At 33.7% G+C, this 72,089-nt stretch overlaps 6 protein-coding genes across 29 annotated transcripts; 2 read left to right on the top strand and 4 right to left on the bottom strand.

Moving 5' to 3' along the window:
* Positions 1-542: 542 nt before the first annotated feature.
* Positions 543-1,097, bottom strand: LOC135151557 (probable polygalacturonase At3g15720). The gene has a single exon (XM_064090086.1). The coding sequence runs from the start codon at positions 1,095-1,097 to the stop codon at positions 543-545; it is 555 nt and encodes a 184-aa protein (XP_063946156.1).
* A 3,067-nt stretch (positions 1,098-4,164) lies between these two features.
* LOC108211207 (uncharacterized) lies at positions 4,165-9,244 on the bottom strand. The gene is made up of 7 exons (XM_017382741.2): positions 9,038-9,244; positions 6,385-6,432; positions 6,261-6,307; positions 4,939-5,005; positions 4,813-4,856; positions 4,481-4,538; positions 4,165-4,405 (listed from the first exon to the last, which is right to left on the bottom strand). The coding sequence occupies exons 1-7, from the start codon at positions 9,095-9,097 to the stop codon at positions 4,355-4,357; spliced, it is 375 nt and encodes a 124-aa protein (XP_017238230.1). The 5' UTR covers positions 9,098-9,244; the 3' UTR covers positions 4,165-4,354.
* Positions 9,245-14,119: 4,875 nt separating this feature from the next.
* Positions 14,120-16,721, top strand: LOC108213411 (polygalacturonase At1g48100). Its single transcript, XM_017385200.2, has 7 exons — positions 14,120-14,572; positions 14,647-14,778; positions 14,851-15,081; positions 15,190-15,234; positions 15,325-15,532; positions 15,771-15,961; positions 16,053-16,721. The coding sequence occupies exons 1-7, from the start codon at positions 14,264-14,266 to the stop codon at positions 16,413-16,415; spliced, it is 1,479 nt and encodes a 492-aa protein (XP_017240689.1). The 5' UTR covers positions 14,120-14,263; the 3' UTR covers positions 16,416-16,721.
* A 428-nt stretch (positions 16,722-17,149) lies between these two features.
* On the bottom strand, positions 17,150-23,538 carry LOC108210819 (peptide deformylase 1B, chloroplastic). The gene is made up of 6 exons (XM_017382237.2): positions 23,182-23,538; positions 22,876-23,014; positions 21,346-21,538; positions 20,029-20,139; positions 19,397-19,459; positions 17,150-17,622 (listed from the first exon to the last, which is right to left on the bottom strand). Exons 1-6 carry the CDS (start codon positions 23,393-23,395, stop codon positions 17,521-17,523), a joined length of 822 nt encoding a protein of 273 aa, XP_017237726.1. The 5' UTR covers positions 23,396-23,538; the 3' UTR covers positions 17,150-17,520.
* A 28,948-nt stretch (positions 23,539-52,486) lies between these two features.
* LOC108213403 (MYB-like transcription factor EOBII) lies at positions 52,487-54,834 on the top strand. Its single transcript, XM_017385192.2, has 3 exons — positions 52,487-52,763; positions 53,064-53,193; positions 54,321-54,834. Exons 1-3 carry the CDS (start codon positions 52,619-52,621, stop codon positions 54,670-54,672), a joined length of 627 nt encoding a protein of 208 aa, XP_017240681.1. The 5' UTR covers positions 52,487-52,618; the 3' UTR covers positions 54,673-54,834.
* A 2,157-nt stretch (positions 54,835-56,991) lies between these two features.
* LOC108214525 (serine/threonine-protein kinase BLUS1) lies at positions 56,992-66,576 on the bottom strand. Of its 24 annotated transcripts, none has more exons than XM_064089209.1 (24): positions 66,453-66,576; positions 66,126-66,169; positions 65,262-65,340; positions 65,056-65,139; positions 64,730-64,942; positions 63,641-63,895; positions 63,203-63,327; positions 63,024-63,068; positions 62,805-62,886; positions 62,653-62,721; positions 62,416-62,586; positions 62,225-62,290; positions 61,788-61,856; positions 61,563-61,706; positions 61,359-61,432; positions 60,488-60,751; positions 59,478-59,569; positions 59,294-59,370; positions 58,559-58,690; positions 58,444-58,486; positions 58,313-58,359; positions 58,159-58,220; positions 58,024-58,075; positions 56,992-57,315 (listed from the first exon to the last, which is right to left on the bottom strand). In XM_064089209.1, exons 5-24 carry the CDS (start codon positions 64,895-64,897, stop codon positions 57,262-57,264), a joined length of 2,091 nt encoding a protein of 696 aa, XP_063945279.1. In that variant the 5' UTR covers positions 64,898-64,942; positions 65,056-65,139; positions 65,262-65,340; positions 66,126-66,169; positions 66,453-66,576; the 3' UTR covers positions 56,992-57,261. The 24 variants fall into 24 exon arrangements, with proteins under 24 accessions (XP_063945279.1, XP_063945287.1, XP_017242043.1 ...); XM_064089217.1 differs by having other exon boundaries at positions 65,056-65,136; XM_017386554.2 differs by having other exon boundaries at positions 65,294-65,340.
* Between the last annotated feature and the right edge of the window lie 5,513 nt (positions 66,577-72,089).

The raw sequence follows: 72,089 nt of genomic DNA, 5'->3' as shown, positions 1-72,089 counted from the left end.
TTATCTTTACTGAGTAAAAGCATAAAGACGTTTGAAACAACTCAGTAAACGTTTATTTATAAAACCATAATTTGAAATAGGATAGGAGTAGTTTTAGAGATAAGATCGAAAGATATAAAAACTCCTATAAGTTAGGAAATCGTTTTTGTTTGAAATTCTGATTTAAAACTGAGCTCTAATATTTATATAAGTCATATATAAATATTAAAGTCCTTACAAATCGATTCCTAATAAATCTCCTTGCTTTTTGACTTCAATCCTTATCCATTTGTTATTCTGTTCACGCTGTAAGCTTGCTGATAAGCCTGTATGATAACCTGTAAGCTTGCTGACAGTGAACATAATACTGAATCATGTCAAGCTGTTAGCACATTCATATATAACTTTGATAGCTCGCTAACAAGCACCAGTTTTATGCTATTAGCTTGCTGGCAGTGTGATCATCAAAACACTGAGAGTATCACAATGCTGAATGTGGACAGCCGTGGACTCGCCTATATAAATACCATCCGTGTTAGGACTATGACCCGGTGCCTCAATCTTTAAATACGAAAGGTATGCAGTTTGCACCCCATTAAGCACAATGTGCATCTTTGGATTATCTTTAATCTCAATCCACTAAGCTTAACATTCCTAGAATTAGTAATCCTCAAGGCAGCAAGCTTGTCTTTACCGCGCTTCATGTCCCACCATTTTTGGCCGCGTCCAGAGATGGTTCCAGAGCCAGAGATCTCAATTCCATCCATGTGAGAGAAGTGTAACCAAGTATCACAATTATCAGAACCACACTTCCAATTTTTAGGCTCACTTGGCGCGGTGATTGTGCCATTGATCTCCACTCTCACGAATTCCGCCTTGCATGGGCCTTTAAGAAGCAGAGGATGAGTCAGAAACACGTGATTTGGAGGAAAGTACATGGTTGCTGAGGAAGCAGATGATTTGCATGTGGCCTCCCATGCTTTCAACAAACTACTAGTATCGTCTTTGAGGCCATCGCCGATTGCACCATAGGAGAGAACATTATTCACCGCTGGTTGAGTTAAAACTAGAGGAAGAACAAGCAGTAATATAAAGACCTTAAGAAAGCTTAGCATCATGATGAACTCTTTACGGACGCTTAATATATATCTAACTTGTTGATTGTATTTAATAATGGATCGTAGAATATGAAAATTGTTGAGAGGGATCGTTGAATTTATTGAAGATCGAACATTCAGATTTCTACGAGAGGAAAAACACTATTCATTCTAATTTCTTCTCTTATTAGAAGCAGTAATTCTTAGAACTCGAATCGGCTTATAAGAAATTTATATAACTTCTTCTCTTATTAGAAGTTGTAGTTCTAATGACTATCGTATAGAATATACTTCGTGCTCAGGCTGTAGTTTTGTTTTAATTTGCTCTATGCTAGATATTTGTCGTAATGGTTTCAACCCAATGTTATTTAGTTTCCCCCTGCTTAGTATGAGATATTGCAAAATAATCTCATGTCAAAAATATCCCATCCGAAATCTCAACTTTTGAATTTATGGCATCCGGTTTTTTAAATTTAAATTTGAATTTAGCTTTTAAATCCAAAAAACTTTGATTTGAATTAATTTAGGTATTAGATTTACCGATATATCCCGAATCCGAATCTGATCGCTACCCGATCTAAAATTGAAATTTTAAAAAAAACCGAATAAATACACACACATATATGATATTTTATTTATTAACATTATAATATATATCACAACATATATAAGATTAATAATATATTATATATTATATATTATAAATTATATTATATTACAGCTTATACATTATTTAATATTCATTAAATATTTTTTAGTCAGTAACCAAATCCAAGATATATCTTTAACTACATAATATCATATATTTTAATACATTATAAGTTTATCAAATAAAAATTGATTTTCACCTAGTTTATGAAACGAAAGGAGCATAGTGTGAGAATTTATTATACAATACTCTGAAATTATTAAATTATATTCAGCAAAATATCAATTGTTTGAAATAATTTGTTTTTCACGATGGTTTTCCAGAAGTATTAAAATTTTGTAATACATTTACCCGCTCAAAAAGAATTGTTACCAAAACTTACTATGCTAATTACTGGTAGCTTTTATTCTAATACATAGCAAATTCAATTTTAGTTGTGTATATTGAACTCAGATTTTAGTGAATCATAGATATATAAATTATAATAACTTATATTTAATTTTGATTTTACATGTATTCGACATAAAATGTCAATTTTATGTCGAAGAATCGATGTATAGCGGGATTTTAAGTACAATTCTTCAAAATCTCATGGATTAATGAATTTCAAAAAATATAAAATATACTGAATAATCCCACAACCATCATTTTAGGAAGTACAAAAAGATATTGGGATCTTTTTAAAAATACCCATCTGTAAAATTATTTTTTTAAAAATACTACCATCTTTTTCATTGTTTTTAAAAATACCTTTTCATAAAATTTTTTTTTCAAAAATACGATTTGCAACCTTTGCAACCTCATTTGCAACCTTGGGCGGCGCAGCCGTAAAAGTTGCAAATGAGGTTGCAAAAGTTGCAAATAAAAATGGAAATGAGGTTGCAAAAGTTGCAAATGAGGTTGCAAAAGTTGCAACAGTTGCAACTGCAATTGCAACTAGTTCAACTGAAAACTGTAAGTTGCAAAAGTTGCAAATGAGGTTGCAAAAGTTGCAACTGAGGTTGCAAATGAAGTTGCAAAAGTTGCAACTGCAGTTGCAAAAGTTGCAACTGCAGTTGCAACTTTTGCAACGAGGTTGCAAAAGTTGCAACTGAGGTTGCAACTGCAGTTGCAAAAGTTGCAACTGCAGTTGCAAAAGTTGCAACTGCAGTTGCAACCTCAGTTGCAACTAAATGCAACTGAAAACTGTAAGTAACAACAGATGTATGGTGTGCCCCTGGCGGGGCCGTTAGATTACAATAGAATCAACTGAATGCAACCATATGCAACTGAATACAACCATATGCAACCATATATGCAATTACAAATCCTGATTTCAAGTTCCAGTTTTCGAATGTCGTTTTCGACCTCATTTTCGGAATCGATATATATATATATATATATATATATATATATATATATATATATATATATATATATATATATATATATCGATTCCGAAAATGAGGTCGAAAACGACATTCGAAAACTGGAACTTGAAATCAGGAATTTGGTTGCATATGAAGTTGCAAAAGAGGTTGCAACACTGCTGGCGCCGCCTGGAGTTGCAGATGAGGTTGCAAAAGTTGCAAACAGTATTTTTGAAAAAAAAATTTTATGAAAAGGTATTTTTAAAAAGAATTCTGGAAGGTAGTATTTTTGTAAATAATTAAAGAAAAGGTAGGTAGTTTTGTAGATTTCCCAAAGATATTTTAGCATTTATATATTATCTTATTTTAATAAATTTTAAAAAATTTCAATTAAACATCATCGTATCATTAAATATAATTTAAAATCTTAATTGAATATCACCTGATTTTATAGTATAATTTAAAATTCTAATTGAATATATCGAAATTTTAATAATTTTTTAAAATCAAGATGAATACACCATTCACAACAATTGGATACACCCTGACTTCTATATGGATAATGGTTGATATTAATGCTTTTTTCGAATATAAAAGCTTACTTATTTTATTTGACATTTTCGAATGAGTTTTAACAATATATTTTACAAGTCAAATCAAACAGAACATATTCAGACCATAAATCTTGTCTTGAAAATTGTATGTATTTCAATAATAAATCGAATCAAACAAGTATGTATTTCAATAATAAAATCGAATCCAACAAACATATTCCGAATATAAATCAATATATGCAAATTACTTAGATCACAAAGCAATAATAAAAATTGGGAGACCAAATTGTGACATGACCGGTGGAAACCGAGTACTAACTAGTGAACACTAATATCTCAAAAGATAATCAATTAAAAAAGTAAAAAAGTATTAGTACTTCATATGAAAAGAATTAGAACGACTAAGATATAATAAACAAAAAGATTCTGGATTTGAGCACCGTCGGACAACTCACTCGTTAAGTATTTATCCTATGTAGTTCAACAAGTTCAACAAATACTCAGGCCATAGGCCAACTAGTTAAAAAAAAAAAAAAAAAAATTCCGAATTTAGAAGTTTTTCATATATCACGAGAGAAGTGCTCAAATACAAACTATATTAGTGTACAAACTACAAACCTTAAATATCAGCCATTGAATGAATCTAATCCAATGGCCTCCTGAAAGTCATCACACTAAATACATAACAACAATCAAAGTTTTGCTCTCTTAAATCCAATCAACATACTACCACATGCAATTCTCTATCACAGCAGAAACAATGCCTTTCAGTGTCCCCTGCATCAAAAAATGATGTTCTTATAAGAATCCTGCAACTTGATTTTGTGAAGTCTAAATAATTTTGGATACTACCAGAGAGTGGTCTTTGAGACCAAGGGAGAGAATTAATGGCCTGGACGATCCAGAATTGCTGCAAAAACATTTCAACAATTATAATACACAGAGAATTAAATACTAATGTGTATGTGCTTGTTTTGTAGGAATAGAATAGTCTTAAAAAAGTTATGCAGAAGTAGATGATGCTCGTGCTGGTGAAGCCGTGAATAAGTATAAAAGAAGATAATGGATTTCGTATAAAATATACAAAGAATGGAGCTAATTCATGTAAAATAAAACAGTGACATTTCGCTTGACAAATTTCAACAAATAAAGTCATTATATTATCAAATTGAAGAAACAAATACCTTATATGTTCAATTAGTTGGCGAGCACATGCCACTAGCACTGGCTGCATGTAACAATTTCAGATCATCAAATATCTATATGACTAATCGAAGTTATATAACAGTAATCACCTAAGGTCTACTTACCTCATCTCTTTTACCAAATATGACCGACACATGGAAGGTTGGATTTGTTAAAACCCCTTCCTCCTTCCTGTCATACAGGTAATCACTCAAAATTCCGAGGTTGTAATATATCATCAATTATATACACATTATGCAAATATACATACAATGTTACACAAACACATCACAGCCCCTAATAACTGGATGACTAAATAAGTTGCTCTAGAGTGGGGCATGTACAATGTCAAACTCTCAACTGAGGTTATATTGATAATATTAGTCACAAGACGTTTAAAGGTGTGCTAAGCTGCTTGCTGAGAGCCTACATTATTTGCCTGGCCAGCCTACTTATTGTATTGAGTCCATTCACTCACTCCCTTCCCAAAATTCTACCCTCTTGGGGATTGGGATAACATAATTAGGACTTGGGCATGGGGAGAAATAGTTAATAAGACAAATAACATGTTAGGTATAAATCAATTCAGAAAATCTCCTTTCTTGACAAAAGTCCCCTCTCTAGTTTAGTTACTACTCTCTCCGTTTCATATTACTTCTCCACTTTTGAATTTTGACCCGTCGAATTGACTAAATTTTGACTCAAATTTAAAAATTATTTTTGTGAATTTCAAAAATCTTAAAATTACATTTTAAAGTAGATTATATAGACTTTCTAATGGTATAAAATTTATAAATGTAAATTTCAATTAAAGTTGAGTCAATCTGACGAATCAAAAGTCAAAAGTGGAAAGGTATTTTGAAACTGAGGTAGTAAATCATTTCATAGAAAGAAATGAATACACTCCAAGTACTATTCCAATGAAGTAGATATCTTTAAGAGAATGTCAAAAACAAATAAATACCAAACATGCAGAATCACCTACGTATATATGTAATGTTAAATTATTTGGATCATATAGAATAAGAAACATGCAAGGCACACTATGATACATACTACGAGATGTAAATTACAGATGATACTCGTGCAATCTCAGGATGTAGGTAGATGCAGGAAATTTTTTTCTGATTCCAACGAAGACTTTCTTTTTTTACTCGAAAGTTTCAAATGTTTAGCATTAAAAACAAGGATGATGAGGCACTACAGATCTACTACAGATTGTGGTGCAAAAGTAGAAAAGGTAGAATAAGAACTTTCAGCCCCAGAGCAAACTGCATGCATCAGTAGTTCTACTATATCTGAAAGCTAGGGTAACAAGAATTGAGGATCTTTCTCAATTTTAATATATTCCATCGATAACTATATATGTTGCATCCTTATCGATAATTCAACACTTATGCTATGTACATGGATAGAGAACATATAAGGCCCATAATTATATGCAAACCTTGCATTTATGATTGTTCCCAAACTTCCAATTTGTGTGGCAATCACCTGGAAAATAATTCAAATTTCTAAAATTATTCTAACACAACACAACTAAAACCAAAACTACGAGGGACGAAACTCACAAGAATATGATCATCATAACTACAGATGACAATATCTGTTCTGTTACCCTGTCAAGATGAAAGAAGCAGGTTAAATTCACACAAAGATCACGGTTGTACAAACTGTGAAGTTTTGGTCGGAGCACGGAAATATACACATGAAATACAACCGTCCAAAAAATGAAATTCCATGCATTGTAAGTTCATTACAAGAAAAATAAAATTCACCCTTACAAGAGACCTATGTATGTATATCAATAACTGTTATAAAATTCTATGCAAAAGAAAAACGAACAGTAAACACAAACACAAAACTATGTGGATCATTCCACAAGTAGAACGAAGCAAAGAGCACCTCATATCTACAAAATTCACCCATAGGCAGACTCTACCATAACTCCTAAGTAAGAACAAAGAGTATTTATATTGTAGGTTATGGCACAACTCAACTCTAAGAAACCATAGGGCCCTTACAAATAGATAACCATATGTATGTGTGCCTGTGTTGTGAGTTTAAGACGCTTTCTTTGCCCTTTAAAAATACTCACTCCCAAGATTTCCACTTTACTTCCTTGCAACAATCAGCAGGACAGAAATTATATGGCCCTTTAAGGCAAACCAAATACTCAATAAGGTTAGGCTTAAGTACTACACGTAACTAGTCTCCTTAAATGATAGACCGAGCATAATAAACCTCATTATTTGCAGTATAGCTTTTAGATGGCACCACTATCTAACTATTATTGCTTGCCATCACATACAATACTATACTCATGTACCTAACGACATCGAACGCAATTTGTAAATGTCCCAATTGGTTGATCATATATAACAGTCATTCAGAAAATCAGATATGATATACATGCAAGCTCAACTTAATGCCACTGGAAGAATTATTCTAATGATATAGCAGATGTATGGCCAGTGTAACCGTAATCACACGCATGGAGCATAAGCACAACACACCTGGTTCGGAGGTATTATTTTTTTTTCCTTTTGGGGTGACTTTTGAGGATCCACGGGGTGAATTTGACCTATAGTAATAATATAAATGTATTGCAAGTATACTTATATATACAGTATAACTATTAGCTCAAGCAATAATTATTAGATTTATTTTTTTCAAAAAATTACCTAGAATTACTTTTAATTAGTGTATGTATTAGCTTGGGCATAGTGAAGGTATTAAAAACACTGCATAAAACAATTTATATTTAAAAAGATCTCCAACATCCTTTTTACCTGACGCAAACATCAGTCTTGCCTATTCATATTTACATATTATAGGTGAAAGTTTTAATTTTAATTCATAAGTTTGCAAGTACATCTGTATAAAAATCTGCAGAATCTGATTCTCGCTAAATGAATTCTCATGTCACACCTCAGGTGCAAATACTCATCATTAAACATTACTTATGATTTATGCATATTTTACCTGTGTTAATGCTATTAACATTGACCTGCTGAATATAATTGCCTCATAATAAACTTGAGACAAATGGTTTAAGCACAAGCGAAACTGTGTCGCTGAGATTAATTCTTAAATCCCCTGATCGCAGCTATGACATTCTTTGATCTAAAAAGTATCATCTTCGACGTATCTCAAAATTTTTAAACTATTCTCATACCCTCAGCTGAATAATTATTGATTATGTGACATATTATCACTTTATTAAAGTAGAACTAAAAAGATTAAGCTCCATGCTAACAAAGTACTATCTTAACCAGACTTCCCCGTGTAAAGTTTTAAGGAAGCTCAAGCTCCAGCACCCTTACTAATAATCTTATACTAACTGTCCACTGACTAATCCTGATATACTTTCACCATCTTATGCTAGCAAGTATGATGCATAAGTGTCACAAATAGGACACCTGATTTACATGAGAAACTCTAGCCCTAGCTCCAAGTTCTGGGGAAGTACAAGCTCGGCAACTTAGCTACACATATGCAGATACACAACAACACATCATTAAACTCCTGTGTCTTGAATTGTATATCTTCTACATTGTAGCTAATAATTAATCGTACAGAGTACAGAATGGCATCCCTTTTCACCATATGATGGACATTTGAAGGTATGGTGCTGAAGAAGGCAACCTAACATATAACCTATACACAGCCTCTTTGTTCAAAAAAGCAGACTATTAAACCTAGAACTACAAGCTACAAAGCAAAAATAATCCTCACAACAGACGAATCAAAACATCCACAACTTTTTCAGATTTCCTGAATATTGAAGCACCTACAACTGCAACACCTACCGAATTAAGCATATCTGATGGGAGCAGGGGCGTATTAAACAAGGCAAACAGTTCGTGAGCTACTTGAGTTCGGCTCAACAAGTATCGACCCGACCTCGATCTCAAACTATTCAAACACAGTATGGAGCCAGCTCGAGCTTCAAATTACACGGCTCAAGTAATTTACCTAAACGATAACCAACAAGTATATTGAAATGCTACTAGTACACAAAATTAGGCATTATTTTGTTCTAAACTACAATGTTGCACATAATAGCATCAAGAAGCTTCCGGTATAAAAATAAATATTGAATTACTCAATTAGTAATTGAGAGAAGATACAAAATTAAACAGAACCACTTATGCATATTAATGATCCGAGTTAATGAAAAATAGCAGCAAATGGAGGATTAAAATAGAAGAGGAAACTAACCGTGATATCAACTGAAAGCTTCTTGTGACGCACAGGGAACCCTAGCTCCGAAGCATCCATATGTGTGAATTCTGAATATTAAATTCGAGCTCTTTAGCTTAATTCACTTGAAGAAGAAGAATGATTGCCTTACAAATTACAATGGTTTAGAGATCAGAAGCCACCAGCCCGGCCGTGTAATTGATTTTGATTAGTATTTTAATGAATTGTTTTGTATGTGTGGATTTTAATATATTATATGTGATTTTAATTTTACGCAAATTCTTGATAGAGTGTCGCATAATTTATATAAATTTTTTGAGATTCAAATCAAAAAATATTTGAAGATTATTTTTAAACATTCTCACATTTTTTTCAAATATTTATGAAAGAAGTCGTGCAATTATTCATCACTAACTTCTATATCATAACCACTAACAATAATAGTATAAACAAATTCATATAAGTAAATTAAGGAGAGATATAAAATCAAATCAAAGAAAAAATATTATATATATATATTAATAAAATAATAAAATATATATTGATTTATATGTTCAATGTTAAAGTTGATTAAATTTCAAAAGAAAAAAAACGTTAAAGTTGATTAGAATTTATATCTCAAATACAAACAAAATAAAAAAAATTAAGTAGAGATATAAAATCAAATCAAACAAAAAATATTATATATATAATAATAAAATATATATTGATTTATATGTTCAACGTTAAAGTTGATTAGAATTATATCTCAAATACAAACAAAATAAAAAGAATTACATGTGAAATGGAACTATTTTCTTTTATCCGTTGCCTTACAACTTCATATCTATGTTTCCCCTTGTTTTTCTTTTTTAATGAATATCAAATAAAATGGAGTACATTGTAGTTTGTGCCAAACTTCAGAAAAAATAAAGAGATGTTAAATACAATCGTAATTTTTTTTTTGAAATAAAAATACAATCATAATCAATTAATATAATCATTAAAACCAGCAGTTTAATATAAATAAGAAAATAGGTTGGATAGAATTTAAACCCACTGTTGCAGTCTTGCAGACCCACAAGCACGAAGCTTGAGGAAGCGAAGAAGTGTACAACTTTACACATGTAGTTAAACAAAGCTTAGCATTGGTTATAATTATCTCTGAGTCCCTTTCATCTAACTAAAACCCATACTTATCACATACTCCTAGTTGACAAAACCGGAAGCAACTAGGCAGTGCTAGCTATTTGCAATAATTAGTGAGTGCAACGTTTCTAATAACAGTTTGAGTTACTTTTGAAAAAATAAGGAAAATTATGAATAGTATCATTGTGTAATTGACTTCTCTAAATAATACTATTTCATGTTTTTTACTTACAAGTGGTACCACTCAGTTTATGATCCGTCAACGATATTAACATTCTGTCCATCAAAACGTTAAAAACGTTAGTTGATCGTATTTATTTCGTATTTTTTTTTAAAAACACATAAAATACAATTGATATCCGTATTTTTTCTTTGTGTTCTTGAAGATTAAACAACTTTTTGATCATGTTGTCGGAGTCTGTTTTAAGAGTGTGACTAATCAAATCGAAACTTGAGACGAGCTCTATCCGCCACAACATCCATTATGCGAGATATTTGATTTGATTCGGCTGAACATGGGCTAGAATGTCTCTAGAGGGACTCCGATTATGAGCTCGATTCCAGTGCCTGGTGCTAATGCTTCAGGGTCCGTGTTGAAAAGGCGAATTCTTGAAATGCCGTTCGATTTTATGAGGTTGATCACTTCTGAGGGGGGCGGCAGATTGTTTTCAACTCTGCCATAACATAGTCCAATTGGTGCAGCAACTACAAAAATAAACCCAGTGCTCAATGAAAAATTGAATTATATAGCTAGCAGCCTCCATTTTCCCCTTAGATTTCTAGACCACACAGTGCTCAATCTGTGGATGACATATACGTGCATTTTGTAGGTACAGATCTTCTATAAATACCATGTTCACAGCCATAGAAGCTTTACGCGATAATGGATGCTGTGGCGGATAGAGCTCGTCTCAAACTTCGATTTGGTTACTTATACTCTTATAATGGACACCGACAACATGATAAAAAAATTGTTTAATCTTTAAGAACTTAAGAACACAAAGAAAAAAAATACTAATGTAGCTGTATTTTTTGTGTTTTTTAAAGGAAAATATGAAATAAATACAGTCAACCAATGTTTTTAATGTTTTGATGGACGGAATGGTAGTATTGTTAACGGATCATAAACTGAGTGGTACCACCTGTAAGTCAAAAACACGAAATGGTACCATTTAAAGAAGTCAATTACACAATGGTATCATTTATAATTTCCCAAAATATAATTTCCTACTTAAAATAAAGAACTGAGGTAGTGAGAAGAAAATTAATAATTACAACTAATTAAAGGTATTTGGAAAAGAAGTAGAAATTATAAAAGAAAAAACTAGTATTTTATATTTTCCAACTTCTTTCTAACTTTTATTAATTCTTTACCCAAACTAATGAAGAAACGGAAAAGTAAAAAGTAAGAGCAACTTCCGTTAGCCCAAATAAGAGCTGTAGCAACGAACGTCAACCGAGCACGGGATTTTCTCCATCAATTCATTCATTCAAATCTTCATTCGTTTCGGGTCTTGGATTCGACCCCGACTCACCCGAAAATTTTGTAAAACAGATACTCATTTGTAAAACTATAAACCTCGGTACATAACTGAAATGCAGGCCAAAACGTACAAAGCTGGATGTATACGCCAAATCACAAGCACAAAGACAAATACAAATTATTCTTCTCTTTTTCACATGTTCCGCAGAACTCGAAAATTTCAATATGAAACTTTTCATGTACGTACCCCTTATGAGATTTCTATGTTAACACTATAATGCTGGTGAACTTATTCACGCATTTAGCTAAATTAAATACAATATTACATGTATAAAATATAGTATGATACATATTTGATATTACATACTATTTTATACACAAAAGTTTTTAGGACCCCTAGGTCTTTAATAATGTTTTATAAAGGACTCTTATTTATAATTTTGCCTATAAACTTTTTTTTAGGAATAGATTCATTATAATAATATGTTTTTCCGGTTTTAATAATATTATAATATGTATATATGAAATTTATAAGTTAAAAAAAATTCACATAAATAATTGTACCCAACCCGGAGAGCATAAATTGAAAGTTAAGCTAATTATATATACGGTGTTTGATTAAGGAAAATGAAATTAATATATAAAAAAATTTAGAAAACTCGGCTTAACTAGTCTTAATATTTACTGTACATGGCTAGGCCGGCATAGGAGGGTAGGTACTAGGATTTTGGATCAAATAGTCAGTTCCAGAAGTTATGGCTTGGTATATGGAGCAACTGATTTAACGGTATTATAACGTTGAACTGACTAGTTACTATTACCTGAAAACGACATTCACATGTTTATGGTTAATCTCTCACGTTATCAACTCTGCATACACTGACTAATTAAAGATCTTGCAAGTCATCGGGCGCCTTTAATGGCTTCGCATGTTATTAGAGCAATGCTAAAACGTAACTGGAAATAACTTTCTAAAAATTGATATAAGTTTTATGAGTCGCGCTTTAAAGACAACTCATCTTTAAAATAGAAAATAAGGAACCACTAAAGTCCTGCTGAACCTTATATTTTTAAAATCGTTATGTCTATTCAAAAATAATTTTAAAATATAATATATAAACACGATACTTTTTGCAAATGCAGTTATTCTGCAGAACCCTTGTTAATACTACAAAGTTTTAAAAGTTTTTAGACCTTAAGTACTTCCGTGTTAATTTCACGCAGTAAAAACATTTGCTGTATAAAATTTCTAAGAATGTATAAAAATATTGACGATGGACATTTTTTGTAGGCAAAGCAATTAGTATTTCGTTTACATATGCATGCACCTAAACATTCTTATTGGAGGGAGGGTTAATATTCAAAGCAGATAGAATGATGCAGATATAAGCTTTTAGGCGCTAAAAGCCAGTAATCACGTGATTGGTATAGACTATGATCCGCTATCACTGATTATGACCTTAATAATATAATTAAGTCATAATCATGGCTGATCACATCATATATGGAGTATATCTTCTTCACATTCCCCGGCTTTGAAGATACCGCAGATAAACATTAGTATTACGGAAGCATGAATGAGATGAATGTGACAATATCTGCATTTTGGTTGACCTTCAAGAACTTGCTAGTTTTTGTAACATGATTATTCTTCATTTTCTTATGTGATTGTGAAGCAGGAAGAGATCACTAATGAGTAATGTCAATATATAAAAGTCCCCATGTGTGTTCGAATTAGTTACTAATTTATATATATCTTAACTAACTAACTCACATTCTGTGGTCACCTAAATAACAACTTGCATGTTTGGCAAAGTTCAGTAATATTTGGAAAATTTTGGATCTGTGATTCTACTGAAGATCTGGTATCGGTCTCCCGGTGCAAGAAGATTATTAAATAAAGTCGATCCATGTATAAAATCAAATAGCATTTCTCAACAGGTCAACAGATGGTTTTTATACGTGGAATTAACGTGTGTACGTACCCCAAATTCTGTCTCAAATATATTTCCCGAGGCAAACAAGAACAGTTTTTGGATACCTATGATTTTCCTTACTAATATACTGGCTTACATGTGTATGTGGTTTAACAACTTAATTATCGGAAGACTTAGAGCCATGTGTTTAGGAAGTTAACAGAGAAATTGCTGATGACTTGAGGGACATCAAGAAAACACAAAGTCTAGTAATTACTAAAGGTGCATCATCCTCTCGAGGACTTTCTCCTGTGTTCTTGACCTTACCATTACCAATACTGATAGCTCATTGGTTCGACTATCGCAACAAGAGAATTAAACTCTTTAACTTGCATTAAGAGACAACTTAGCAAAGATAATTTAGAATTAAACTCTTTAACTCAAGTCTTACTGAAATTTGCAGTACGGCACAAGGTATAATTATGAATGAAATGCCAAAATGAATCATGTAGAAGTGCACATTTGCTCAAGTCAAGTAAAACAAAATGCAATGCATTAATTAACGCACACGACCTCTTCTTTATGTGTATTCTGTATTTGACTTGTGAGTGAATAGTGTTTCTTGATTCTTCCATGCACCTCTATATAAACCTAACCTCATCAGCAATGAAACCAAGCATCTCTCAGGGATAAATCTAATAAGCAAACACATAAAATATGAGAGGGTTCAACAGAGGAGGTCCTAAATTCCTAATTGTCACTGCATTGCTAATTGTCCTGTCAATAGAACAAAAGGTTAGCAGTGCTAGACAAGGCAGGCAGTTTCAAAGACAACAGGACAGTAACACACCAATGTCTCTTCTCCGCGAAGATGGTGATGGTGAATTCACAGGCCAACGAATCCCGAGGGTAGTGAGGGAGGTTTACCAAGCTAAGTTCACAGCACTCAATGCCGCTAGGGACAATACCGTTTTCAACGTGCTGGATTATGGCGCCAAAGGTGATGGAGCTACAGATGACACCAAGGTGATTAAAGGACAGAGTAATATGATTTATGTATATATACTAAAGAATGATCTGTAGTAATATGCATAATGCAGGCATTTGAAGCTGCATGGATTGATACTTGTAAAGTGGAGGCTTCAACGATGATGATACCATCAGGGTCTGTGTTTTTAGTTAAACCAATCTCTTTCTCTGGGCCAAACTGTCAACCAAACATTGTATTCCAGGTGAATCTTACATCACCTTTAAACTCAAAATATTGATGCAATTATACTAAGATAACTTCTATAATTTTCCAGGTAGATGGAAAGATTATTGCGCCAACAAATGCAAAGGCTTGGGGATCGGGCCTCTTGCAGTGGCTTGAATTTAAGAAACTCAAAGGAATAACAGTCAGAGGGAAAGGCATCATTGACGGACAAGGTTCAGTCTGGTGGAAAAAATCCCCCACATATGAATTGACTGAAGACAATAAACTTACTAGTAACTCAACCAAATTAGCTTCAGATAACAGTAGCTTACCAGATTCGGTAAGTGCATAGTTCAAATATACCTCCAAGTTATTGTTATTCATGGAGAGCAGTAAAAAAAATACAATAAAGCGGCTTTTCATTTTATCTTGTATTGATGTATGGCAGGTAAGTACCGAGGCTGTACGAAAATTGCCACACACCAAGCCAACCGTAAGTACCTACCTTGCATACTTACCAGTCCAACAGAATTACAGAACAAATATTTTGGAGTTTGATTGATATGAATATATTTATATGCAGGCACTTAGATTCTATGGAAGTTCAGGTGTGACAGTAACTGGGATAACAATCCAAAACAGCCAACAAACTCACCTCAAATTCGATGACTGCACAGTTGTTCAGGTTTTTGGCATCACTGTCTCGTCTCCAGGTGACAGTCCGAATACAGACGGAATCCACCTGCAGAACTCCCAAAATGTGTTAATCCACAACAGCAATCTTGCTTGCGGTAGGCAAACCAAATAATTTAGGGATGAATGTTTAAAAAAGGGCCTCCTTGAGATAACCACAAAAAGAGTACTCTCTTTTGATTTAGCTAATTATTAAATATAATCACCCAACTTTATGCTTATAAAACAGATGCTAAACCTTTATAATAAGAACTCAAAAGAAAATCTCTCAGAGCTAAGCAGAGGAGTAAAAAAATCTCTGACTACTAATAGTTTTAGACATGTACCTGTCTACAGGAGACGATTGCATCTCTATTCAGACTGGCTGTTCGAGCATATTCATACGTGATGTGATTTGTGGACCTGGACATGGAATCAGCATTGGCAGCCTTGGCAAAGACAACACCAGAGCCTGTGTTTCAAACATTACTGTTAGAGACGTCAAAATGCACGACACACTGAATGGCGTCAGAATAAAGACGTGGCAGGTAAACAACCATCTAGCTTCATTTACTTCAACAACTCCAGAGTTCAATCAGATCTCTCAAGTGTAATGTGCTGACATGTATTCAACTGCAGGGTGGATCAGGGTCAGTGCAAGGAGTTATGTTTGCAAATATTCAGGTCTCGGAAGTTGAACGTCCTATCATAATTGATCAGTTTTACTGTGACGGAAAGAAATGCAGCAATCATACATCAGCAGTCGGGATATCAGCTGTATCCTTTCAGAATATAACAGGGACATATACAAAAAGTCCAGTGCACTTTGCTTGCAGTGACACCATGCCATGCACAGGTGTTACTTTAACCAGCATTGAGCTTACAGCTAAACAAGAAATCGAACCTTTCTGTTGGCAGACTTATGGAAAACTGGAAACAGAGACCATCCCTCCTGTTAATTGCCTCAAGGCAGGCAACAAACCAAACTACGATCAATGCTGAAGTGAAAAAGCTGTAAAAGGTCATGTTTAAAAGAAATTCACCGCGTCTACTGGATCTTACTTTGTTATCATATTTAGTGTTTGCCCTGTTACTTGTACAACAGGAATCGTTTTCTGTAATAGTTTAGAGACCGCAAAGGTATCATTTTCATCCTGTTCCGCTTCTTGCAGAAGCAGGAAATTGATCTTTTGCATTGTGCCATAGTAATGAAAGCACTTGGGCATATGTATGGTAGATATATACCAACCTCAGGCCCTTATTGTAAGAGAAATAATATGTAAAAGAATGTTACAGTACAATATAAAAGCACATCCTTTAGGTAGTGGAAAGATAAACAATGTAAATCCAGTTCCAGACGCTATAAGGCTGTGAGCTGTCTAGTAGAAGTCTACATGACAATGGGAACTGGTATATGATGCTAATCAAAAGAGGAATAAGTTCGAGTGAAAATAGGTATACATCAAGAAGTTTGTGAAAAATGCAAAAGATTAGCCAAAAGAGACATAACTATTCAATTCCTGCTTTAATATCCCAATGAAAATACAGCCAACTGCTTAGCAAAAAAAAATAAAAAAATACAGCCAACTGAGACATTGGCAATTGATTTTCCTCTGAAGCTTATTTCTCCAACTACCCTCTTTCAAATGTTTTGAGCAACCATGTGGAAGCATTTCAATATTTCATTCCACCAAATCTTCAACCAAAGCTGAGATGTTTTTAATAAATGATGCCACTTTTAAATAAAATATAATTACCTATATAACTATGTTTCACAGGAAAAATACCGTGTTACAGCACTATGTCAATCCATGACAAGTGTGAAATACATCAAACATTTTGCAAGGGGGAAACTTATATTCTATATTGAACTCTAATATATACTTAACAAATATTACACATCATTCAACAGATAAATCAACCTGCAGCTCCCCCATACAATTACTTTTGTGAAGCAGAATCCTGAAAGAAACAAAGGTTTCAGCTACACACATAAATCATCCATCTACAAGGTCTTCACAAACTTCAGCTAGCATCTTGTTTCTTTGAATAGCAAAACAAAAACTTCGGATAACACCCTTTTCACTTGACACAACATGGAAGACCCTTAACGAGTTCCAAAACCGACAGGTACCTTTGCTACTTTGAAGGTATCTATCCTTTCAGGGCTTGGTTGTCCCGTCTTATCCTCGTACTTCTTTTCCAATGCCTGTCAACAATCAAGCAGCGAGAAGTCAACTATTTGGTTTCCTACTTCTGTGTGTAGAAGAAATACTTCTATCCAATTTAATCCATTCCCCCCGGCCCCTTTCTAGAGAATACCAATAAACATTTGAACCTCTTAAAAATCCTCCAACGTGTATCAAAACATCAAACAAAGTCAGCTCAAACAATCCTGATAAATTTTAAGAAAAACTATCCTGAGGTTGGACTTCAAGGGTCATTTTTACAGGAATCTATTTATAATCTTTAAAGGAAAGAGAGAGCTCAGTACTTGTTAAGCTGTGGAGCAGAAACCAAATGTTCCACCACTCGAACGTAATTAAAATATGCCAAATCAGAAACACTCATGTTCCTGCTTGCTGTTACCTTATAACAATAGAATGCTCTTTTTTGCAACTGCGAAAGCGGTCACTTGAGAGTTTATAATTTTGTTTCCAGGCATTATGCACTCAACTTATTATGCTGTCTCATAAAAAGGGATTTCAACTTCTTTTGCATTGCAAAACTACATGAAGTCTTCTGACAAGATGCAAATCCTTTAACAAATTCATGTGAAAGTGTCTCTTATCTAATATTATGCTCTAATGGACCATATGTTCTTGTTAGATGCCTGAGACGTATGTTTGTGCCTGGAACGAAGACACACTATATTGATCTATGCTTGATTTTGTACAGTGGACCATATATTCAAATTTTGAGATGAGCCACAAGAAATATTAGAAAAAATGCTCCCTCCTTTTCTAATGATAACTGCGTTGACCTTTTCCATGTAATTTATAGAGTAAATCTGGCTAATGTTTTTTTTTTATAATTTCTTAAAAGACATCAGGATACATATTTTCATTTACTTCATAAATTATATATTATACCAAAGTTTTCCTGGCACTTTAAACGTGTGTTAGAAGTCAAAGCAACTCGTAGGAATAGAGAGAATACCCAAATTGCTGATTTCAGGCTTTACTTTGGAAAAGCACAGCCACTTATAGCAACTGCTGTTCAGGGCTCAAAAAGGAAGCACAGAGCATTTCCACCACACTTTTGAGAAAGGGTTGACTAGATTATCTAACCTCTTAATTCACGTCTTTCAATTTTACTTAACGGCAATTTAAACGTAACAACCAATGTCTGATTAAATGTTGGCACAAAAAAATCTATTAACAGCCAACAATTACTAACAATATTACTGACTTGTTGAGTATCTTTGTGTACGTATGAATGATGTCTGCTCACTTCCTAGTACATATTACTATAACTTATTATAACTTTTCGTCTTAAACATATATTTACTTATTATTTGTGTCAATATTAAATATTGAGGACAGTGCATATCATGTATGTTTGTAATTGTTTATTTTAATGGTTGTCATGTGTTAGCTACTCTAACAGTGCATATAATGTGCCTCTGTTTTTGTTAATTTCTGATGGTTGTCATTGTAAGCTACTTCGTGTGCCAGTCCTTATCTATGATCACAGACAACTTGTTCAAGTCCAATATAAGGGATGTTTCTTCAAATTAGAACTACAGTGGTACCTGGTACGCGATAATATCATATGCGTTATAGCAATTTTTTCATTTCCATTCAATTAAATAAAAATGACATTTAAGGGTATGTAAAAGGGCGACTTGGGTCCTCAGTCCTTCCACCTCTGCGTACATATGTGCATAATTGCATATACAAAGATACATCATATAATCATACGACCCACAGAAGTCAGAAACATGACATAGGGGATACATGTAAGAGCAACATGTTAGTCACCTGTAACTGAGGGCGCACACGGTCAAGTACTTCACTAGTCATTCTGTCAAAGAACAGTACTCCCTACAAATTTAAGAGAGATTTAATAAGTGGGCCATTCTGCATTTGAATTATGGAGAAGTATAAAAAATAATAATAATAACTCTATAAGCATTCATGTCATTAAGAGTGTAAGTTGATGGTTTTGCTTTTAGGATTTTCAATTCGCTTTAAAGATTGCAACATCTGTTGAACTAGTATAACATGTTTCCTGAACCAACTTTGCAAGTGTTGCAACAAGCAACATAGCCGTTTTTAAAGTACTGGCCATCAAACAATTTCTCATAAGAGGCGCACAATTCATCAAATTACATGCATACCCTATTTATAAGCAGTTAACACCAGTGAAAGAGGAACTACTTAGTTCTTAGTAATCTTGTCTCATACAGTAAACCACCTGAAGTTGGTACTCGTTTAGTGTATTTGCAAGATAGAATAAACTGCATTCACCAAATAATATTCTTCTTGTTGTCTTTGGTGCAATGTTATATATGTCGCTGGTATCTGATGCTATACTGCTACTCCGCCAGAGTTCAATTTGCAATGTTCTGATACGATATCAATTACTCGAGAGGGAAGAGGAAAAGAAAAACCTGCAAATGGTCAAACTCATGCTGGAAGACTCTGGCAGGAAGCTCTGACAGGCTAACAGCAAATCTTACACCAGTAACATCTCGTGCATCGATTTTCACAGATTCTGGTCTCTGCAAGGTTAACATCAAAAATTCACATAAGAAGCTTCTTATTAAATAATTTAATCTAACATAAACTTAGTTTGCATAGGTACCATTGAACTCGATATTACGTTAATAAATAGCACCAATGTGTTGCACTGTTGTACACATCTAACTCACACTTTAGTTGTGTATATAAATTATAGGACTTCGCAACTTGGCCAGTGTCGATGAATACAATGTTGCCTATGGTATCTTCAATATTTTTTTTTCTATACTTGCGTTTCTGATTAAAACAGATTTAAACATATTGAACAACAAGTAGTCAGGGGTTCAATATTTCCACGGACAAGAAAATTTCAAGATATTAACAAAAGATTTTGGCGTATTTATGCAGATATTTGATAATATGTTCAACCTGAGCTTGAATAGTCTCCTTCGTTTAAGGCTTTAGACCAATACTTGCTTTACCATGACAATTGGAAGAAAGAAATAATATACAAAGCACAGAAAAGCAAACTTAAAGCACCATGAGCAAACATATTCTGAATTAAGTTATAAATTAGTAAAGATTGACTATGTTGCTACTGCATCATGGAACTTAAATTGATGAAAACTAATACGGCTGACACTACTGTTAAAGTAAGAAACCGTACAGGGTATTGGCCGACCTAATGATTAGTGTAAAGGTATTAGTGGTATTAGTAAAGTGAACCTTAACGTCACAATTGCTCCTGACACCCATATACAGTTTATATTGAAAAACTTGGAAAAATAGATAAACAAAATGCATGATGGAAAGTGACAAAAGAAATAAAAATAAATAAAGAATATATATGGATGATGGTCAATTCTAGATAAAAGTTAAAAACAAATCAAAGAGGATTTAATCCGTGTCTATGGTACAAACAGCATGACTTAACCAATAGGACTAATTTACTCAGATGATCAAATCTTAAACAATATATTCTATATTTAATGGAGTAAACCCCCTCCCCCCTCCAAAATCTTTACCTTTGGTCCATGCTGTCAGTCCACACACCGATACACATACTACTTAGCTCAAGCAATTGCATTTAATAACGAAACTAACAGTCAATATCTCAATAACAAAGGTCAAAGGCCAACACCATCATAAGATAAAAGGAAATCCTAAAATAAGTCAAACTGTACGCAGCTTAAAAGCAGAAATACATGAAAACGGAGATGGAAAAAGAATACTATGTTATCTACTACCTTGACATCTGCATATATCCCTGGAAATGACAAGCAGCCCTCGTCAAACAAAACCATCTTTCTTGAGTATTTTGTGACTCGTGGGTTTACTAGAACAATCTCCTCTCCTTCACCACGTTCTCCCACTGGGTTGAACACCATAAGTTGAACATTCAGACCAACCTGGGGTGCTGAGAGGCCAATGCCATCAGTTCTGTGGAAAAGGAAGCCAACAAGATTTGTTCACACTCCTGTAGATAGTAGCAATTTAAATAAGCATAAAGAGTAGACTATTTGATTATCAGATAATTTAAACATGATTGCACTATATCAGTAGTATAACATTAATTGCACATCTCAACAAACTACAATTTGAATGTGGGTGCAATAATGCAAAAGGTAGATGATATTCAATACCAAAAGGCTCTAAAAGGCTGGACATTAAGAATTATGATGACTAGTGACTGGTAAAGGATTGTAATTTCCATTCAGAAATTTAAAAATTAGAACGTTAGCAATTAAAAACTGAAAGATCATTTCTACTTTTTATGTGTGACCTTCACAATCCGCGTCATATAAAATTTCCATTCTCATTATTACGCTCCTTCCTCTTACATTCTTCTCTTCCACAAATTATATTGGCCGTATTCGATCACATTTCTTACATTGTTCCATTCGTTTCTGAATAAATGGGGACTGTCAGCCTACGTGATATAAAATGGCTTTAAATATATGGAATGAGTTCAGGGATGAATATGAATCATATGATGCACAAATCTCAACCAAGTGAACAGCTTATTCTCTCTACTACTATCTCATTCATTCCTTCCACTCTTCCAGCCAAATACAACAGTGCTGTTCAAGTTGCCACAATAATAACTGTGCATGTATCAGTAGTGGAGGATTTCTCATTCTTTAATCCATTTCAAGAGGCATAAAAATCATTAATGTGCACTAGATAATATTGTTAGCAGCAAAAACAATTGTGTTTGTTTCTTGTAGTAATGCTTAATTAATAAGAGTAATGAAGACATTCAGCCTACAGCTGCTTTGGTGTCTTCTACAAGTGTGCTTAAACAACACAAATCATCAGTGGCTCATGCTTTGCAGTCTCAAGTCAATAGTGGATTTGCTCAATATATTTGGACTTAATGTGTATTTTGTTTACTAGTTAGTTACAAGTCAAGTCAGGTCAATGTTGACTTGTCCATTACTATAATCTTTTTGGTGGTGTACTCTTCTATTCTCAAGTAGTTCATAACAAACTTTTACTATACACAAGTCTTTACATACATTTTCGTTCTATCTCTCTAAATCTAAGATTAATATTACTATATTGTATATATCACAGAGAAGCGTGTTGATTAGTAACACTTAGATTATTTAGCAATGCAAGGCTTAGTTTGTATGCATATTGTCAAAAGTTGACAAGCTTAAGATTCAATTATGCAATGTGGATGACCTAGATATTGTAAATAAAATGACATATCGATTCAACAAACCACAGTATCAAAAGCATAACAATGAAAGTACACGAAAATGAAAACGTACTTGTACATTATATCGAACATCTCATCTACTAACTTCTTCAAGTTATCATCAAAGGTGTCAATCCTCTTATTCTTGGCTCTTAGTATCGGATCCGGATATTCCACAATTTCAAGAGGCGACTCGAAAAAAAGGTCAGCAGCTGATTAAAACACGGAACGAACGAGAAACAATCACACAAAACTCCAATTATAATATAAAATCATTTACTTATCTCATTTCAGCACAACTGTATACAATTAGCATAAAACAGCTAATAATTTTACGAAAATTATTAAAATTGAAACGCATTTCACTTGTATAGTGTACCAGTAGCGACTTCGACCTCTTTTGTAGATAAAGAGCGTTTAGCCTGTGCGTAGACCGATACGCCGGGAAGTTTGAACCGTCTAGAGGGGAAAATGAAGCCGCCGGAAGTTGAAGTGAGGCGGTGAAGTTGTCGGAAGTGGCACCGGGAAGGAATATTCCGGCGAAGGAGAAAGGCGGAGGAGGAGTGAAGGAGACTGGCAGGAGAAGCCGCCATTACTAACTTAAATTGGGGCCAATACTTTTCCACCCCGCTATCTTATCAAAATCTGGATATAAGTAGAAACTAAAATTTTAACAATCTCCCTCTGAAAATTAGCCCATCTTTTGAGAACCAGATGATATCAAAATAAATTAAACATTATCAAAATAAAATAATTAAACTATTAAACTATTTATAATAATTTGAAATCAATATAGCATACTAATTTTTAACCAATCAACTATTACTATCTTAATATCAAAAAACTATTACTATCTTAATATTGAGTTGTAGCTTTTTACTTATTTTATTACTTGATTTTGTAACTGTAATATTTTTATAAGACTAAATACTAGTTGGGAATTTTGCTATATAAATATTGCTAATATTTCTTCTTTCTTTTTTTATAAAAATGAATTAATTCATTAATCAAAAGTCATACAGCATCTACAAATATAATCGAAATTGGACGGACGCGGAATTATATCGCGGTTGAATCCTTCCTTTTTGGAGAGGCAACTAAGTGATTTGAATATATGTACTCGTTTTCATCTGATTGGTTTTCATCCGATTGGCTTTCACCTGACTGTTTTGAACAATCGACCATAAATGTGATTTCATAATAACCTTCAAACCTGAATCAAACTCATGAAAATTATGCCGATCTATAACCTCGGTCATGAAAAACATCAAAACACACCAAAACAAAAACCAATTCTCACAAGAAGGAGAGACCAACAAAACCCAAATAAATCTGGAATTTATTGAAAGGAAAACAAGATTTAAACAAGAAACCGGGGCTTTCCACCGATAAAAAGCGATGAAATCCCCCTCAAAAATCTTTAATGGAGGCTAGGGTTTGAGAGGGAGAGAGAGTTTGAAAGGGAGAGTAACTGGGAAAGAACTTGATTTTTAATCATCTTGGTTAAAAGTAGTCATTGCTAATATTTCTTATGTGAAATAGTGATTATTGGGACGAGAACACACAAATTACATGGATTTCAAGACTTTTTGTATGTTTCTTCCAAATAATTGTAACAAAACTCAAATTACAGTCAATATCAACTTCCTAAATAATGGAATACCAAGCAAAAATGGATATCCTCTATCAAAATTATTGATGATAATTATTTTGTAAGTCTAAATGTAAAGACAACCCTATCTGTTACATAGGGTTGATAACTCAACAATAGAACAGGACAAGTAAATAACACTACGCCTGCACAGGAATCGGAAGATACGAAGACAAAGGTTGAAGAAGCCATCTACAGTCTTGAAGGAATAAGTTCACTGGAAGAAGTTCATTAATATGTTCATGCCTCAGTGAAGAATAAAGATTGAAGTATTCAAGATTGTGGAAGCAATGAAGATGTTGTCCAAGTACTCTAAAGATTTCAGTGCAACCCCTGAAGCAAGATATTTTTATATATCTTGGTTGGTTAATTATAATCAACAAACTGAAGCATAAACTAACCCGGAACCGACTGATCAATGTTTGCCGACAAAGACGGTACAATGTTTGACTTCAGTGTTAGTCGCTTGTGAACCAGACCAGTGCACTAAGCGTCAGCACGTACGGAGCTTTGCAAAGTATTTATCGATCGAAGAATTGATCTAGTCATAACAAGTCATTTGTTCCAAAGCCAAGCCAAGTCAAATGTCTAGTCTCCATCAGCTATGCCAAAGTCTCTGCTCAAATGCCATATGTCAAGCTTCCACACAAAGCCATATCAGAAAGTGACTTATCTTTTATATGTGTGCACTTATATATTTGTATATGTACAAATATATTTATATATATATGTATATATGTATATTTAATTAAATATAATATATATAATATATATGTATATATGTTTTTTTTTTAAACATATGTATATGTATATTTATATGTATGTATATTTAAATAAATATATATATGTATATAATATATGTATTTATATTTTACATAAGCAATTATATAATTAAGTGTATATATATATTATATTATGTGCATAAATATATGTATATTTAGAGAGAGTTATATATATCTTTATATATATATTTATATTTATATTTACACATAGTTATATGTATATTATATATATTTAAATATATGAGAATATATTTAAATATGTGTATATATATGTTACTATATGTTTATATAAATATTATATATATGTATATATTTATATATACTTTTCTTTATATATTTATGTTTATATTGATATTTATAAATAACAATATATATCTATCTATATATATTTATATATATTTACATTTGTATTTACATATAATTATATATTATATATATTTAAATATATGAGAATATATTTAAATATATGTACATATATTATTATATGTTCATATAAATAAAATATATATGTGTGTATATATTTATATATACTTTTATTTATTAATATAATCACAACATAATATATTATATTATATATTATATGCATGCATGTTGGGAGATGTCATGTGTCTAGGACATTCTAGGGTTTGCATGGCTTTGCATGTATATGTATGTATCACCTCTACACACTGATGCACAGGAGAACTTGTAGTGGCGCAAGTACGCTATAAGGAAATGAGTCGAAGACTCTGTCAACTGTGAAGCATATGAGCGCAAGGACAGGTTGGGAAATTCACAAGTTGCGCCAGATAAAAAGACTTCAGTATACTGTAGTGCAGCGGCTGTTGTAACTTTTGCCAAATAAGTTGAAGGCAAACTGATCACACCAAGGCCACTGGATGGCGCAACTTGAGCATAAACAAATATAATATAACTGAGGGAGTAAACTCAACCATAGGAGCGCAACTTGGTTAAGGTAACTAAGTTGCGCCTGGATACATGTATATGCTGCTGTTGCTTTTATCTGTCTATGGAAGAACTGGCGCAACTTCATGTTAACCATGGTTAATGTTAGTGGCGATACTAACAACTAGGAGTGATAACACTGGACTGCTGTGGTGATTACTAGCGCCAGTTGCCTTCAAAGAAACTAAGGCAGGGAGCTTCTTATAGTGTTGCACAGAGAAGAAAACTCAACAGCGCAAGTTGGAGTTGGAAAAAGATTTCTTCAAGGCAAGTTTAATTACACTGGTGGTTTAGTGATTGTAGCGCCACTTAGCTACAGTAGTGAATATATGTTGCATGAAGAAATACTAGGCGCAACTTGGATCACCTGGCTTAACCATAGTTAGTTTATGAAAAGCCTATAAATACCCCATGTGTGTTCTCACAATTGAAACACACACTCTTGACATATATTGTACAAACTCTGTCCACACAACCCCTTAGCTTAGCACAACCAAAAAAATATATTTTTAGAAGCTAGGGGTTGTAGTGTTTGTATCAATAGTCATTGTAGCCAACCTTCGGGTTTGGATTTATAGCAACCTTCGAGGTATTTATCAATATACAGATATACCTTGGAAAATATTGTGTGTTGGTTTAATATTTTCATATCCTCAGAAACCGACCCGATAAATATCCGGAACACGAAACCCATTACAGGACTGCAATTTGTTTATCCGCAAGATTCGAAAGAATTTTAAATTGTAGTGAGTATCGTATTCAACCCCCCCTTCTACGATACTTTGGACCTAACAATTGGTATCAGAGCGAGGTTGATTGATATACAAATCAGGATCTTTATCGTACGGAAAATCAAGAACCTAGCTTTTGATATTTGATTAGGGGAAATGTTCTTCCGGTTTGTGTTGCTGAATTTGTCCGTAGGCCTAAGCAAGGATTATCTGTCGGATACTGAACTTTGGACCGGGACTTATAAATTTATACTTTAAATTTTAATAAGTTTATTTTATAAATTTGACTTAATTTATTTTAAACTTATTAATTGAGTTTATTATGAATTAATTAAATTTATCTTATAAACTTAATTAAATTTACTTTATAAACTTTACTAAATTCAATTATAAAATTTGTTTAAATTTATTTTAGACTTGTAAAGTTTACTCTTAGACTTTATCAAGTTTATCATAAATTTTTATAAATTTATTATTTAAATTTGTATAGTTTGTGATTTAAATTTAAGTTAAAATCTAGAATATGAATTTAAGAGGATTTAACTGATTATGGATATAAGTTCAAGTTCAAGGGTTCAATTTAGTTTGTTCTGGAAGCTATGATTTAATTGGAGACAAGACACTTGAATATTTTCAAAAATTAAATTTATCTAATAAATTTTAATATATTTACTAAATGAATTTGAAATAAATTTATTCTAAACTTATTCAGTTTATTATGAATTTATTTGAATTTATTTTTTAAATATAATTAAATTTACTTTATAGATTTAACTAAGTTTATTTTATACTTTATTTTCTTTCGTCTTTTAAAACTTATTTTTAAATTTATTTTTTTTTATTTAAACTTAGTTTAAATAATCAAGTGTCCCGTAACCTTTTTAATAATTCTACTCCAAGACAAATCAGATTGACATTTAGTTGAGACAGATCAGGCTGACAGATTACAAGACAAACACCGGGTTTTCAAATACCAGATTCTCAGAACCGGTAATGGAAGTACATTGATGACCCAATCCAATTGATTACTCAAAGGATTATTAGAAGCAGTTTTCGATGTTCGACAAAGATGATTGTGATTCAAAGAAGATTCTATTGAAGACTAATTTGGTACTACTAACAGTGGATTTTGAAGAAGGTACTTCAGGCCTTGATCTGAGTAATTACTCCTACTTGATTATCAGATCACCAGATCAGGATGTGAACTTGATTTATGTGTTGAGTGCATCTTCCCAGGGCTCGGAATATCTACTTTGAATGGCACCACTGGTATTAGGAAAAGAGAAGTTTTTACGGATGAATCTTCAAGGATTTCAATCTAACTCAGTGATTCAGGGGTATACAATTATCTAGTGAATTGTACCAATGCTAAATCTATCTGGAATCAGCTGAGATCAAAGACAGAGAACTGTGGAGGTTTAAGGATATAATTATCGAGTTACTACCACACCAAATCAGTTTCGTGCATTTATGTCAGAACCTTAGGATTGAACAGAAGAGTTTGTAACTGCTGAATTTGAGGAAGCTTAAGGCGACGAAAGTTAACACTTTTGGAGAATGTGAGGACAGAACTTCAAGGATTAGCATAACACTGTCTGAGAGGTTTAGTCATGTCAGATTCAGATGGAATCCATTGGTTTCAAGTGGTGACTCTTCAGGGTTCAGTTCAAGGAGGTTGTTTTCAAAACTGAGTTGGTCAATACACACAACATTGTTTGGTATCTTTAGCAAAGGTGGGTTGCTATATATATTGAAGCCTCAACAAACAAGGATGATAGGGCTTGTCTGAAATTCAAGTGGATGTTTTGAAAGAAACATCACAACAAGTTCTTATGCTATTTTAGGAAAGGTGTGAGCTGGATCAGTTGCTGATGAGAAGGATGATTATGGTTATCTGGCTATCCTAGCATTCTCTGAAGATGACTCAACTCACACATCTCAGGTACGAATTCTTTCTAACTATGCAATACATATTTCTTTATATTCAAAGCATGTTATAAATCTCTGAGTAGAATTGTTTAACACACAAGCACAAGCATGATAGCATCACAATAGATAATGATTGGACCAGTATGCTAGATCACTGTTCTGGTAACTAGGATTGATGATAATCTTGTGCATGTGTCTTTAGCAGATTCTTAACATGTGTATGAATATTTAGGATTTGATTATTTGCAATGGTGAGATTAGAAGCTTTCCTTTGGAACACGACTCTTAGTTTTAGGGGTTATGATCCTAGCATGTATAACTTTGTAAAAACACTTTGTTTCAGATTCCCTAGTACAATTAGACTTGCTTATTTATCTAGAATTGTATGTTAAGGAATTTATTTGTTCTATGATGGAATGTCTACCTTGTGTCAGTAGAAATTTTAGAACTTCATGTTAGATCTAAAACTGACTTAGGTTATAGAGATAGTATAATGCCATATATCAATAGAGTGGGATTAGTATGAATTTATAATGTGATTATTAATTTGTCTATGATCATTATGCTTTTAGGGGATTATTGAATATCTGTAATTCTGCTTTCTACCTGTTACACTTGTGTTAATTGGTTTAAGTAGAGAGTACTGAATCTTCTGAATTGCATAACTGCCTGTCTTGCTATTGTCTTATCTTTGATTGTTTGCCATGTGTATTCAACATCATGTCTGCTTATTTTCATGTCATGAATGCATGTCTTTGTACTTGCATTGATTTTAGAAAAGCATGTTTGAGAATCACATTAGGGCAATGTCTAGATAAGAATTAGCATGTTAAGGTTGCTTCTGTTGTTACCATCGTTAAAGAAAAATCTCTAATCCATCCGGACCCAGTTATGATTGGGGACCATAGAACTCTTTCCATTTGTGATTGCAGGTTACATATATTCCATATGATTTTTGGTGCACTCTGTTTGCTGAGTAACTGAAATCATATGATTCACAAAAGTACCCTGTTAGCAAATGTGATCGTGTGAGCAGTTCCGTCAATAATCTTTGGAAGATGACAACGAAGATTCTCTTACGGGACATGCCTGTTTTATGGAATGTCATCATGGAAGCATATCTTTCTTGCAAAGAGTCAAAGCACACAAATTCTGAGTATCAGACTGTTCTCTGACAAAGGACATTATGTCAGTTCATGGAATAGTGCTTTATCTCAAATCAGGAAAGATGTGAATTTTGCTCGTAGCTAATATGGAACTTCAACTGAAGATGGAGTGAGCAGTTTCGATAGTGAAGCTTCATCGGATGAGTATTAGCTATGGCACTTGAAGCTCTCAAACTTGTATGTCAAAACAAGGAGCTCTTTTTATTAGTAAGAAGAGATTTGGTGAGAGGACTACCTCATCTGGAATTCATTATGGATGAAGATTATGAGGTATGTCAATAGGGAAGTCCAAGGAGTATCGCACAGAAGCAAAGATATGATAAACATTACTGAGCCGCTTCAGATGCTACGTATGGATTTCTACGGATCAGCTAATGTCATGTCTGCAAACAAAGCCAGATATCTTTTTGCGATGATCATTGACTACTCTAGATTCTTTCGTGCTGTTCGTATGCGTTCGAAGGACAAGACGTCACAAATGAAGGTTGATCAAGATGAACCCTGATCATTGATAAATCCAGAAAGACACCATTCTTTCCAGTAGCCAATCAGAAGCAAACACTATCTCTTGGTATGTGTTTGGAGGAAAATGCTTCATCTCAAAATATTAGTGTGAGCATCTTTGCAAGTCTTGCATCTAAAGCCCAAAGAACATTTTCCTCGGCTACTCTATGGAGTCTATAATCTACAGGGTGATTGTGATTAATCAACAGAAGGTGATTGTAAGTCTGGACAGGACATTGAATGACACTTTGCTCCAAGCTGTTAAAGGTGATAGTATTAGTTTAATAATGATTCAGATCCAAGCAGAATCTCTTTGCAAGGATAAGGATTATTAAAGAAATCCCAGCAACAGCTTAGGGGGAGCATTTGGTAGATCCACTAGTCAAACTCAACACCACACAAGATGAACAGGACATATCAAGAACGTATCTGCTTAGACAAAGGGTTTGGAGTCAATATCATTCCCGGGTTCTAGTTCTTAAATGTTCCTAACGGTGAAGTGAAGACTGGGAGAGCTATTGTGAAAGGATGTTATTTCTTTGGGTTTCAATCTGAAGCGAAACTTGAGGAAGATTCAGAAGCTCTTAAAGGGATCCAAATTGAGTGATTGCACAACAATATGATCTCAATCAATTTGAAAAGCAGATTGTGCGGATTCTGATACACTGACCTAAAGACAATTCAGTATTTAGTACTTGTCGGGTATTCAGATTCCAACTGGATGTTTTTGGCTCTGTTACGAGGGACAAGCCAAATTTGGTTGCTTAGAGTTACTTCAAAGGAGAAGGTCATGAAGATGATGGAAACAGAACCGTCAAGTTTAGGACTCTATATCTTAGAGGACTCAACGACCTTCATGATTGAACTAAAGCACCATTGACGAGACTCGGGTTCAGGATATTACAGTGAGCTAGAAGATGAAGCTTCATGCAACATTTCAAGGACTTTGCAGTTGCAGATCCAACAGAATTTATATTCTCTTTCTTCACCAGCTCTCTATGAGTTGCTATCCAACATCTGATGATCGTCACGGACATGGTATGACTTCTAACTAGCATATTTTTTTTAATATCTGTTTGCTAGAGTCATATTTGGTATCCAAATTATTACCTCTCATGATACAAGGCACACACAATACAACTATTTGTGCTGTGATACCATGATTATATTATATGTGGACTAACGTCACTTGTGCAAGATAATTGCTAAGTGAATGCAGATTAGTGATATGATGAGTTTGTTGGAAAGTTGCAATTCTTCATGGTCTACTAGTTAGCCTAAAGAATGATGGCAATAAAAGGAAGTCAAGGATCTTTTGAATATGCGCATTTTGGAAGATTCTAGACTTGCCAAGACTTATGCCGACAACCACTTGACTTGATCAGTACAAGAAAGGTACATCAACTGAAATGTCAAGTCTCAGAGGTATTCAACTTATCACTTTACTTCACTGCAAGTAGATCACATACTATATTTTCTATAAGGTATTACTTCTTTCATGAGCATGTCTATCGTATTTCTTGAATGAATTCATGAGTATTAAATTGTCTATACATAGGACTTGTGAATTTATTTAAAATCCAGTACCTCGTGCTTTTTGCTATTATATGTGATTGCCATGTTTATTGATTTGCATGCTTAGATGGTGATTATATGTTTTAGCATGAGTGTTTGTTATTTCAAATTATTTAAATTGTGTTGCATGATAATTAAGTGACTTACTTGCTCATGATTTAAATGATTAGAGATGACATGAAGCATGACTTAATTATGTTATTTTTCTTGATCTATACCTCTTCAACAATTGGTATCTAGTAGAGAACTTTGTCATAATCTAGTCGTGATATATCTGTTTTTGTGAACATACTTAGGATTATTTTCTAGGTTGAATTCATTTTTATAGGTATAAAATCTGAAGCATGACTTATTTGTTTCTAGACTTGTAACTTGTATCAGTAATTGGTATGTGGTTAGAATCTAGTTAGAATTTAGTCGTGATATACTAGTATTTGTGGAGTTACTTAGATTCTCTCTAGGCTGAATCCATTTATATTAGTGTATATACTTGAAGCATAACTTTTTGTGTTGGATATTTGATGATTTAATAATTGATATTTTATTTCATGTCTAACTACATATAGTTGTGATACTTTTAATGTTAGTGATATTTTTGCATGCTTATATGTAGATCACTAATATTAAGTGTTAATATTTTCTGCGAGGAGTTGTGTGAGTTCACTTGTGTTTAATGATTATCTGTATAAGACTCGTGAACTTTTCTTCAACTTTCCCTCGGGCTTGCGAATATCTTTGTATGATTGTCATGATTTTAGTTGTTATATGTTGATCTGATAATTATATGATATTGCATAGGTAATTATTATTTTATCTTAGTTAAATTGTGATCCATGACAATTATATGCCTATTTGTTTCATGATTGACTTTGATAGAATAATAGAAGCATGATTAATTCATCTTTGAAATATTTGATTGGTATCTTTTCTTGATGCTTTATTGATGTTTTATTTGTGAATTGATTGTGATGTATTGGCACTGGTGAAATATTGTTGCATATTTCTTAAAACCACTAGTGCTAATATATTTTAGGTGTTTAATATTCTGAGTACAAGGGAGACAACATAATCTTTATTCTGTCTCATATTTATGTTCTGGAGTGGTGAGTTTCTTCAAAGAAATTTTCTTATCAATTGATTTCAACAATTGGTATCCACTACTCTATTTCATATATATTTCTTAGAATATTTTGCATCTATACATGTAGCGTCATAGGACGAGACATTGATTATCTTGTATTTGTGTACTTGGTGATCTTTGTCACTTGCAGCGTCTGTTTTGACGATGTGCTAGTATGAGGCCTTTTCACTAATTAGTGGGGCGAGTGCTTTATACACTGTAGCGCATAAATTTTCTTGTTTCCTTTTTAAAATTGTAGTGAGAAACAAGAGTCTGTGTCTTTTTCAAAGACAAGTTCATTTAAACCTTTTATGCATAGATTCAGACTCTCGTACTCAAACCAGTTTTTAATGGAAAACTTTGATTCTTTCATCGGTTGTGATTGTCATTCTTTATGCAAATCATTTTTACAATCACAACTGATTCATTTTTCTCAAAAGATTAAATGCAATTGCTCTCATTCAAAATCATAGATTTTCTAAAATGCATTTATATCTCTTTCTGTTCTTCGGAACTTAATCAGCCTCTTGGCTTTCCTAGATAGTCATAAGGTTGAAAACCAACAATCTTTATCCCGGACTATAAAACCAAATTCAGAACACATCCCAACTTTCCCCCTGGAGTAATAAGGAACTTATTAGACTAGAGGTCAATGAGGGAGAAACTGTACTTGTTGCAGCAAATAAGGATGTGAGGGATAGTGTACCCACAGCTCTACCTCTCAAGGAAAAAAGGTGTTTTTGAACTTGAGGTAACTGTTGCTCATCTGTATTCTCTCAAAAGAATATAGAGCTGAAAAGGCAATAAAACAGTCTCTGGAATCATTCTCTCAACAGGATGAGTCCATTGAAATTCGCTCGTCAGCCAGAGCATCTTGTATTAAGTCAAGCACATCATCAGTAATCACTCTGATGAAGAGCCTAAACAGAAAATCTTATGGACACAATACAAGAGAGTGCATAGTGATGTTAAAGGTTTTGTTCCAGAAGCAACTTCTTCATTTACCATTTTAGGGTAGATAAGATGGTTGATGCCTTTACAGGTGCAAGGAGGAAACGAGGATCTCAATTGCCAAATCTTCAGGATTCTCGTCTCCCTCCCCAGATAAGAACAGATCTGGATCCAATCGGAATGGATTTCCTATTTATAGGAGATCGGCAACTCTTTGGCTATGAGTCAATTTATTGATGAGTCAGTTGAGGATCCGGGATTTACGAAACCCCATTGCACCGCCAGTGACCTCTCTTGAAGGGGCTATGGTGATTTTCTCATGCAGGTACAGAAGACCATACTTTGAGTGCTGAGAGAAACACTGTGAGCCAAACACTGTGAGTTAAACACTTGGTGAGATTCTGAGAAGAACTAGTGAGACATCAGAATGAGAAATATGTGAGCATGAGTGAGTGCAAACACATAGGATTTTGAGAAGAGTGAAACACTTGTGAGGTACATATAATAATTGGTATTGAAAGCTCACAAGTTGTTGAAAGAATTGACGGAAGCAACTACGGTTCATTCCATTTCATGGTGTGAACTTATGGTTGCTGATTCTCTTGAATCAAGTGTCTTCACAGACATTGAGGAGGACTTAGGCCTTTGCCATAATTAAGCCTTTGTCTAACCTCCCAGAGCAAACAACTCTGGATCCTTAATTGGATAAGCCACTTAGTGGTTGGCAACTTGTGGACCATGATTCGGATTTATCTGATGAGTCTGTAGGGACTGGGAATTACGAACTCCCATTGCACCACCGGTGACCCCCTTTAAGGGTGGCTAAGGTGATTTTCTTGCAGGTACTCAACATTTTGGAAGCTTAGTATTTGTGTGGAGGGATACACTTGCAGAACTCGTGAGTGACACCCTTACCCAAAAACTGAGAGAAATTTGAGTGTTGAGTGATACACCTGCAGAACGTTTTTGTGAGACACCCACTGAATACCAAATTCATACCTAAACGCAAAGTGGATACTTTCACTGGAATGTTCGACTGACTGCCGTTGGAGCCATGTTAAAGATGTTATCGAAACCTTATCAGGGATCTAACAATTGGTATTGCAACCTAACAATATCGGGAAGATTTATCATTTGGTAACACTAAAGGGACACGGTTGTCAGATTTTACTCGTTACTTTTCCGTTTGGAACCTATTTTTTCAGCATAGGGACCAACCCAATCAAAGTAATCCCTTCTTCTGAACTCTTTCTTCGACCCCAGCTTTAGCGTTGTTTAGTTCTCTATGGGGAGATTATCTTTTGGTACAGGAAGTATTGTACACATTCCTTGACCATATTTGATACCACATATCCTCGGAGGATTCCACAACTAAGGGGGAGAATATATTTAGGGGGAGAATATATGAAAGAGGAAAGAAAAAGTAAGTTAGCTTTCTTTAGCTGTCTACAACTAAAGGGGATTAAACTACTCTTTAGCTGTGTACTAGTGAGGGGAGATTCATCTTTCAACTAAGGAGGAGGATGATCTTTCATCTAATGAAGATAGCTACTTATCACTAAGGGGAACCTGATCAAGGTAACGGGAGGAGAAGTATAAGGTGATACAATTATTCTTCAGTAAGTGGTAGAAAGGAACTTATTCATTACCACTGAAGAATTCAATGAAGCTGCTGATTGTTCTTTGCATAATGGAATGTTTTGAATTCTCTTCAAGACAGACTATGAGGATTTTCAGGCAGGTAAGCAAAAACCAGAGAAATAAAGGTGATATGCACATCTGTTATTTCTATTCATGAAATCTGGAAATGTATTATATGATCCAGAAACTTTGTAGCATTATTTACTAGTCCAGGACTTTACTTTTTCTAGTGTTAGTTGAGTTATCCTCCAGAGGATTTGCTTGTTATGATTAACAAACAAATAGGGGGAGATTGTAAGTCTAAATGTAAAGACAACCCTATCTGTTACATAGGGTTGATAACTCAACAATAGAACAGGACAAGTAAATAACACTACGCCTGCACAGGAATCGGAAGATACGAAGACAAAGGTTGAAGAAGCCATCTACAGTCTTGAAGGAATAAGTTCACTGGAAGAAGTTCATTAATATGTTCATGCCTCAGTGAAGAATAAAGATTGAAGTATTCAAGATTGTGGAAGCAATGAAGATGTTGTCCAAGTACTCTAAAGATTTCAGTGCAACCCCTGAAGCAAGATATTTTTATATATCTTGGTTGGTTAATTATAATCAACAAACTGAAGCATAAACTAACCCGGAACCGACTGATCAATGTTTGCCGACAAAGACGGTACAATGTTTGACTTCAGTGTTAGTCGCTTGTGAACCAGACCAGTGCACTAAGCGTCAGCACGTACGGAGCTTTGCAAAGTATTTATCGATCGAAGAATTGATCTAGTCATAACAAGTCATTTGTTCCAAAGCCAAGCCAAGTCAAATGTCTAGTCTCCATCAGCTATGCCAAAGTCTCTGCTCAAATGCCATATGTCAAGCTTCCACACAAAGCCATATCAGAAAGTGACTTATCTTTTATATGTGTGCACTTATATATTTGTATATGTACAAATATATTTATATATATATGTATATATGTATATTTAATTAAATATAATATATATAATATATATGTATATATGTTTTTTTTTAAACATATGTATATGTATATTTATATGTATGTATATTTAAATAAATATATATATGTATATAATATATGTATTTATATTTTACATAAGCAATTATATAATTAAGTGTATATATATATTATATTATGTGCATAAATATATGTATATTTAGAGAGAGTTATATATATCTTTATATATATATTTATATTTATATTTACACATAGTTATATGTATATTATATATTTATAAATATATGAGAATATATTTAAATATATGTGTATATATATGTTACTATATGTTTATATAAATATTATATATATGTATATATTTATATATACTTTTCTTTATATATTTATGTTTATATTGATATTTATAAATAACAATATATATCTATCTATATATATTTATATATATTTACATTTGTATTTACATATAATTATATATTATATATATTTAAATATATGAGAATATATTTAAATATATGTACATATATTATTATATGTTCATATAAATAAAATATATATGTGTGTATATATTTATATATACTTTTATTTATTAATATAATCACAACATAATATATTATATTATATATTATATGCATGCATGTTGGGAGATGTCATGTGTCTAGGACACTCTAGGGTTTGCATGGCTTTGCATGTATATGTATGTATCACCTCTACACACTGATGCACAGGAGAACTTGTAGTGGCGCAAGTACGCTATAAGGAAATGAGTCGAAGACTCTGTCAACTGTGAAGCATATGAGCGCAAGGACAGGTTGGGAAATTCACAAGTTGCGCCAGATAAAAAGACTTCAGTATACTGTAGTGCAGCGGCTGTTGTAACTTTTGCCAAATAAGTTGAAGGCAAACTGATCACACCAAGGCCACTGGATGGCGCAACTTGAGCATAAACAAATATAATATAACTGAGGGAGTAAACTCAACCATAGGAGCGCAACTTGGTTAAGGTAACTAAGTTGCGCCTGGATACATGTATATGCTGCTGTTGCTTTTATCTGTCTATGGAAGAACTGGCGCAACTTCATGTTAACCATGGTTAATGTTAGTGGCGATACTAACAACTAGGAGTGATAACACTGGACTGCTGTGGTGATTACTAGCGCCAGTTGCCTTCAAAGAAACTAAGGCAGGGAGCTTCTTATAGTGTTGCACAGAGAAGAAAACTCAACAGCGCAAGTTGGAGTTGGAAAAAGATTTCTTCAAGGCAAGTTTAATTACACTGGTGGTTTAGTGATTGTAGCGCCACTTAGCTACAGTAGTGAATATATGCTGCATGAAGAAATACTAGGCGCAACTTGGATCACCTGGCTTAACCATAGTTAGTTTATGAAAAGCCTATAAATACCCCATGTGTGTTCTCACAATTGAAACACACACTCTTGACATATATTGTACAAACTCTGTCCACACAACCCCTTAGCTTAGCACAACCAAAAAAATATATTTTTAGAAGCTAGGGGTTGTAGTGTTTGTATCAATAGTCATTGTAGCCAACCTTCGGGTTTGGATTTATAGCAACCTTCGAGGTATTTATCAATATACAGATATACCTTGGAAAATATTGTGTGTTGGTTTAATATTTTCATATCCTCAGAAACCGACCCGATAAATATCCGGAACATGAAACCCATTACAGGACTGCAATTTGTTTATCCGCAAGATTCGAAAGAATTTTAAATTGTAGTGAGTATCGTATTCAACCCCCCCTTCTACGATACTTTGGACCTAACATATTTATCATTTTATATGAAGTTGAAAAAAAATAGATTTTTCTCCTTACTTAGGGGTCATTTGAATGAGTATATCTTGTTTTTTAATATTATTCAGTTAAAATATAATTTCATGTAATATTAATCATTTAACAGGTTATATTAGTAAATTAACATCATCCAGATAAATCGGTAAAAACTCAAACAAACAGCATCATTCATTCAGAATCTCAAATTCACTGATCATCCAGATCATTCAGATATTCTCTCATCCAGAACCAGCGGTTCAGATTTAACAAATGACCCCTTATTCATTATTGCAATGGAGGTTTTAAATTCTTGTTTGAAGAAGTTCACTGCAAATGAAAAGTTTAAATATCATTGGCGAACTAAAGATATCAGTCTCAATCACATTGTGTTTGCGGATGATATATTTTTATTCTGTAAAGGGGATCTTGATTCTGTTGATTTATTGACTAGTGGACTCAATTTATTTTGCTCTATTTCTGGATTACAGCCTAACCCTAGTAAGAGTTGTTGTTTCTTTGCCAATATTCATGCTGATGTGCAATCGCAGATTCTCTCCCATACTGGTTTTCAGTTAGGATCTTTCCCCATTAAATACTTGGGCTTGCCGCTAGTCTCCTCTAGATTGCGTGCTGTTGATTGCCAGCCCTTTATTGACAGATTCTGTACTCGTATTGTGACTTGGACGGCCAAATTCTTGAACTTTAGTGGCAGATTGACTTTTATTAAAGCCATTCACAGTGGAATCTTTGGTTACTGGAGCATGCACCTTTTTTTGCCGAAAAGCGTTTTCAAGAAGCTAAATTCCCTCATGTTTAAATTTCTTTGGGGAGGTATCTACAAAGCTAATGGTAAGTGTCACTACAAAGTTGCGTGGCATGATTATTGCTTGCCCAAAATTGAAGGGGGTCTAGGCATCCGGAACATTTTCGAATGGAATAATTCGGCTACTCTTTATCAATTATGGCGTATTGTGCAACCTAATTCTACCTCTTTGTGGGTTCAGTGGTTCAGGTCTGTGTTGCTTAAAAATAAGGGGTTCTGGACGACTAAACTTCCTTACAAACTTACTTGGAATACTCGGCAAATTATGAACTATCGCCAATCTGCACTTCAGTATATAAAGTATCATATTGGCTCCAGTTCTGATTTTAAATTTTGGCTTGATCCGTGGGTTAGGAATAGACCTCTAATCTGGGATTACAATGCTCATGTTATCGGCAGTATGGATTCTGACGCAATGGCCCCTATCAATGTGTTTCTTCATGATCGTTCTTGGGTCCTCTCTTATTCTAATTTGTTGGAGGTAAGAGAAATTCAGGACCTTGCTCGTAGTACTCAGATTCACAGCTATGAACATGTCAAATGGGATGGTATTCAGAGCAATTTTGTTTCTTACTCTGCTCTTTACAATACTATTCGATGTAGGAAGCCTGCTATTCCATGGTTTGACTGTACTTGGAACATCTTTACCATCCCTAAATGTTCATTCATCTCTTGGCTGGCATTGAAAGATCGCCTTCTTACTAGAGATAAAATGATCCTTCGGCAGATGCACACTGATCCACATCGTCTATTTTGCTCGAACTTGGAGAGTATTCATCATCTCTTTTCAGATTGTCCCTTCTTTGATTTAATTCGGAAGGCTTGCCCTATTGAATTTTGTTCTAACTGGGCTACGTGCCAAGATGGCCAGATATTTGCTGCAAGTATTGATCGTAAACTTCATCTCATTGGAAGTTTATATCTAACAGTGGCTGTTTATCTCACTTACAAAAAGCGCAACTTTAGAGTGCACCATTCTGGTTCCACCCATACTATTCATTCTATAATTGTCAACCTGAAGACTATTGCTCGTGAAAAATTATTCACCTGCAGAACTTTTAGAAAATGGATGCGGGACGATCCCACCCTTATCTGTCTGCTTTATTAATTTTGTTTAGTTCTAGTCCCTGCTGTTTTAGGACTAGCCTGGTTTAGTATTGCTTCTGTAAGTTTGCCATGAGACTATGATGCTTGTATCTAGTCTTCTCCGGTGAGGTATGCCCCTATCTCTGTAATCTTTGTTTTTTTATAATATTTTCATTTAGAAAAATAAAATAAAATAGAGTTTGATTTCAGAAAATATCCCTTGCATCTCAGTTAAACGGCGTGTATGTCACTGTATTACTCTGATCTAATTGATATGCTCAAGTCTCAACAAATATTGACAATAGATTCATTTAAATATTTTCACTATCTCATTTAATTATATATATTTTTTTCGCTGCTCGACAATATTTTAATATTATTATAAAATAGAGTTTTATAATTTATTTTTAAAATTTTTTATGAATAAAAATTTAGATGTTAAATTTTATTCAAAATAAAACTTTTACAGATAAATTATAATTACATTTTATTTTATAGTAAAATTAATATACGTCTCGCGTCCCGTTACCCATGTATACTGACGGAGCGAGTATGTTTTATATTTTGTGCTCTGTAAATTAACAATAACGTATAGAAGGCTGTGTATGTGATCAGAAGCAGCATTTGCAACGGGGAGAAATTAACGGGACTGTTTAGATAAATTTAAAAAATCTGTTTCTTTGGTTAAAAGTAAAAAAATAGATTGGAAGTGAAGAATAAATTGATGTTTAAAAGTGATTAAACTTTTGAGAAATAAGTGAGAGTCCTCAAATAAAAGTTAACCTTTCTAGTTTTTTGTAATTGTTTTTGATTTTTTACACAAACGAGTTAAGAAAAGAAGAAGTCGGCTTCTTATCTAAAAAAACTATATAAGTACCGCTCGCCAAACATGCACAATATCTTTTCTCGTTTTTATTTTCATTGGCACCTGAAACCGAAACCAATGTTTCAATAATAATTTTATATTTTAATTCTTAAAATCAACGATTCTGATTTCGGTTAAAATCCCGACAAAAAGAGCCGTTGCATAATCACTAAAACTGTTTGACTTAATTTTAAAATTTTTTTATTGAATATGAGTAAGAAATTATTTATAAATGTAGAGTAACTTTTTGTTTTATGTGTTTGTATATGTTTTTTGTATCTACAATTTATCGAATATAAAATTTAGTAATATGATAATAAATTATTTTAAAATTATTTTTCATATTTTTATAAAATCAAATTTTAAATATAAATCACTTCTAACTTAATAATTCTTAATTCTTAAACCCAACAAAACAACAAAGCCATTATCTAACCCTCTCAGTGATCTGTAATGTCTTTATCAAACTCACTGTTTTCAGAAGTAAAGCAAAGCAAGCCAAGTTCTCTTCAAAAGGGATCCTTTCTTCTTGGAACTTGATACTTACAAAATTAACACAAAATAACCTTGATTAATTATCTTACAAAACTCTAGATAAAGTCCTGTAATGACATTAATCAGGTAAGAAAGACTGCACAGCAAGGACATTTGAAAAATCAAACTAGCCACATAATTAATATTCCAAGAGTAGTAATACGGCCATACAACTTTAGCATAAAGTGTCAACTTGTATTCAATTTTTGGTTGGTGCAAATATAAGATTAAGAAGATATATACATAAATGACTTTAACGACCATAGCCATTGTGTTAGGAATTAGTCATTTTAATTTGGATTTGTGCGTGATTTTGGTCTAAACCAAGGATCATGCTCTAACTCTTTCACTTTGTCCTTTCTTTCTCTTCTTTTTATGTGGATCACAACTATTTACGCCTAATTTAACATGCTCTTTTTTCTTTTGTCGACTCATATTACACTTTTAGTTATACTTTTAGTAGTTCTAAATATTAATCAACTTCTGTACACTGTTAACTTAACTGTTAAAGTATAAGATCCATAAAGAGAGTTCCTCTAATACCCTAAAATTTTAGATGAAATAGTTCTCTACATGATATCAGAGCGAGGTTTGGCGGGAGGTCTCGGGTTCGAGCCCCTGCCACCCCCAATATTCTCTTAATTTAAAATGGACACGAATGCAATTTATACCCCAAAGATAGGCACCCCTGATCCACTCTTCAACCCAAATAATGAGATTTCGAGGGGGGGAGTGTTAAAGTATAAGATCCATAAAGAGGCCTACTCTAATACCTTAAGGTTTTAGATGGAATGGTTCTCTCCATTAACTTTTTTTAAAATCTTCTTGTTATGTTTTTGATTTCCGATGCGTTAAAGCAACTTCCATCGTAAAAAAAAGAGAAAAGTGCACTTTGTGTACCTGAACTTTAACCATTACAGCACTTTCAATACTGCACTTCAAAATCTTACACCCGATGTACTGTACTTTTAATTTTTATGCAGTTAGTGTACTACCGTCAAATTTTCACTGACGCCGTTAGATTAATTTGTAATTAGCAGGGTAATTAACTTTGTAACGGCTATTTTGCAGCTCTATAAAGTGTTTCCCCAACCCATCCCTTTTCACAGACATCCCACTGAACAAACCCTAAATCTCTCTCTCTCTCTCTCTCTCTCTCTCTCTCTCTCTCTCTATACCCTAAATCTCTCTCTCTCTCTATACCCTAAATCTTCTTCTCTCTCTATCGCTTCTTTGTACAAGATGGCAGCAAACAGCAGCAACGCCAATTCTGGAGACTCTCGTGAGATTCCAGATCTGGATTTGTGTTTCTGTGACTTGCGTGTTGTTGAGAGTTATTGTTGGTTTGAGGAAAATGCAAGTAGGAAGAAGGTTGTGTGCCCCAAGGGGTGGAAGGGCTGTGCATACTCCAGGTGGATCGAGCCACCGCACGAGGAGCGTTCAGTGGCTGTTATTCAGAAGGTGTTGAAAGAGCTGAACGACAACAAAATCAGGCACTCTCTGCAGGTGAGTCGGATTTATGGAAAGCACGCTAAAAAAATCAGGGATATGAAGGCTATGATTCAAGCTGTGCACACTGATGATGATGATTCTGATGGCGAGGAGTAGGCCATGGTTTAATGTTTGGTTTGTTCTGTTAACAACTTTGCAAGAAGGATGTGGTGTGATGTAGTAGTTTTGTGTAGGTTGTAGTTGGATTTGATGTTTAGTTTGGTTTCCATTGTCTGGTTTGATGGTGTAATGTTTCACTTGTTTGTAATGCAATTTCAGTTTATCCATCCAACTCCATAATCTACCATTTGAACTAGAAACATTTCAAATGACTCTCAGCAAAGTAAAGCAAACTAGGAAGTGTAAATAACACAGACTGAAAACAAAGCAAAGATTTCCATAACTTCAAATTGTACCAAATAGTTACATCCAACTGACTTGCTAGAAAGTTTACGACAAAGACATAAGTTCACAGCAAAAGAGTGAGTTATGGTTTACATCCCACCAAAATATACTTCCCAAATTCATTTTACCACAGTTAAGAAGACAGACTGAAAACAAAGCAAAGATTTAGACATCATATTTCCCAAGCTGCTTTCTCAGTAAATTTCTTCCTGTTATCTTGCCTTGCTTTCCTTGCTGCTTCTAGCTTCCTCAGACTTGTAACTGGTGCATTCCTGGCATCTCCAAAGTCCTCTGGTTGTATTCCTAGAGGTGTGTTCCTTGCAGTTGTGGCTTTTTTTTGCTTAAATACTCCACCTTGACTGCCTTCTCCAATTGTTGCAGTTCTGGCCTTTTTCTGCTTTGACTTAGTTCCTTCTCCCATCTGCTGAGGTGCTTCCCTTGTAGAGACATGTGTCTCTGCAGCTGTTGGGGTATTTGTGGGCACAGAAAGAGGTGTCTCATCTCTTGGTGTCTGAGTAGTTGTTTTGGCCTTCTTCACCCTAGTTTTGATCTGTTTTTCACAGCCTTTTGCTTTATCTGCAGCCTGTACAATTTGATTGTAGATTTATGATGTATGAAGAGCAAAATAAATAAGAAATAGAATACAAAATAGTATATTTCTCTAACCTTTGCTGGACAAGTCCTAGTAGTGTGATTGGCCTCTTTGCAGTATGTGCATGTCATGAAAGTGTTTTTCCTTGTCAGCTTTGTAGCATTTGTTTGTGGGACATCAGTGGACTTGTTCCTCTTTTTCTTGGGCCTACCAGTAGGCACTTTTATTGCTGGTGGTAATGGCCTTGGAAATTCTGTTGGAGTCCATTCTGTTTCACCACATATGGGCTCAATAATATGTCTGTAGCAGTCCAAGAAGGCATCCTTTGAGTAGCTTTTATGAATGTAGCCCTCAAACCTCTGTTGTGCCCATGCAATGCATGCACATGCATGGTAACATAGGATACCTGACAGCTCCCACTTTCTGCATGCACACTTTTGTGCCTCCAGGTCCACCACCATCTCATATCCTCCATCTGTCATTGTAACTAGGTATTTAGATCCACCAGACCAAATCACATGACACCCTTTACTTGCAACAATAGCCCTGAAATACAATTAAAATAGATTCAATACCGCAACTACAGACATAAAATCAGGAAAAAAACAACAAATTGAGTAACTTACTTATTTAGCCTTCTCATGGCATTAGGGCAGATTGGATTGAATGCATAGCTACTTTGCATTTTATCTCTCCTTTTCAGGATCCTACACATTACATCAATATGTATTCCCTTCAACATGCTTATAATTGGTAGGTCCCTGTATTTTTTGATGCTGCTGTTGAAGACCTCACACTGATTGTTAACAAACTGATCTGACTTGCAAACCATTTGAAATGAACTTCTAGTCCATTGTGATCATGGTTTCTCAATTAACCAATCATAGCATTTTTTTGATAACTACAAATACAAATACAAATACAGATTTATTTCAAATCATAGCATTTATACACATGTATAAGTCAGCAATGTATACCTTTTTCATCTCATCCATATGCTTGTTGAACATGTAGTCAGTTGTTGACCTTGCTACAGCCCATAGACACTGCCTGACTCCAATGCCCTTGAATTCTTTCCACATGTTCTTGTACAGGTGCATTACACAAAACCTGTGCTCAGCCTAGGCACAATGGCTTCAAGGGCATTTATCAGTCCCTACCAAGCAAACAATATTCATACAGTAGTTAGAAAAAGGACACAAACAAATATACAATATTCAAACACTATTTACCATTATTTGTACCTTTTGTCTGTCACAAATAAAAGTCCAGCTGCCATCATTTTCAATGTTTAAGTCCTCAACCACCTGTTTCAAAAACCGGTTCCAACTGTCAGAGTTCTCTGCTTCCACCACAGCCCATGCCAAGGGATACATCCCATCATTAGCATCTGACCCCACAGCTAGCTGTCAGTAATTGACCTCCATATGGACCTTTCAAGTGACATCCATCCAGCCCTATTAATGGCCTACAACCACTCTTAAATCCCTGCTTAATTGGAGCAAAACAAATACAGAACCTCTTAAATTTCTTCCTTTCCTCAGCTTCTCCATCTTCAGTCATCAAAAGAACAGTGCTTCCAGGCATTGCCTTCGTCAATTCTGAGGCATAATCCCACAATTTGCTGTATTGCTCTGCATAATTCCCATTTATCTTCTCCAGGGCCTTTCTTTTAGCTCTCCCAATTGCATGTATACTCACATGGCAGTTCCAATCATTCACAACCTTCTTGTGAAATGCAGATAAAGGCCAGGTGGGATTCATTCTCAACTCATTTTCATAGTAATTTGCTATCCACCTACTATTAATTTGTTTCTGATGAAATGTTGGTAGACAAGTATGTTTGCTGTGATATGCCTTGATTTGGTAGGTGTCTGAGTTTTGCATCTTAGAACAGTAAATTTTCCATTTGCAGCCTTTACCCTCACATACAAATTTTGCCCTGATACCATAGTTTCTGCACTGTTTAATTGGTCTTCTCTCCATTATTGTCTGCTTTCTCACAGCATCTCTAAACAGCTGTACAATTGGAAACAACTGACCCACCTCAAACTTGGGATTGCTCATCTCAGCTTTATCAAAGACTGTATATTCATCCTCTTCCTCATCTGTAGTGTTTGCATCCATCCTTTCTTCCTCACTGCCTGCATAATGAGTTTCATCAGATGAGTACTCATCATCTGGCTGGTTTGTATCATTGCCCTCACTTGACTTTCCTTTATCTTCTGTTGCTATTTTTTGTTTCCCCTTATCTCTTGGAACATTCTTCCCACCAGCCTTCTCTTTTGCAGCTACCTTTTTTTGTCTTGCTTCATTAAGAATGCAAACTTCATCATCAGTACTATCTACATTAGACCCATCTGAAAAAAATGAGCCATCACTTTCACTATCCTCATCCCTAGCTTCATAATCCTCATCCTCAGAATCCGAATAACCATCCTCATCAATAACCTCCTCTTCATTCTGATCAAAATCCTCTTGAACATTCTTATCAATCTCAGACCTAGATTGGTTACCAGCACCCTCCCTAGAATTGTTTGCAGCACCCTCCTCAACATTGTTATCAGCACCCTCCCTAGTACTGTTTGCAGCACCCTCCTCACCACTGTGATCAGCACCCTCTTGGGCCTGATTATCACCACCCTCACCAAAATACTTATCAGCAGCCTTATAAAGCTGAATAGCACATTCTTCAAACTGAGATTCTGTGTTAAACTCATGTGAAGGATGGAATTCTTGTGTGACTTGTCCATCAGGTGTGCAGCTCACTATAGGGTTTTGTGTGACAGAGTATATGTAGACAAGTTTTGGTGGCATAAAACCTACAAACTCAGCCATCTCCACAATTTTCGCATCAGAACTTAAGTCATTTAACCCCTTCTCAAAGTCAGACCGTGGAAGCTTGTAGTAAAGTTCAGAATAACCAAAAACACCACAGTCCCTCAACATGGCAGTTATCTCAAGTATACTAATTTTGTCGACATCACAAAAATCTACATAAGTAAACCCACCTCCAACATAGCGTTTTGGATGCTCTCTAAAACCCCCATCATAGAATAGTTTAATGGTGAACATGTCGGGGTCTGCATTTAAAAAGGAAACAGATCGAATAGCACACAAGAACAGAATCTAACAGTAGGGGACCACAACCGACAACATTAAAGTATACACTTACTTAATCAAATCAGGGACCACATATGTACCCACACAAACCCTAATTACAATTACAGTATAATAGATGCTCATAGTACAGTACTTATGCAAAACAAACCCTAATTGTAAACGAGTAAAGATGGCTTACCAGTATAGTTTGGGCATTCTTCAGGAGCATAGATCTCGTTGTCCGCTTTGGGTCGAAGTACCCACTCCATGGCAGTCGATCCTTGCACGATGATGGTCTGGGAGGAAGTTCGCGCGCTTTTACTTTCTCTCTCGCTCTAAATGCCGCGTTGTTCTTGTCTGGTTTCGTACAGTGTTATTTAAATGACTGTAATAACCATGTCTTAATACAAATTAATTTAACGGCGTCAGTGAAAATTTGACGGTAGTACACTAACTGCATAAAAATTAAAAGTACAGTACATCGGGTGTAAGATTTTGAAGTGCAGTATTGAAAGTGCTGTGATGGTTAAAGTTCAGGTACACAAAGTGCACTTTTCTCAAAAAAAAATTAACTGAAAAATTAGTTGATATATAAAAACAAAAAATATAGATAATCTAATTAAAATATAACATTCGAACCATACTCTCCTTGTGTCTATAATTTTGGTCAAGCTCTTATGAATGACTATATTTGTCGAACCGCTATAAATTTGTTACAATGTCACTTCATCAGCTATCATATTAAAATAATACACTCTATTTATCTACCTAAAATAATAATAACATGCTATATTTAAAATATAATCAATCACTATAGACTATAGCATCGAAAAAAAATGTGTTACAAATTCAGTAAAGTTTACCTAATATTTTACGAGTCTAATTTAACTAATCATTATATCCAACTCGACTGAAGATGTTTTCGTACGATTTTAATAAAAAACGAAATGGGTGTTGAAGATCCATCGAGGATAGACCCGATAATTTCGTACACGACACGATTGAACGACATAAAAATTTCGTGTTTGTGTTTGCGTTTTTAGTACACGACATGAAAGTACACCAACACGAAAGTACACGATTTAATTTTATGTCGGTTTTGGGTTACCCATCGGATAAACAACAGGGTATGAAATACACGATATAATTAATTAATTTTTAAAATATTAAAATGTTATTTAATATTTTATTTTTTCGTTTCGTGTACACATAGTATCGTGTACTTTTCGTGTACATTTCGTATACTTTTCGTGTTCAATTCGTGTCGTGTATTTTTTAGCACACAAAAATTTCGTGTACTTCGTATCATATCTTGTTATTTTGTTTTTTTTCCCATATCGTATTCGTGTTTGGATTTCAGGTTCACGAATTCATTTCATGTCGTGTTCATATTTGTTTACTAAAGACATGACACGAAAAGTACACGACAAGAATTGCTAACTATAATTGAGGACTGGGAATGAACATTTCGGCTGTCTCTTATCACATAAATTTGATTCCCTAGATGAAACACAAATCTAAAGTTTAAATATCGAACATCAAAATGTTAGTAAATAATTAGGTAAAATGGCGTGTTCTTATATGTAACACCCCAGTCCCACATCGAGAAATGTGGAGACTTTAGTTCAGTTTATAAACATAGGTATTATTATCAATTGCACCAACAAATCATGATTTTTTTGGGGCATGTACTCAAGTTGTTGCAGTTGACCAAGTTTATTTCGACTTATATTCGGATTCGGAGCTCGAGACTTGACCCGATTTTCGAATAAGACTCGGGATTTGACCCGGATTATCACGTGATATGAAACTATCCGGGGTCACATAATATATATATAGGGTCCTACTCCAATAGAAACTACTAGAATAGAAACTAAATGAAAATCAATGCGATTAAGTAGAATGATGTGGGTTTTGGGATCGACGATTGACCCCGAGATGGGCGTAGACGGGGTCCAAGTGGGGCCTAGTGGAACCATGGCGGGGCCAAAGTTTGGCTCTTTAAGACTGTCTGGAGCCTGTCCAGGGGCCTGTGAGGAGCCTTGGTGAGGCCCTAGCGGGCCCGGGGGAGCCTTGGTGAGGCCCTAGCGGGCACGGGAGATTAAGTGGAGGTGAGGGTGGGCTCTAGGTGGGTGATGACATATGGAGGGTGGGTGATGACATACATGGGTGGGTGAGGTCATTTAGGTATAGTTTCTCTTGATTTCTGTTTTTGTTTTTATTTTAGTGGTTTCTAGGGGTGTGCACGGGTCGGTTCGGTTCGGTTTTTACCAAAAACCGTTACCAAACCGTGTATGTCGGTTCGGTTCGGTTTCTAGGTATTAACCGTAACCGAACCGTTCGGAACGGTTTTTCTCGGTTCGGTTAACCGTTTGTCGGTTTCGGTTTTTTTCGGTTTTCAAATTTAATAGTTTATTCTCTTAAATATCATGCTAATAAAAAATTATAAATATCATATTAACATCGATAAAAATTATAAATATCATATTAACAGTGCAAAAATTAATTAAAGGCAGTGAACATATTGATATTAAATCATTAAAAGGATGGCAAGATTGAACAAACTTTTTTCTTGTAAAACTTGAAAACTCAGGACACAGGGACTAGACTACATTTTTTGTTACCACACATTAGCTTTGTTACCACACATTGGCAAATGGTGACAATAATCGGGTAAAACCTGACCTACAGACCCCATCTTTATACAAGGGAATCGATAACCAGTAATCACTAATGCACTGATCATCTATTAAAAAAAATATAAATGTATATAGTTAGTAGCACATAAATCTATATAGAATAAATAAATATATATTAAATATTTTAAAATAATATGATTTCAATATATATATATATATATATATATATATATATTAAATATTTTAAAATAATATTAGCGGTTCGGTTTCTCGGTTCGGTTATTGGGGTAAAACCGTAACCGTCGGTTCGGTTAACCTTCGGTTAGGCTACGGTTTTTTTCGGTTTTTGTCGGTTTCGGTTTTTGTCGGTGTGGTTTTTCGGTTTTTCGGCTCGGTTTCGGTTTTTCGGTTTTTCGGTTTTTTTTGCTCACCCCTAGTGGTTTCTATTTGAGCAATTGCCTATATATATATATATGTGTCTACTCTAATTTTCACCAAAATACACATATTAGCGGATAACGACAGTACTCTTCAGCATGAATACAAAACTCCAGTGGTATTTAATAGAATCGACACAAATTAAAGGGAACCCGCTTAACTATTATTTTTCATCAAAATAATGATTAGTAGAATCGGCAAGTTAATAAGACAAATGAGCTAGGTAATGCTATGGTGTATATTTACTCTAAATGAAATGTAAACCACTCACAATCTCATGCTCATCCAGCTAAACGGGGAGGCATCATACTCATACATATGTAGCTTATAATCTGTAAAGTTTTTTGCCCTTTTGTGCCGTCATCTATCATTCATCTCTGTTTGGGGATTAAGCTTGTCAACTTAAACTAGTGTGAACTCACTTTAAGGACATCAGTGATTGATCAACAATTGTATTCCAAGTCTTGTCTTCTTCTTCCTACTACTACTCCCTCCGTCCCGGTCAATAGTATACATTGGGGGACGGGGGCGCGGCACGGACTTTAATGCTTTAATATAGTATAGTTCTGTAAATTATTTTTAAGATTTTCTTTTTTTGTATAAAAGTATAACATTTATATTTTTATACAAAAAAAGAAAATCTTAAAAATAAGTTGTGGAACTATGTTTTATAAGAGCCTTAAAAAACGTGTCGACCAGTGAAAAAGAAACGTATACAATTCACTGGGACAGAGGGAGTAGTAGTTTTTTTTTTGTCTATCTGTTTGGGCATATGCCACTTTATCGTTAATCTTCGGTCTAATTAACATCCGTTTCCCCGGGGTTTATAAAGAAAAAGAAAAATATCTTTTCTTCTTTAATGTTTGTATTTCCAAAAATTTATAAGAACGAAAGTAAGTAAAAATTAATGTACGGAAAATGGACATACAAAGATTACAATTATAAATAGTCTGTATGGAACTATATTGTAATATTATAACTATTATACTAATAATAACAATCTTTATATACCGTTTTAATTAGAGTCAACTTACTTGTTATCAAGATTATTTAGAAGTAAACAAAAAATGTATATATATCCTTATTTTTTATAAATAAATCTTTTTACAAATTTTTGGATAAAAATATTTGATAAATAATAAAATTATATATTCTCTTTCAAAAACAAACTCTTATTCTAAAAAATAAGATTAGCCGAATACTAGGGTTTTTTCTAAACTGTGTATTCGGAGTCCCGTTTATACCACCGTAACTTACCAGGATCTATGCCCCTTACTCCCTTTTCTCTGTCCCTAAATACTTTTCCGTTTGTCTTTATCATATTTGTCAATACACATTTTTGATCATTAATATTTTTGATTTTATATTGGTATTAAATATAAAAACTCCATCGTATTAAAATACTTATAAATACAAATCCAACAAGACCACTCATGTCTTATAATTTGTCTCGTAACAGGGCCAACATTTCAAACGGATAATGTTTTTAGAGACGGAGGGAGTACTATTTACGAAGACTTCGCTTCAAGATTACTTAATCACTCAAACGTGACACATGCAAGTACATGCACACAAAAGTAAATGCACACACAGACGTGTTAATGTAGCAGTAAATTCAATTAGCAAAATGTATCAAGCCAAAGAAAAGACGCACCTAGGTCATGATTTGACTCGAATTCGAAAGCATATACATGTTACTCTGCTTTATATCACCAGATCGAGGTTACGAGTTAGGCAAAGAAACAGGGGCAATAGTGATACGTATGCATGCATAACAGCCTCATATTACATCTTTTGCTTGCAAATAACATAAACTCGTACTTGTCCATGAAACTCTGATATTTCATGGATTTAAGAGTTAGGTCAAAAGCTGTCTTACGTGTACGTAGCTGGAATATAATGACAAGAGATTATTACCCTTAATCTCGGTAAATCCGAACTTAAAGGAGTCCTATAAAACCCACACCCATCACCATTATCTTCATTAAACCACATCCCACAGAGATAATTACATAATATTTGTAATATCTAGTTGTCTAGCTCTGTCACTTGTGATTTTATATTTCATTGTGTTGTATACTGCAATGGAACGAAGCGTGTGCAACTCATCTTCGCAGCAGGAAGTAGATGTGAGGAAAGGGCCATGGACTATGGAGGAAGATCTGATTCTCATCAACTACATAGCTAACCATGGGGAAGGTGTCTGGAACTCACTTGCTCGCTCCGCCGGTAATTATTACTAATCTCTAGCTCCATGGTTTTAGACATATATGTTTATAGCGATAAATTGGTCATTATGGTGGTGTTTGACTGGTCTTAAAAATCTGGACTTATACGTCCAACAGCTTATTCGTACCGTTTGCGTAAAAAAATTATAATTCAACTTCCGACTTACAAGTTAGAAGTTGAATATTCTATCTTAGATATATTATTGTGGTGTTTCATGGTTTCTGATATGTTTATAGCGGTAAATTGGTGATTATGTTTGTGTAAATGTATGGAAGTGATGAATGAGTGATTACTGATCAGGGCTAAAACGTACGGGAAAGAGCTGCAGACTGAGGTGGCTAAACTACCTGAGGCCGGATGTAAGGAGGGGTAATATTACAGCAGAGGAGCAACTCATTATCATGGAACTCCATGCTAAGTGGGGGAACCGGTCAGTGCATTCATATTGTTAATTCAAATGTTTTTTTTTTAATCTATTGATCACTTTACCAATGCTTGGGTTGGTACATGAGGAAGATGCATGTGATTAACATAATTATATTGAGGGGAGTGAGGTTTTAGAAATTGAAACAGAATTGTATGAAAGTTGGGTTAGGCACATCAACTGATGAGTTGCAATGAAAGAAGAAACGGGAAATAATTAATAGTTGATTGGGGTTGAAGTTGACGTGTACCATATTGCTCTTGTTGTTTTTGGAGTTCAGCTGGACCATACTACTTAAAGCAAGTGGTCCTGTTCATTCAGGATCTATCATCTATTCATCTCAATCCATAATCCGCATTCACCGGCCGTTACATGACCTGATTACCATGCCGAACACCTAGTCGACTGAGTATTCCGATCCTCCATATATATATATATTACTCCCTCCGTTGCTTTGAATTCCTTTTTGTTGAGAATTAGTCGATCTGAAACCTTAAGGTGTTAGAGAAAAAATCCAAATATATATCCTATGTTATATTTCAACACTCTCCCTCAATTGAATTAATCTCATTTCACGGGTATCCCAGAGGCCAGAGCTCTGGTATCTCTGAAAATTTAAGATGTTAGAGAAAGTATTTGGATCTTAATCTATACTTCATCACTTTTTAATAAAACAATTTCCTGAACTGTTTTGCCATGCAATATTCTAACGTCAAAATAACCTTCTAAGGCTTCATCCTTGGAATAAAAAAACAACAGCTTAAAGAATCGGCTTCATCGTGTGTACTGTAGTCTGTAGGTAGCCGATGAAGCTTTGTAGTTGGCAGTAGATATTAAGGCATTGAAGCCTAAGAAAATCTTGAATTTAGACAGAGTATGAACAGAAAGGCGATATTTGATTTGAAACAACAGAATAAAAGCAAAGAAACAAGTAACATGCCTTGAATTTAATGTACTATGCTGTGCACATAGCCTAATAGCCTATCTCATTCATGTTGACTACTGTATAATTTCCCCTCTAGCTGGATATGTTAATCACACCCGCCCATGTTTCAGGTTCCATGTCTCAAAATAAGTCCTTATTTCAGTAAAATAAGTCCTATTTAGTTACTGATGATCTCCTGTTATTGCAGATGGTCTAAAATTGCAAAGCACTTGCCAGGAAGAACCGATAATGAGATAAAGAACTTCTGGAGGACCCGAATCCAAAAGCATATCAAGCAAGCTGAGAATTGCGCTGCACAAACTTGTAATTCTACTTCTGAGAATCACATGATCAACTATAATGATCAAGCAAGCACAAGCCAGATGTCTCCATCCCCTCCTGATCATCACCAAGCATTTGATCAGATGACGTACTCTCCGCCCGCGTATCCCGGAAACCTAGAAAATCTGCAGGCTCTCAGCTTTCCCACTGAACAGCCCAACGACAACATGTGGAGCATGGAGGATTATTGGTCTTTGCAGATGCTCAATGCTGAGTAATCCATGCACATTTTTATCTACTTAAATATCAACTAATAAATATAAGTATACTCATATGATCATTTATACGAATTACTAATTATAATTACTCCTTAAGATATGTTATCTAATTCAGCTACACTTTGTATCTTAATCAGTATAAATAATTGTTCTGAGCAAATATATATTAGCTGTTCAAGTACATGCTAGATGCAAAATGTGGTTATGTCGTACTTTGCTAAAATTATTGCAAATTTCCCAATCTAGTAAGATAATATATGCTGTTAATTACACTCATTACAAGTTAATTGTGCTTAATCTGTGTATTTGTAGTTAATAAAATGTTGGCAGATGAACATGGCTTGGCTAATCATAACTGGATGGACACATGTTGCTAACTTGTTGTGATTAGGTCGTCAAAGGACTTGTCATAATCATAATTACTCTTCCATGACCGTCTGATTTTCATTTTAAAGTGCACTTTTTAAATGCAACTTGATTTCGATTTTGAAGAGTTGGTTAGATTCCATGTGCACGAAGCTGTTAGTTAATTACGTGATTAAACAAACTTATAAAAACTTGATTTTGGTAATTAGATACCTTCACAGTAATATACTGCAGGACAACAAACAGATTTTTTATGACAGAAATTTAGTCTTCAATCTATCATAAGTTTCAAATTTACGATGAAAAATTTCGTCATTTTTCTTAAGTAGTAAGTTCAAAACAGTGTTATAATTTCGACATTCATCGTAAATACGATAAAACGTCGCAAGTCAGATGAACTCTACAACTTCAGTATAATTATCTTTTCTGCTTAATATAAGAGAGAATGGAATCCAAAATCCGGAGAATCAAAGTGATAGCTGAGCTGTTCTCTTCCCATACGTAATTTTGGAGTTTTTCTTCAAGAAGACAACATGGACACAGGTAAATACTGTACAGAATACAGAATAGTTTTTGAGACTTAATAACGAAATAAGTGAGAGACATAAGGGGGGAGACAATTATAGTTGTCACAAAAAATCAAAATATGCTTTCTCTGCGTAACCAACTTGGTGTATGGCTGAATTGGTGTTTATGAAACTTGACGTAAACCTAATTTTGTAGTCCTAAATAAAATTATCACACACCAAAAGGCAAGCCAGGCCAAGCATGTAGATAGCAGCTAGGCATCAGAATTAGAGGGGGCTCTGAGTAGTTCTAAGTTAGTTCGTACGTACATATTTTGGGAAACTTTTGTCCATCATAAAAAGAGAATTTCGATAATGGATAATTTCATCAAAATTTTCGATTCCGATATGGACATATTAATGTCAATAAACAAATTATTTTCATTAATTCATTTTTCAAGACGTGTATCTATATATTAGACGATCAACTATAAATTAGACGATCAACACAACAAAATCATAAATATATTTCGGGTTGCGATATGAAATATAAGAAAAAATGGTTTATTTTAAACATTTTTGTGAAAATTGAACAATATACATTGCATTGTCATTGTTGAGTTCCAATCACTATATTTGAGGATTTGTAGAATAGAAAGGTAGAAACCCTACTTTCCTTTTTAATTACACCTTTTTTTTGAAGCCAACACGAAAAGGATTAATCAAAAAAATTTCAACCTATCTGAAGAGTTTTGTAACATACAGAATCCATACATTATCATTTCTTCACAATAATCCATATAATCATATGCTATATCTTTCTAAATTAAAATATATATAATTATATTTACTATCATTTAATTTGTTTAATAGCATATTTATTTACATGTTTAAAATAAATTTATGTCTAAAATATTATAGTTCTTAACAAATACTACCTCCATCCCACCCAAATTAGATGTCCCCGTTGACTTTGGGCACGTAACTTTAGGCGCATTGACCGTCTACTTCCGAAATTTATTTTTTTATTTTTTCTTTTATAAATGAAAATTTCATATTTTAATTTTTATTTGCAAAAATAAAATTTTAAAAATAAGTCACGTATCTATGCGGTCAATGAACCTTAAATTGTGTGCCTAAAGTCAACGAGGCCATCTAATTTGGGATGAAAGGAGTAATATAATTTCGACGGAACCAATATGAATCACATGACTTTAATTAGTAGACTAATCCCAGATAAGCTTTCATAAAAGAAAAATATATAAAATAAAAGGATTTTAGGATTTATACTCATACCGCGGTGCTGCTTAGACCCATGACATAAAGAGATGCCACCTTCCTGAATACTTTTACCCGTTCTGCCTCGGCACATTTGTAATAATACGATTGCAAACCTCTTAAAGCGGAAGAAGAAACAAAAAATGAAAGAAAATGTTATAATCCAATGTACCCATAAAACTGAGAATACTTTATTTATTGTAAAGATAATCCAAAAAAAAAACTGAGAATACTATACTTATTGCAAGGATAATTTACAACATCCACTCTAAATTACACCACCACCATATATACTGTAAGACTCATAGCATAGCATCTCAAAATTTGGGGCGCCTGCTTCCCTTTCACTGTTGCAACTGCACAACACAATGGTACACTAGTACAAAGCAACTCTCCCAGGAGCAATTGTAACGCTAGCTGCAACTTCATTGCCGCTGTTTCATTCTTGTATATCCTCCTCTTTTTTAGCCAAGGAAATTAGTTTCTTCTCCAACTACAAAAAATAAGACAACCGCAGTGCATCAAGAAGATGAGTGAATTGCTACCAAACAGACCACATAAGTAAATATGTAACCAGTTCCAATATATAGTGTATAAAATTCAAGAAACATAAAGCTCAGTTTCAAATTAAACATTTTGCAAAGTAAAATTCTATACGCTTGAAACTCCTTCTACGACTGGATTGGAGTCGTGGAAAGGGCAATTAGAATTGATATAGTGAGAGTGGGTTCCTGATATCATATGCTGCAATTCTAAAAGGCTTAATCACTGCCGAGCTATGTGTTCAGCAAATTCAGTATTTGGTAGGTTTTTTATTCTTTTATATATTTTTTAAGTAGAATAAAGTCCAAAGAGAATACATGGGTCTAGTTCATGATTATTCAATCGGTAAGGATAGAGTTCTCTAAACGATAAATCATCCATGTCAAACTTAAGGTTATCTTTTCATGTATTGGAAACCATATATTGCTGGTGATATATAAAATCCTAATACCAACAAGACACGTGATCACTCTTTCTGAAGGAGTAAACAAACCAAACTTACTCATGATAGGATAAATTGATCCGGGACGGGATCAGAATATTCTAACCTGAATATGACCTTACTGATATCTCAAGTATTATGACGAGAACCAAACAAAGCATTAAACTAATAGAGGAATGCTGAAAGTGTATTGTTGTCTAAAATGAAGATACAGACCTGAACATTTTTCAGCTTCTGTCTCTGTAGTTCTTCTACCAGACTTCCAACACTGCAGTTTAGAACCCATTTCTGTTATTTATTCTCTTTAAAGATTAGATTATGAGGTTTAAAGCCTTTGTCCACTTCTCATACCTTTGTTGCAATTGAGTTAATTGACTTTGCAGCTCTCTCTCCCTATAAGAAGTAGGAGGTATCTGCATATATAACATTAAAAATCACTTGGTCTTTACTGAATGATAGTCGAGCAAAACTTGTGGAATATATCATTAGAAGGCTTCTCTATTACCTGTGATGGATCATTACTTCCTCCTTCACTAGATTCTGTGGTATTGACTGCAACAAGAAACTCAGCCTATTCATTTAAATGTTGCAAAATTACTTGGGTAAGATGTTAATGATAAAAGCTAAATGCATTACCAGAGAGCTGCTCCACACATTTAATCAATTTCACTATCTCATCCTGAAAATACAAGTACATGTCATGAGTAGCCAATCCTAGGGACTCATAACATCAAAATTAAGAGTTGCATACCTTCTGCATTGTGTTCTGCTGTAAGATACATTGTAAAGAAGGAAGAACTGAGGCAGCTGCAAGGCTTGGACCTGCTGGACTTGCTGAACCTCCCAGACCAGAGTTAGATGGGCCATTTAAAGGAGCCTGAATCTAAGACAAGGAAATGCTTAACATGTCAGTGCTAATAGTCACAATCCTAGTTTAATTCTTGCAGTTAGCTAAATACAGTTGATTCATTATGCACAATACACATGCATATATGCATTTCAAAAAATTAAACAAACAAAATGAAGGAAAATTCCTAGATTCACATTTTTACTGTCAGTAAGAGTGTAATGAAAATGTACAGTTGGATTAAAGAAGCAAGATTTAATAAGCAAAGATACAAACCTAAATCATCCTTGTAACAAGAAAAGGGTAAAAATATAAATTATTCAGCCCTGGTTCCACAAGAAACAGAGTAACAATATACAACACATTATGACAAACGAATGATATACAGTACGTAGTTGGGCACAATAAAAGTCTAGCAATCTCAATATTAAAAAAAAAAATTAGATTAAATAAAGAGGTGAGAAAACCCAACACACACACACACAAGAAAGATGAGTAAATCTCTGCTCATTGCATCCTAAAGACCAAGTTGCAGGCAAATCAGGAATATGCCAAAAAAAATTAGTATAACTAAGATGGTAAGTAGAGTATTTCAGTGATAATTGATTATAGTCATATAAATTGATTATAAAAATATACCTTGGGACTGGGATCTGCTGAAGTGACTTTAAAACGCCCCTTACGTTGGACAACAGCGCCTTCTGGTGCATCCTCCACTGAAGTAAAAAATAAACAGCATAAGACTAGAATAACCTATTAATCATATACACAATACACAAGGAATCTATTTATATATAACCATAATGAAGAACACCGACATTACCGGAAGCAGAACTAAATATATCTTTCTTCAAGCGATATTGTAATGGCCCACTAAAGTTACGCTCAGGTTGGAGTTTAGTCTGTGGAGGATCCCTTCAAAATTACAGAAAATTAAAATGCCAAGTTACTACTTAATAGCTAGAGCATCCTTTAAAACAAAGAAACTACAGTAACTCAACAGGAGAAGTATGGAACCCTTTTACTATGCTAAAGAAACTTTTAGCTGGAAGGCGATTAAAAAACAAGGCACAGTGAGATGCTACAAATACTTACTTTTTATGCATTTGCATCATTGCATGAATAAATAGTATAGTCAATTAATCACTGAATAGAAAAACAGAACACTTCATCAAGAATGAACATCTTTTAAAATCTATAAAATCACCCTTTGACAAATGGTGCAGACACTCCAGGTATTGTAGTCAGACATAGCTATACAAAGCAATAAACAATAACTTGCTGACACAGAAGACTTAAAAAACATGGCGTAGCCCTTATGAACTCCAAGGGTCTGTCCAAAATACATCAGTATGACTCTTGGTCCGCACTGCGCCTATCATTGGTTGTGTTAAGTCTGGTGATGCTGGGCAGAATTTGAAAGATACGAATATGAAATAAAAATGATAAAGATGAACTTGGTTGGACTAATTACTGAAAATCCACCAACTCAAGAATTTCCTAACCGCGGAAGGGAAAAAAATTATGGATCGCGACCCAAGAAGAGCCTCAATTCAATATTCACTAATATTCTAATAATTAAATCTGATTTGATTTTATGTGGGGATTACTACAAGTATACACAAGTTTATTATATGTTATCCATAAATATCACTCCAAAAGTGCACACGGGCTTATTATATGTTATCCACACGTAGGGAACAGAACTCAAAAAATAGGCATGGTAAGAGTGAGCTTTATGTACTCCGTGATGGTACATTCAATATGCTATCTATAAGTTGAATAAAGTTGTCAAAATACTAACTTAGACTTGGGAAGTATATATTAGCTTACCTTTCAGCATCATTTATGACCTTTTTAGGAGAAGCAGCATGATCTTGTACAAAAGAACCACTCAAATACTTTCTTTGCAGAGAACTAGTATGTCGTGGTTGAGAAGTACTCTCTCCAGCATTCTCAATATCACTTTGTCCAGCTTCTTTGCCTTCATCTCTTGGTGGCGACTGCATTTTCATCGGTTGCTCAGTATCTGTTCGAAACTCTTTTGTACTAGGACTACCGATTGCCTCTTCATCATTACATACATCAAAACAACCTCTGCAGAAAACCGCAGGTATACAAATTACCATTCCAAAAGCTCAACAATATGCAAATATATACTCCAGATTACAACTGACAAGCTACTGCATGTAATGAACATTACTATAATTAGCAGTTTAAAAGTTCAATGACATTCCAAGTTGAGTTGGTCATTTTCCTAAGCATGTTTTCTGTATGTTAGCTTTCACGCCAGACCAGAGTTATCCGTTTGATTGCATACATACTAATAAAGTATTAAAGATATCACTGAAATATGAATGAAAGAACCTATGTTGCTCTGCTTCTAATTTAATTCTACAAAAAAAAAAAAAAAAAAAACTCTCCAACTTCTTCTTTAAAACTGTAGAGTTCTTTAGCTCCATTTGTGAGTCTTTGATATTGAAGGGACTACTATGTACCCAGTACAGTATAATAGGTAAAATGAAGCATATATGCCACTTGGAGTTTTGACGGATACTTTGTTTGAAAGGATTGCACTGTGTGGCTCTTTTTACCATATACTCGAAATTTTGTACAGGCAAAACGCAGAACTTGAGACCCTGGGGGGGGGGGGGGGGGGGGGGGTACAGGGAGAAGGGAAAGGGAATAGAAGGTAAAGCTGTACTTGAGGGCCTGTAAAGGTTTCATTGGAAATGCAGCAAGTGAATTTTCCATAGTATGGATATCATTGAGCCCATCCTGAGTACATAAAAACAAAATATTAATTTTTTTAAAACCAAATGCAAACATTAATATGATCCAAAGACAACATAAAGGTGTAAGTGCAGAATAAAAAAAAGGAACGGCAACAGAGAGGTAGTCATGGCACCTGGTAATGTGGTGCAACATCTGGCTGATTAACTGTTCCGGGAGGTGGATTATCCACAGCAAAACCAACTTCATCATACCCATCCTTTTGTTTTCCACTTGCACTGGATTCCTCTATGTTCGATATGGCATCATAGTCCTGGATCTACAGACAACATGGCACATTCAAGAAGGTCATTGCCCAATTATGGTGAGTTGATAATAGTATCTTAAACCAACAGCATACCAGGGCAGCCTGGTTCTTCAAATCCTCCAAGTTGAAATTCCAAGCACTGATTCCTCGAATGTATTCTTGCTGCAAAAGGCCATTAAATAACCATTAAACCAAGTGATTCACGCATCACAAGATGTCAACTGTCCTCGTCTAATGTAAGCACATTATTGCAATGGAAATAATGCCAACTGTTTGTTTCACACTGACAATTTTGCGCATGTCAGTAAGGAAGCACTAGAACAGAGCATGAAATTTTCATATAATTATATCAAATAAACTATTAGTATTAAACTCTTGGGCAGATCTAAAGACTTATACATATCCTCAACAGCATGATGGATGCAGATTTTCTCGAAGTATATGTATGACAACAAGCTTAGGCAACAAGTATAAACTGCACTACATATCAAATATAATGTTCATAAAAGGCTTAGAAGTTGACATTTTACCTGTGATAGTTGCTCCTTATCCCCCAATAAAGCCTTGTTTTGCACAAGAAATTCCGCTTCTTTTGCCTGATAACACCAGACATGAACTAGTAAGGATATATTACATGACCAATCACTTTTTTGGTTTTTATTTGGGTCATTCAGATTAAGTCATGTCTAAATTATTTCATAGCCCGGGATAAGTACACAACCTTAATTGTCCTAAATCGGTCACCTAGAGGAGAAAGGCCTTCTAGAATAGTGCGCGACAAATAATCAACTGAACGTGCATGTTTGAAGAAATGATGTTTTAGAAGCTTCTCTGAAGAGGGACGCTTCTTTGGGTCCTTTACCAAGCAAGCAGCTACCAATTCTTTAAAAGACTGCAAAACCAACAACATTTTAGTAAAATATTCCTAAAGTATGAGGTATGATATTCTGTAACAAACCTTAGAAAATCTCCTATCTCTTTCGTAGTCGAGACCTGGTGGTGCATTTTGCAGGGTCATCAGCAAAACCTGTAAGAAGTATACAGAACAGGAGAGCATGCTAAGTAATATTGTGCAAAATACAAGCATAACTTTTTAAACCAATCATCTACCTTCATTGGTGGGTACTTGGAGAATGGTGCGTGACCATGAGCAAGTTCAAGTGCTGTTATGCCAAATGACCAGATGTCTGCTCTGTTTACCATACAAATATTATTTAAAATGTTACGTCGCCCACATGCTAAATAAAATTGATGTGTACACAATTAAAAACGTGTGTCTGTGTGTTATATATTAAGAAACAGAATGGATCATATGAGTCTCCCACACACTTGAAGTCATATCCATGCAATTGCTGCATAACTTCAGGGGCCATCCTAAGATACAAAAACATTACAAAATTAGCATAAGACAAGTTCAAGGCTGTAATCAATAAAAATCAAGTTAAATTTGCACAAAAAATTGGGATTAGAATCATGATATTCAATAAAGCCTGGAAAGGACAATATACCAGCAAGGTGTTCCAACAAAGGTGTTTCTTGAACGTTGTCTATCCCCAGTATCAAACATGCCAGCAGAAACCCCAAAATCAGCTAACTTAACTGCGCCATTTGAATCAACTAAGATATTGCCAGCCTGAAAATATTGTAAGGTTTTCGGGGATAAGAACAATAGTAAGAACCAATCTTAACCAATAAAGCAGAGAAAGAAATTGTAATTCTAGAAGTCGCACATCAATTAAGTCTTGAATAACATTGATAAAAGGAAGATAGAGAGCTTTACGGCCAATTCAGGAAAGGGAATAACTCCTTAGAAGTAAGGAAATACTGATTAAAACTAGTTTTTTTATGTGAAACGGCTTCTTGAGAGTGTGATATTAACAGATGTCCATTGCAGACAGAAAATACAACATATACTCGGGCATAAAAAGCAATAGCAGTGAAATTACCTTCACATCTCTGTGAATGTGCCCGTGAGCATGAAGATAGACAAGAGCTTTTAGGACCTCTCGCAACAATGTAGCAATGACAGGTTCTTCCAAGCCTTCCGGAAAAGCAGACTTCATAATATGAAGGCATGAACCCCCAGCCATGTATGGCATCACAACCCAAAGATTATGACCTGAAGTGAAAGAGCAATGTGCTCTTAATAAATTAGGGTGATTAATCAAGCTCATCGTCTGCACCTCTCTACGAATGCCATCCTGTAGAATTCACAAGGAAATAGAGTCCAATGGTTACAACTTACAAATAATGTAATCATCAACCCAAATAACATTCACATACTTTCTCAATTAGCAATTATCAAAAAAAAAAAAAGAAAAACTTTCTTAATTAGAATCAACTGGACCAGAATACAACATTATTCTCTAAGAGTAACATAAATGACAATAATGTCCATGTAACTGATCGCTGAATTTCTAGTGTCTAATTCTAGGTAACAATCTCCAAGTGCATGATTTTAGTATATGGGCATGTGACTAATTTTTATATTCAGACCATGTTTAATTTAAGGCATTACAGTCCCAGGACTATCACCTTACATACTCTGAATTTACAGGACAATCACCCGGTAGACCTAGAATTTAATAATCTTTTTAGTTCGTTTCTCTTTAACTAGAGGGAAAGGTATTACTGTATAATTCCATATGAATGAACCAAAAACATGATTTAATTTAGGTTGTATGGGGCAATAGTCCTGTAATTTATAGTAAATAAGGTAATAATCTGGGGATTATAGAACATGGCCCTAGTGTTTAATTCCAGACAACAATTCTCATGTCAACGATTTTTCATATCCTTGGAAAGCCTTTGACTTTGACTAATCTCAAATCTAGTCAACAGCAACACTACAGTAACAATATACAAATCATTCAGGCTTTTTTAATTAGCAAGAAACACTAAGTAGCATGCATAATGATTGGATACATACAGGACAACTGGAAGAACATTCTTTGAAAACAAGAGATGAAATGTAATATATCTACATAAATATATGTGAAAGAGTAAATAATTGAAAACTAAATAAGTGCATTTACCAGGTCATTGTTACACTTCTCTAAATCAAGAACCTTGATCGCCACTGTCTCATTTAACGGAACACAGAGGGCCCTGTACACAGTGGCGCTAACACCTTCACCAACCTCTTCGAAGAGCCTATAGTCTTGTGCATTAAGAGGAAACCTTCTATCTGAAGCCTGTGACATGGTTTCTCTTCTATTTCAACTTTAAAACCCTCTTTAATCCTTACTCTAGATGTGGCAAGCAAAATAAAGTATTAGCATAGAGAAGAGATACAAGTAAAATCCATGAGAGGTTTCTTCCAGTACTATATAATGTCATTGTAATTGGAAGCTTAGCAGACCTGCAAGTTTAGTAACAGGACTGCCGCTCACTTTTGAAGAATGAATCATTTGAAGACAGCTCGCAGAGTATAAGTTTCCAACTTCTAGCAAGTAACACTTTCAATAAGCCCAAATAAACTCTAGAATTGCATGAGAATAGATATACCATCAAACAGCATAAATAGCTGAGTTTACAGTATCACACCAATATGCTATATAATGATACCTTATACGGCAATATAGAATAACCCCACTTACCTGAAAAAGCATTTAAGACATCAGCATTCTTCCAGCAAAAAGATGCTCTTGAATAAAGGAAGAAGGCGCGTAACAACATCAGAAGAGGATGATAAATAACATGAACAAGTAAACAAGAAAAGCATCAAGCATAATACATGCAAGAAAGCCAGAGAGGTGACTGGGAAAATAATTGTGAAGAAGTTAGTTAAATATAACAAGACAACTAGTCTGAGGAAATTTGGTAAATCTGCAAATTTGAATAGCATTTCAGATGATCATGCAAACATAATAAGTATTTATATGGGTAATAAGTTAATTTTGTAGGGCAAGTAAATGTCAGCCCTCGTCATTAATAGGATAAAAGAGAGGACCGAACGCTTTTAATAAAACCAACAAAAACAGGTAACCGTTAGAAAGGACAATAAAAACTACGTCATCGGTAATCACATATAAAAATTTACGCCTAATTGGCGCGAAACAAATCTTTAAACGGCTACTACACAATTCAATATCACCACTTTGGCGCGAAAATGGCTAGTACAAAATTCACTATCCCAAATCACACACTTCCAGTCATTATCTATAATCAACAATCCAACTAAGCACATTCATCGAAGCAGTATATGAATTCATCAAAACACACACAGAGTATAGCTGCTCCGAGTGCTCCAATTCGAAATATCTTAAAACACATCAAACAGCAGAGTTAAGCATGCAAACAATCGAATCAAGTCAACTGAAATTCAAATTCAACACAATCAAAACAAATTCAACAACAAAATCTAGTAAATTCAACACCGAAAATGCAATACAAGTACCAACACACACAATTGAATGCAAAAGCAGATACCTAGGGTTTCGGACGGCGAAAAAATCGGCGAGAATCCAGGAGAGCTGCAACCAAAAGCTGAATCTAAGTTCAGTACACACAAAATCACATAAAATTCACAAAAAGGGCGTCGTATGAAGCTGAGATTATAGCTTCACAAGCAAGAGAAGATAGTTACAGCGAGATGTGTGTGTATATGTCTGTGATGATTACTACTTTGAATGCGTTGCGATCTAATCCTCACCATTAAATTATACAAGAGAGATGATAAAACCAACACATGAATAATAATGTTAATAGAGTGGTAATTGTAAATAATAATAAAAAGTGATCCAAGTGAAATCTAACCTGATTCTATTATTTTTCCTCCGCTTTCTCCGTTGTCGCCTGTGAAATGTAAAGAGAGGATACTACTTAACTATGTGTGCTTGTTGTATTTGATATATACTGAAGATGGCAACTTGTTTTTCTGTTTTTTTATTTTTTTGTGAAATTTATGTTGTATAATATGTGTATAGAACTATAGATAAAGATAAGTACTCCTATATTTTATTATAAATGTAGAGATAAAGAGATGAAATATTTTGCTGGGGAAGGCGTTTTCTCGAGATAAAAATAAATATTTTAAACAAAGTACGTTACCGATGACATTTACACTGGTTACTTGGTCCAATTTTGAAGGTATCTACTTACATGGGACTGTTTTAGGTGAATTTAAAATAAATAGTTTTTGTTTTAAGTAAAAAATGAAATAGAATTAGAATCAAGTTAACACTTATAACTGATTAAAGTGTTTGGAAAAAGAGTAGAAGTCATAAAATAAAAGTTATTATTCTTAGTTTTTATAAGTACTTCCTGACTTTTTACACAAATAGTGCATATAAGTGCTTCTAACTTATAACTCCATAAGCCGGGTTTATAAGTCCGGACCAAACACCCACTAAGTAAATTTTATTTTTGAAATTTGATTCAATTAATGTTAAGGTACCGTTGGGCATTGTTGTTACAGACAACAACCGTTAAAATATGATCCTGGTAAACTCTGCTCGTAAGGTTTTAGAAGAATTGGTCACTTAACATGTTATCAGAGCTTAGGCTCGCAGAAGACTCGAGTTCGACTCCCTATGACCCCACTATTCTCAAAATTTATCAAGGACGCGAAGGCAATGTTATGCCCCAAAAGATGGGCGCCCTCCTTCTCCTAACACCCTGAGATTTTAGGAGAATTGGTCACTTAACAACAACATTTCTTTGCTGAAAAACAGGTGAAAAATTGTTTGGTAAATTAGAAGCAACATTTTTGAACAACAATTTTTAATTGAAAAACTGTTTTCAGAAAAAGCAGGTCCTCGCATGCTTTTGGAATAAACTGCTTTTCAACTTTTTAAGGAAGTTGTTACCGATTATACTATCAAAACTCACCAAAAACATTATATTTTTATACCATAACTCAAAATAAGGAAATATCAAAATATTATCAAACAATTATCTGATTTCTACAATAGCCCCTTTTTTTTATCAGCACTTTTTTATAGCAATTTTTAACAACACTCCAAACAGATCATAAATGGCTTGAGTTTTGGTCAAAATTATTAATTTGAATAATACTACTATGTAGGTATGTACCACTCCCTCCGTCCCGCCAGGAAGTTTACGCACACTGTTTGCATGTATTTTGAGGCTCTCGTAAAGTATAATTCTATAATGTATTTTTAATTTTTTCTTTTTTTAATAAAAGTTTAAACCTCAAACTTTTTTCTGAATTTTTTTTTCAAAAAAAATATATAATGTAAGTATACTTTATAACAGTCTTAAACTGCATGTCAAAAACTAATATAAAAAACCTGTTGGGACAGAGGGAGTAATTACATAATAATTTGCGGTATTATTTCTTTTCAGTTTTTACTTTAATTAATATCTCATTTACCATTTTAAATAATGTTAATTTTGATATTAATACATATATAATGGTATTATGTCTTTAGAATGAAAATTATTCTTAAATTAACAATTCAAGACTCCAGCTAACTATTGTTATCAAATTAATTTTTAAGCCAACTTTTGACGTGTTACTCAACAAATATTTTTTAATTTAAAATCAAAAATAGCTTAAAACTCACGCTTAAAACCCGGACAAACGGCTCTTAATAATTGTGTGATTTACTTGGGGCTGTGGGTTAAAAGTGTTAGAGCATCTTCAATCAAGAAGAGTCCTTAGCTAAAAACTGAGTTGGCGTATCAAAATAAAAAAATATAACCGATCTCTTAAAAATGACACTCTAACCATATCAACCCTTTATCGATAATTATAGCCGGCCTCTTATGATGACTATAAATTTTGATAACTATAATATATTAAATACCAAAATTATAAGATGTTAACAAAAAACATTTAAAATTAACTCATCTTTATTAAGTATATTAACTTCAGAAATAAAATGCAAACCAAATGCTAAAATGAGAGTGAATGTTTCGTTGTCATTTGTTACTACAACTCTTATTATTTAATCTAAAATATATTGCATTTTGCAACCCCAGATTTTGGCTCATTAGCAAATTAGACACCACACTTTGAAACGTGGCAGTTTGTAACCCTAAGTTTCATTTAGTTTTCGGTTTGTAACCCTGACCCACACATCTGTTAAAAACAACCGTTAACTTTAACTGTTAACGGTTAAAATTAACGGTTGTTTTTAACGGATGTGTGGGCCATGGTTATAAAGCGAAAGCTAAATGAAACTTAGGGTTACAAACTGTCACATTTGAAAGTATGGGATCTGATTTGCTAATGAGCCAAAGTATGGGGTTACAAAGTGTAATATACTCTTTAATTTAATGTGGAGAGGAAGCATAGTACAGTTTTTTCTATAAAATAAAAAAGTAAAATTAGAATTTACGAATATATATAGATTAAACATTATAATGACTGTTTGAAAATATAAAGCTTTTATCGAATTAATGACTTAATTATTAATAAGACGGTAGAAAGTGCAAGACAACATGACAGTAACGGAATACACTTAAAAGTTTGATGAACTAGACTCATACCATACCAGCAGGAAATGACGATCAGCGATTATATAAACAACTTTCCAACAAAGCTTAATCTACAAGTAAAATAAGAGTAACAGCTTTGATGAAAAAAGAACAGGATATTACAAAAATGAAGAGAATTCAGAGTTTTTTTTATTAAAATTATTAAAATATTTTGATAATTTTATAAATCATATTATTCAAATATCTTAATAATTTATATGACCAATTCCTCAGCTCTAAATAATAAATAATCTTTTCAACGCAACCAAACCCACACTATTTACGGTCTATCCCAGCATTGCGCAACTTCTGGGCCTTAAGTTAATTGGCAGCAAAACAATTTCCTGTTTAGATAATTGGATTAGAACCGGAATGTGAACCTATCTCCTAACTCATAAAAGTTCCGACATCATTTATCCAATGTTTCAACGTTAACAATTCATAATAGTGATAATACCCGGAGTTGTCTATCTGCGAAATTAGAACTGGTATACCCCAAACAAAGTTGATTCGCAAGAAACTAAGACATCGTTCGAAACTTGGAGTCAGTTTAAAAAAAGATTTCCGACTTAAAGTTAATAAATAATTAGAACTGAAAAGTAAATTAAGATTTATGAATGATTAAACTATTTGGGAAAGTAGTATAAGTTTAGAAACAAAAGTTAACGTTTTCAGCTTCTTATGAGTACCGGTTTTTTGCACAAAAGGGTTGAAGCCAGCATCCTATCGGAAAAAAAGTCATAAGCAGGCTTTGCCAAACAGGCACTAAAGTCTTTATTTGTACTAGCGTTTTACCCGTGATACGCATCAAACACATGTTTATATATAAAAATTAAAAAAGGAATAATAAAAAGATATATATAATTATATTTTTTTGATTAACTTATGTGATATTTATGCATATATTTTCTTATGGTACATATAAGGATCGAGAGTCAATGGAGAATGAGAAAGGGGAGCAGGGCGAAAAATTTCTGACCATAAAATTTTCAATCAATCAATCAATCAATCATCAATCATCAATCAATATATATATATAAAGGAGGATGCGGGCGTCTCTAGGATTGTTCGATTCAGTCTTCTGATTTTTCTTAAATTTCGGAGAGAAATTATAATTATAATTCAATAAATCAGGTTCAAGAATTCTAAAGGTCATACAATTCTTTTCTTATTGAGTTCCAAAGATGATACAATTCTTTTTCTTTTTATTTACTATTTCTTATTGAATCCTAAAGATGATACAATTCGTTTCTTATTTAGTCTTCTAACTTTTCTTAAATTTCAGAGAGAAAAAATATAATTATAATTCAAAAATCAGGTTCGAGAATTCTAAAAGTAATACAACTCTTTTCTTATTGAATTCTAAAGATAATACAATTTTTTTTCTTTTTATTTAATATTTCTTATTGAATCCTAAAGATGATACAATTCGTTTCTTATTTAGTAATCCTAAAAGAAATAGGATTATATACGATTCGGTATTCTAATTTTTCTTAAATTTCAGAGAGAAAAAATATAATTATAATTCAAAAAATCAAGTTCAAGAATTCTAAAAGTAATACAACTCTTTTCTTATTGAATTCTAAAGATAATACAATTCTTTTTCTTTTTATTTAATATTTCTTATTGAATCCTAAAGATGATACAATTCGTTTCTTATTTAGTAATCCTAAAAGAAATAGGATTATATTTAAAAAATCAGGTTCAAGGATTCCAAAAGTTAATACAATTTTTTTCTCTTTGAATTCTAAAAGTAATACAATTCTTTTCTTATTTATGAATCCTAAAAGGAGTAGGATTATATTTATTTAAACAAACAATCATAGATAAAATACAATTTATATTTAGGATTTGTAGGGTAATACGTACAATTTTTATTTTCGATTTAGTCTTATAATTTTTTTAAATTTTGTAAAGGATTATATAGATATTAATCATTAAAAAAACTAATAGCAAAAAAATTAGAACCATAAAAGAATAATAATTTTTAACCAATAAATAGGAATCATAAAATTAAAACAATTAACAAAAAAATAGGATATATAAGATGGAAATCATATATTGATTTTATAATAATGTAAATAATTCTTGATTAGTATTGTGTTCGACGGGTACGGGAGGCGGCCCAAACAAATTTTTATCTAAATAATAATAATTTTACTATTAGTATTATGTTTGACGGGAAAGTGGCTAATATAATTTTTATCTATGTTATAATATTTTTTTTGTTAAAACCGTATCACGGTTCAAAATAATTTTTATCCAATTATAATCTTTAATTTTATCATAATTAGAATATTTTTATTAGTATTGTGGTTGACAGTAAAGCGACTCAAAGTAATATCTAAATTATAATATTTTTTTATTAGTATTGTGTTTGACAAGAGAGCGGCTCAAACTAATTTTGATCTAAATTATAATATTTAATTTTATCATAAAAATAATAATTATGAATTAATATTGTATTTCACGGGAGGCCAGTTAAAACTAATTTTACTATTAGTATTGTGTTTGACAAGATGGCCACTTAAACAAATTTCTATACTAATTATAATATTTTTTTATTAGTACTATGTTTAACGCGAAGATGACTCAAAATTTTATGTTATTATGATATTAATTCATATCAAAATTCATAATGCCGCCGCGAAGCGCGACTTTAGGTGGCGTCTCTAGAAACTTTCCGTTTAATTTTTCTATTTTTTTGAGAGAAAATAGGTAAAGTAGCTAAAATATAATAATAGTAAAAGAGATATAATTCTAAGTAGTTAAAAAATAGGAATTTAGGAATCTTAAAAGAAAAGAGGGATAATTCTAAACAATTAAGAAATAGGAATTTTAAAAAAAATATGTGATAGCTAAAATCTATGAAATTGGATATATTTATCCGATTATAATTATAATTTTATTATAATATAAATGATTCTTGATTAGTATTGTGTTTGAGGA

This window comes from Daucus carota, chromosome 3 (genome assembly GCF_001625215.2).
Source record: "Daucus carota subsp. sativus chromosome 3, DH1 v3.0, whole genome shotgun sequence".
Taxonomy (NCBI): Eukaryota; Viridiplantae; Streptophyta; class Magnoliopsida; order Apiales; family Apiaceae; genus Daucus; species Daucus carota.
The sequence above is the reverse complement of the archived record's forward strand: the minus strand, read 5'-3'. Positions and strand labels throughout refer to the sequence as shown.

Coding starts and splice junctions, on each gene's coding strand:
- LOC135151557 (XM_064090086.1), bottom strand. CDS start 1,097: ATGATGCTAAGCTTTCTTAAGGTCTTTATATTACTGCTTGTTCTTCCT.
- LOC108213403 (XM_017385192.2), top strand. CDS start 52,619: ATGGAACGAAGCGTGTGCAACTCATCTTCGCAGCAGGAAGTAGATGTG. Junction 52,764..53,063: donor CTCACTTGCTCGCTCCGCCG/GTAATTATTACT, acceptor ATTACTGATCAG/GGCTAAAACGTACGGGAAAG. Junction 53,194..54,320: donor CATGCTAAGTGGGGGAACCG/GTCAGTGCATTC, acceptor CTGTTATTGCAG/ATGGTCTAAAATTGCAAAGC.
- LOC108210819 (XM_017382237.2), bottom strand. CDS start 23,395: ATGGCGGCTTCTCCTGCCAGTCTCCTTCACTCCTCCTCCGCCTTTCTC. Junction 23,015..23,181: donor AGAGGTCGAAGTCGCTACTG/GTACACTATACA, acceptor TGTTTTAATCAG/CTGCTGACCTTTTTTTCGAG. Junction 19,460..20,028: donor ATGAGTTTGACCATTTGCAG/GTTTTTCTTTTC, acceptor TTAAATTTGTAG/GGAGTACTGTTCTTTGACAG.
- LOC108211207 (XM_017382741.2), bottom strand. CDS start 9,097: ATGGATGCTTCGGAGCTAGGGTTCCCTGTGCGTCACAAGAAGCTTTCA. Junction 5,006..6,260: donor GGAACAATCATAAATGCAAG/GTTTGCATATAA, acceptor CCTGTATGACAG/GAAGGAGGAAGGGGTTTTAA. Junction 4,406..4,480: donor GTCTCAAAGACCACTCTCTG/GTAGTATCCAAA, acceptor TTTTTGATGCAG/GGGACACTGAAAGGCATTGT.
- LOC108214525 (XM_064089209.1), bottom strand. CDS start 64,897: ATGTCACAGGCTTCAGATAGAAGGTTTCCTCTTAATGCACAAGACTAT. Junction 60,752..61,358: donor AAACCTTTACAGGCCCTCAA/GTACAGCTTTAC, acceptor GGTTTTCTGCAG/AGGTTGTTTTGATGTATGTA. Junction 58,691..59,293: donor CAGCAGATCCCAGTCCCAAG/GTATATTTTTAT, acceptor TCCTTGTCTTAG/ATTCAGGCTCCTTTAAATGG.
- LOC108213411 (XM_017385200.2), top strand. CDS start 14,264: ATGAGAGGGTTCAACAGAGGAGGTCCTAAATTCCTAATTGTCACTGCA. Junction 15,082..15,189: donor ACAGTAGCTTACCAGATTCG/GTAAGTGCATAG, acceptor GATGTATGGCAG/GTAAGTACCGAGGCTGTACG. Junction 15,533..15,770: donor CAACAGCAATCTTGCTTGCG/GTAGGCAAACCA, acceptor ACCTGTCTACAG/GAGACGATTGCATCTCTATT.